The sequence below is a fragment of the Sprattus sprattus genome (assembly GCF_963457725.1).
Source record: "Sprattus sprattus genome assembly, chromosome: 18".
Classification (NCBI taxonomy): Eukaryota; Metazoa; Chordata; class Actinopteri; order Clupeiformes; family Clupeidae; genus Sprattus; species Sprattus sprattus.
The window spans coordinates 13304937-13377025 of record NC_137916.1 but is presented as its reverse complement, the minus strand read 5'-3'; the positions used below and the strand labels follow the sequence as shown (position 1 = coordinate 13377025).

Below are 72089 nucleotides of genomic sequence, written 5' to 3'. Positions count from 1 at the left end.
ACAACAGAAAACTCTAAACTGCTCAAGGGGTTCACAAACTTTCAAGCAGCACTGTATGTATGTGTGTGTGTGTGTGTGTGTGTGTGTGTGTGTGTGTGTGTGTGTGTGTGTGTGTGTGTGTGTGTGTGTGTGTGTGTGTGTGTGTGTGTGTGTGTGAATGGGAGTGTGTGAGTGTGTATGTCCGTATACGTATGTATGTATGTATGTATGTATGTATTGTAGCAGTCCCTTGGATTTGAAAACGAGAGTTTCGACTGATGAGTAAGTTTATCTTCTTTTATTATTCTTACAGCACCGTGAAAACTGAATGGAAAACAAATAAAGTACAAACATTTCATCAGGGTGTTTTCACGGAACACACTTTAAGATTAAGTTAATAAATAACATTGACATCACATTATTATCACAACGCTAAAATCATGCACATATAATTATCATAAACAAGCATCGTACCTTTCTGCGCTCTCCAATGAATGCAAGATATAAAATACGATAGTCCTTTCTAGCTGAACAAATGTGCGATCTTTTACAAGGAAGCTTGTGCAAATAGTGCGATTGAAGCGAACTGTGCAAATACTGCGATTGAAGCGAACTGTGACATCAGCCAGGCCCAAAGCAAAGTGGCGTTCTCCCGCCAGGTGCCTTAAAGGCTGTGCAAGCTACGGAGCAACTACTGGCACGCATTTAATAAAGGCAATACAGGCAATACAATAATAAAGAGAGACACATCAAATAGAAAAGCCGCAATGACAACAACAAATTACTGACATTTACATGTAGCTATGTATGTATGTACAGTGGGGAAAATAAGTATTTGAACCCCTTGCGATTTCACAAGTTTGGCCACTTGCAAAGAAATGTGTGATCTATAATTGTAATGGTAGGTGTATATTAACAGTGAGAAACTGAATATCAACAAAAAAATCCAGAAAAATGCATTTTATAACATTTATGACTTTATTTGCATTTGATGCAAAAAATAAGTATTTGAACCCCCAAAACTGACTGACAAAAATGACTTAGGACTTGGTGGAATAACCCTTATTGGCAAGCACAGACGTCAGACGTTTCTTGTAGTTGGTCACCAGGTTTACAAACATCTCAGGAGGGATTTTGGTCCACTCCTCTTTCCAGATCCTCTCCAAATCTTTAAGGTTGTGTTTTCAATGGGAGGGAATGAGGGAATGAGGTTCAAGCCCAATATTCCACGTGACATGGCCCCATCCATAGTCCCCTTGATGCGGTGGAGTCGTCCTGTACCCTTGGCAGAGAAACAGCACCAAAGCATAATGTTTCCACCTCCATGCTTGATGGTGGGTATGATGTACTCTTGGGGTCATATTCAGCGTTCCCCCCCCCTGTCAAACACGGCAAGTCGAGTTGATGCCAAAGAGCTTGATTTTGGTATCATCTGACCGCATTCTGTCTCCCAATCCTCCCTACAATCATTCAAGTGTGCAATGGTAAACTTCAGATGGCCCTGTACATGCGCATCCTTGAGCAGGGGGACCTTGCGGGTGCTGCAGTACTTCAAAAAATGACGGCGTGGTGTGTTGCCAATGGTTTTCTTGGTGACTCTGGACCCAGCTGCCTTGAGATCATTCACAAGCTCCCCCTGTGTAGTTCTGGAGTTATTCTGCACCTTTCGAATGATCACTGATTCCGCACGAGGGGATATCTTGCATGGAGCCCCAGACCTAGAGCGGGTGGCAGTTGTTTGGTGTTGCTTCCATTTATGAATAATCGCACCAATAGTTATCTGCTTCTCACCAAGCTGCTTGCCGGTGGTTTTGTAGCCCATTCCAGCCTTGTGCAGATCTACAGTCTTATCTCTGACGTCCTTGGACAGCTCTTTGGTCTTGCCCATGGTGGTGAGGTTGAAGGTGTGAAGTATGATTCTTTGGAAAGGTTTCTTTTATACAGGTCACCAGTTGAGATCAGGTATACCTTGTTAGACCTAATGAGGCCTAATCTGTGTGCTTTTTGGGCACATAACTGGCCATTTGGAGGCAGAATTCTTGCTGTTTGCTTGGGGGTTCAAATACTTATTTTTTGCATCAAATGCAAATAAAGTCATAAATCATAAAAAATGCAGTTTTCTGGATTTTTTTGTTGATATTCTGTTTCTCACTGTTTAAATACACCTACCATTAAAATTCTAGATCACACATTTATTTGCAAGTGGCCAAACTTGCGAAGTCGGCAGGGGTTCAAATACTTATTTTCCCCACTGTATGTATGTATGTATGTATGTATGTATGTATGTATGTATGTATGTATATATATATGTATGTATGTATGTATGTATGTATGTATGTAGCCTATGTATGTATGTATGTATGTATGTATGTACTATGTACTGTATATGTTAGAAATTGAAAATAAATATGGAAAATAGTACCTTTTGTTATAATGAAACTGTAATCTTCTGTAATCTTTAACTCATCTGTTTTATCATTGCTTTTGTTCACTTACCTTTTGGACTGGGTGGATTAAGAAATGTATATTTTTAAAAAATGATTGTAAAAAGTGTCTACTTAATTTGATCACAAGAATGATAAAATTAATTCATCATTAATCTGTTGATTCTATTTGGCAAATAGCAGATTTGCAAAAGCAACCCCCATTTTTACCAGATTTTCATGTGAATTTGTAGAATTAAACACTAGATATCATAATATCATCTTTTTCCCTTGTTATATTGGATTTTTGTTGCCAATATGTGTTATGTATCTGTCTCATATGTCTTTAACTTATTACATGTATTATTGTATTTGATATTGGTTCATGACTGGCTGATATGATGAGCACTTGTCTGTATCTTTGATTAAAAATAAAAAATACTCCTTGAACCATCCGCTTTCCGTACATCCAGTTTCTCACTTCGGGTAGTTCTGTGAATACGTATGGTAACCTGACAAATACGCAACCATTCTAGTATAGTGGCGTAAAGTAGACGGGAATTCCGATGTGAACTGAATCGGGTGCTTTGCCAGTCTGTTATGGTAAAGAGGTTTCGTGTTCGGTGGTTGGTTACTGTCATTGGTCAACAGCCAGGTCTGTTCATTCATACCGAGTCTCATAAATTGGGGTTAAAACAAGATAACTTATAACTTACGTCATCTTTCTTTGGTAACGATATAACAACAGTGGTCAGACAGTATGGAAATTTCGGGAAGTTCGGTGAAGAAGCAGAAATTGAACAATGTTCCTGAAAATTGGGTAGGTTTACTATGCCATGTTATTTTTCATGTGCTCAGACAGCCTGGCTTAGGCTATTTGTGCCGGGTTAAGCTAATAAGCTAACGTTATAAGGCACAAGCAGCCACTTTAGTTCAGTACGAACATTAAGGAGTACGAATCAACCCAAGGTTAGTTGTTATGATATTACAGAACAACCACGATGTCGCTTCTGACTGGACCGTTTAATGTTAGGTAGGCACCTAACGTTAGCTTATTAGCTAAGGTATCTTGCCAACGATTTACAGTTATCTAGCTTAGTAATAGGTTAGCTATCGGAGCTATGACGAAACTGTTTAGTCAACATTGCTTTGGTCATTTGTATTGATAAATACATATATTTGCTCTAGGGGATGCAACGAGCAACGAATGTTACCTACCAAGCCCACCATGTAAGCAGAAATAAACGTGGACAAGTTTTAGGAACTCGTAGAGGATTTCGTGGATGTACAGTTTGGCTTACAGGTAAAATTAAAGTTGGAATGGTCATAACTTGACGTTATCCCATGCATTATCATATACCACATATTGTCAAAGACAATTGTTAGGAGGTTTTACACTCACTCAAGACATTCTACCATTTAACGATTACAAACTGTATACTAATTAAAGAGTAATCTCCATCCTCAGGCCTGTCTGGAGCTGGGAAGACCACAGTCAGTATGGCTTTAGAAGAGTATCTGGTATGCCATGGCATGCCTTGCTATTCACTGGATGGAGATAACATTAGGCAGGGCCTGAATAAGAACTTGGGTTTCAGCCCTGAAGACCGAGAGGAGAACATTCGGCGCATAGCAGAGGTCGCGCGACTGTTCGCCGACGCCGGTCTGGTTTGTATCGCCAGCTTCATCTCCCCCTACAGCAGAGTGAGTAGCACCACATGACATGTTTTTTTTTTTCATGTGCTAATTGCCATTATGGTGCTGGTGGTTCAGAATATGAAGCATACCATTGTGTACCTGAGACAGGTGGGGTGTTCGGGACTTGCTCCCTGGAAGAAAGTTTTGAAAAATAAGCCTTTAAATGATGACATTTGCTGAATTTTGGGGAAACAAACTAGGGTTAAAAATAACGAGACTACCCCTCAAGCAAATTCAAGGTGTCATGTTTGTCTGCATTTAAGCATTTCATGATCATGCTCCTAATTGTCAAATAGCTGTAGAAAATACTTTTCACCTAGGCTAAATGTGTTGACAATCTTGTTTGGGGAATGTACCTATAGGAAAATGTTAGTAAGATGGATCTTTGATAGCTCAGGAGACCTAGACGTGATGCCATTATTGTTTCAAGTATGTATCAGTTTAATCACACACACACAAAGACATAAATTAGATGAGGCACTTTATTTAAAGAAATCTACCATCATTGACAAAAGAGATATCCTAGCTACCGCTCTCTACATCTACAACAGCTTTGCTCTTGAATCTGTATACATCAACATGCCTCAAAATAGTGGAAAGTTGAAAAGGGTGTGTGTGTGTGTGTAAGTTGTGCATGGCAGGAAACATTGGTTGCTACGCAAAAAAATAGAGCAGAATCTATTTAATTCTTAATTTCCTTCTTGCAGCCACATCTGCACTCAAATCTTTCTGAATTGTTTAAGAACCAGGTTTCCCAAACGTTCATAGCTTGAGACCAAAAAGGGAAATTGGTGTCTCCCCGGGACTCAATCTTACTCCCATAACATCTACATTTATAAACTATTGATAAACAACTCACTTATCACTACCACAATAGTCACACACAGGGACAAAAGTCCATTTGAAAGTCCGATTTTTGTATCTTTTTCATGCCATATTGAGGCCTGTTTTATCTAGTTATTCTTACATTATTTTCACAGGACCGGTTAAATGCCAGAAAGATCCATGAAGCTGCTGGGCTTCCCTTCTTCGAGGTGTTTGTTGACGCCCCACTGGATGTGTGTGAGCAGAGAGATGTAAAGGGCCTCTACAAAAAAGCCAGAGCTGGGGAAATCAAAGGTAATTATAAGACATGTTGAGTGTTATAAGTGAGACCTTGTGATTACAGATAATATTCTTAACTATTTATACAAAGGTAGAACACACTTGATACATAGATTATAGTGAAGAGGTGTCATTTAAATTCTATTTAGGAGCTGCCATGCAAATAAGCTGCCTATCTAGGCACCACCATTAAAGCAATGTTAGCCTTGATGAAAGGGTTGCAACTAGGGATGCACCGATATGGAAATTCTTGGCCGATACCGATACCGATGTTCAAAACAACAATCTAGCCGATACCGATACCGATATTTGTTTATTTTGTTTTTGTTGTTATTCATTCACCCTTTTGTGCCAGGAAAATAATGAAATCATTATCTAAAAAGCAATGTTTTAAACTATGTCAGCCCTTTATCACTCTTAACTTTGAATGAGCACAAATTCAATCAGATTTATGAAACAATCTTTAGTTTAACTAAACTTTATTTAATATAATATCACCAGGCATCAAGACATAATTTCAACTGTAAACAGATGCTTGCAATGCAGCCTTACAAAACACAAGCATAAACCCTTAGGGAATGCCATATAAATTCAAGATTAAAACGAATCTAATACATTATTTTTCTTTAAAAACTGCCTGCCATAAACATCGGCCAGTACCATCGGTGAAAGTCAAGTTTATTACCGATAGGCCGATAACATTAAAAGAGGCAAACATCGGCCGATACCGATGTACGGCCGATGCATCGGTGCATCCCTAGTTGCAACCACTAGGTGAAGTTATTTTTTTGCGTAGCAACCAATGTTTCCTGCCATGCAAGTAATTTAATAAACCTTTTAAGCTTCAGTCATAAACATGAATGTCTAGTGGATATTATGGGCTACTGGTTGAGGATGCAACGGCAGCAATAATGGAGTGAGGTTGGATTATGGATGTAACGTGTGAATAGAAGAGAATGCGTGTGTGTGATTGAACTAGTTAATGCGTGAGTGGCCGGTAGAGAGTGGTTGAGTGAACATGTTTTGTAGAGCTACGTGATTTATTGTAAGCCAGGCAATCTAACCCAAGCTGGCTTGTTAAAATTGGCACATTTCAAATTTACATCAGCAAATCCGGGAGTGTGTTTACCCCTGGTAAAAGGTATTTTCCCTGCTAAATAATTCCCCCTTGACTCTAAGATTGGGGTTTCTCCATCATATTAATTCATCTTCCACCAGATTTTTATTTTTTTTTAATTCACAATTTGATTGATTTGACATGGAATGTTCCATTGTTATGAGCACATATGTCCTTGGATTGTCTGGAATTATGGAAAAGTGTGTAGTCTCTGAAAAAGGCTTATCTTTAATAACTGTAGGCTTTACTGGGATCGACTCTGATTATGACAAACCTGAGGCTCCGGAGCTGGTGCTGAAGACAGACTCCTGCAGTGTGAATGAGTGCATCCAGCAAGTCTTGGACCTCTTGCAGGAAAAGGTACTTTAAGTTCACAACATTTAGGCTTATAGCCACTGAGTCCTTTGCCTTGACCTATGGGGATCTTCAGGTATGGACAGCACATCTGGCTCTCTTCCATGAAGCTTTGATTGGTATAGAACCCAGGCAACAGTTGTTGTATGCAGAGTCGCTCCCATACCAGCTGCTGAAGCTTGAAACCTCTTCAGAGTAGTCATAGGTGTCTTGGTGGCCTCTCTTACTAGTCTCCTTCTTGCATGGTCACTCAGTTTGTGAGGACGGCCTGATCTAGGCAGATTTACACATGTACCATATTCCTTCCATTTCTTGATGATGGATTTAACAGAATTCCAGGGGATGTTTAGTGCCTTGGTCATTTTTTTGTATACTTTCCCTGACTTATACTTTTCAACAACCTTTTCTCTGAGTTGCTTAGAGTGATCTTGGGTCAATCACTTGAGACACATTCACTGCACACTGATCCCCATTTCACTAATTGTGAGACTTCTAGCACCAATTGGCTGGACCTCTGTTCAATTAGGTCTGTCTATTTAAAGGGGGTGAATACTTATGCAATCACTTATTTTCATTACATATTTTTATTTAATTTACATAACTGTGTAGAAATCTGTTTTCACTTTGACTTTAAAGAGGGCTATTTTGTGATTTTTTTTGTTGTCCAAAAAGCCAACATATATTGACCATGACTGATTTATAAAAGCAATAAAAGGGTAAAACATCCAAGGGGTGAATACTTATGCAAGGCACTATAAAGGCTACCTCATTCCCACTCACAGTGAAAATCATTTATTAAGTGACCCCCCACTACATTTATATCAGATAAGTAAGCCCTTGTGGTTGTGATCACATTGAACCCAAAACTGGTTTTTAGAACTAACATCCACTAGATAACTAGCTATAATTTCATGCAAATAGAAATCTGCCATTTAAACCATTTAGGGTTATTTAAATTCCTTAGCTAGCTAGCAAGTTAGCTATAAGAACAACTAGACAGCCAGAGCAACCTAGGAACGTTTGCTGAATAGCCTGAAGCAAAGTTTAATTTCTCAAAATCAGCTCACCAGTAAAAGGCAGTCTTGGGTTCCATGTGATCACAACCACTTGTGGATGAAGTTAAATCCTGAGTTTAGTAATGGGACACCAATGGAGCAAGGTTATTTGGTTAGTTACACAACTGATTATTGTTTAGAAACAACTTGGAATTTATTAAGTAATTGTGGGTCGTTATGAGTGGTTACCATGATTTTTACCCACTCATTACCAGTATACTACCCACTTATTATCGATTACGGTCATTACTTTATATATATATATATTTTTTTTAAGTGGTCATGAACTCAAGGACCTTTTCACGAAAGTGTTCCATATGTTGTCATCTTTTCTAGGACATTGTGCCAATTGATGCGTCGTACGAAGTGAAGGAGCTTTTTGTGCCTGAGAATAAACTGGATCTGGCCAAAGCAGATGCAGAGACATTGCCAACACTGAGCATCGGAAAGGTACTGTTTTTGCACAAACATTGATTTTCCACCCGATTAAGCAGGCATTAGGGTGGCATTAAGTAAGGTTTTTGTCCAAAACCAGAAAGGAAACTAGTGAATAGCATCTAGCTTTCATTGTGGGCACTAATTAAACCTTTTTAAGTGGCAACCCAAGATGGGAGCAGGTGACATGTAATGCCTTAACATTGAGGTAGCAGTGGTTAGGCCATAACATCTGCTTTATTAAATACAATCTTTGTGTGAGCTTGTGTAAACTTTACCAAGCTTGGTAGAGACTTTTGCATGCTGGTATCAAAATGTCCTTTACAGTGTTGATCCTTCATTGTTTCACTCACCCAGGTTGACCTGCAATGGGTTCAGGTCCTGGCTGAGGGCTGGGCGACTCCACTTAATGGCTTCATGAGAGAGCGAGAGTACCTGCAGTGTCTTCACTTTGACTGTCTCCTGGATGGTACAGTAAATGATGTGTTTATAGCTCTGAAGATCAGTTGGTAATTATGTGTTTTTGTCTGGTAAAAAGCCTTTGCTGGGTTTGTTTATAACTGTTGTTTATAACCTCTCCATAGGTGGCGTGATCAACTTGTCTGTACCCGTGGTCCTGCCTGTCTCCACTACAGACAAAGGCCGTCTAAATGGCTGCACTGCCCTAGCCCTGGTCTATGAAGGCAGGCGTGTGGCCATTCTTCGTAACCCTGAATTCTATGAACATCGCAAGGAGGAGCGCTGTGCCCGCCAGTGGGGCACCACTTGCAAGGACCACCCTTACATCAAGGTCAGAATTAAGAAATACTAGCTTCTCAAGCTTTTATTTGGACATGACAGTGAAGAGCAGGCTGGAAATGACCTTTCCTCACGGGCAGACCTGTAAATGGTGTAGAACACTATCGGTATTGCCACAGATCTTCCAAAACGGTGAACTTTTTGAGTGAATCTGATTCTTGGGTATATACACAAATATTGACAACATACATATTTCCATGTTCAAAGTTTTGCAACAAAGTGTATTAGTGGTACATATTTATTCACAATCCACTGTTTTTTTTCCTGGTGACTGACAAATGAATAATGTTTCAGATGGTGATGGAGAGTGGAGACTGGTTAGTTGGGGGTGATCTCCAGGTTCTGGATCGCATATATTGGAACGATGGCTTGGATGCATACCGCCTCACTCCTAATGAGCTGAAGCAGAAATTCAAAGAGATGAATGCAGGTATCAGGAGTCTTAAAGCAACACTATGCAACAATTTGATACTTTTTGAGGTATGATTTTATAGGCAACTACGTAGTTTTGGTACTATCCTCAAATTCATTTTGAAAGCATATGGTTATGTGAAGGACAGATAAACACCTGTGTCTTTCCCACTAGCCATCCAAGATATGCCCTATGTAGTTCTGTATACCAGGCTGGGTACCTTGCAAAAAATGGAAGAAAAACTTTCACAAAAGACACCAGTTAATGTGTTGGCAAGCTTCTATCAGGGTATACTGGGCTGTTGGTGGTGTATGCAAGGTTTTTGCATGCCTTTTTAGTAGTTAGCTTGCTAGTTTTGAACCAAAACTTGTGAACCATCAGCTTAAAGTTCTATACAGTTTGCCGTTCGTACATTTCTGAAGCTACACTGAACAGTTGAAAAAATATGTTATTTGAAGAAAAATACATATCATGGTCTATACATGAATGGCTTTGCATTTGTTGTCAAGCTGAAGAATTTGGAACTGGCTAAGAAGGCAAAGATAGATTTTTACATACATTTAGTGACAAATACATGTTTACATACATTTAGTTACAATACATTTTTACATACATTTAGTTACAAATACATGTTTGCACAATCATCCACAGAACTCTGAATGGCAGGACACTAAGGTAACCTAATCAGAACAACCAACATCTAGCTATAGCTTAGGGAAGCTGACCAGCCTAACAAAACCTGGATTCCTTCTGATACAAAGCGATGCAAACTTGGGAGACTAGCTCGACAGCAACTAGCTAACATGACTAACTAACACAAATATCCAAGATCTAAGTGGTATCTTAGCTCCAGGATTACCAGCTCTTTGAGTCATTCCAATCTCGACTGCACCCGAAACACAGCACAGAAGCTGCCTTGGTGGAGATCTCCTTTGCGCAGCTGATGCTGGATTACTTCCCTTACGCATCCTCCTGGACCTCACTGTAGCCCTTCACACCATTTTTCTAGCCAACACTGGAGGTCATGGTAATATGGTTCACCTCCTTCTTTACTGACAGGACAGAGGGTGCCCGAATAATGAGCTGCTATGTAGCCCACTGCCACCCTTCCTCCCAGCACGCTCATCACCTGGTCTTCATGACATCCACTTGTGGATGTGGTTCTCAGACTGTGGCACAGAATTTTAAAGAAAATGTTAAATGTAAAACATTTCTCTCTTGTTATTTGTCTTGTGTTTCAGATGCTGTTTTTGCCTTTCAACTCCGCAATCCTGTTCACAATGGCCACGCATTGCTAATGCAGGACACCCAACGGAAGTTGGTAGAACGTGGATACCGACGTCCAGTGTTATTGCTGCACCCACTTGGTGGTTGGACGAAAGAGGATGATGTCCCTCTGCTCTGGCGCATGCGCCAACATACTGCTGTACTGGAGGACGGTGTCCTAGACCCTGCGTCAACCGTTGTTGCCATCTTCCCCTCCCCAATGATGTATGCTGGACCAACTGAGGTTAATAGTCTATTTGGACTGAGATACAAAGCCATTGAATATAATAATTTCTAATATCAGTTTTCTTGCACTTGCCTCATTATCCAACTAATCAGTATTCTGTCACCCCTGAGAGCTTCCTAATATCATTTGTCTAGAAATGATGGTAGCCAATATAAATTAAACATAGCATATATGGATACAAGAGGGCATGCATTTGTTTAACATGATCTTTACAGGGATCCAACCGTGGTTGAGCATAATTGTATGCAATGAAAGGCCTGTAACAACAGGAAAAATGTGCTTTTGCTAATGTCACATACCGGCTCTCTGCATGTGACATGAACGGGAGTTCGACACGCAAGGTTGTATAGTAAAAATGACATTTATTAAAGTAAAGTAGAAACAGTCAGTATAATTGTCTAAAATCAAATTTGGTGCAAGCGGGTGTCTCAGTAGTGTACACATGTCAAACAAATATAAACGATGCGTCAAGGAGAGGGAGCCTCTTGCACACTGCGCCCAGGCCTTCTTATAATGGAGCTCATCAAGGCCTCATTCCTCACACCTGCGCAGACTCTGCTACCTCAGCTGTGGACAATAGAGAGCACTGATAGCAGGGGGCGGGGCAGACCAGGCTGAGTCGTGACTCTAATAACTGTTAAAAAAAAAACTTTAAAAAAAAAAATGTTCTTACAGTAAACGACAGCACCCTAGATTTGTTCCTAATGGTCAAATTAGCCAAAACCGTTGAGAAAACTCATGCAGCTCATAATCCATGCTCAACCTATAGCTTGCTACTCCAGTACAATGTTTTTTAAGCCTCCCTTTTACCCGAACAAAACACATTTGACCATCAGCATTTTAACCAAATCCTCCTTTCTGTTCAGGTACAGTGGCACTGCAGAGCAAGAATGGTGGCAGGTGCAAACTTCTACATTGTTGGTCGTGACCCTGCAGGCATGCCTCACCCGTCTACAGGAAAGGACTTGTATGATCCGACACATGGGGCTAAGGTTCTCACTATGGCACCGGGGCTCATCTCTTTGGAGATTGTCCCTTTCAAAGTGGCTGCTTACAACAAGGTGAAGAGAAGCATGGACTTCTATAACTCCCAGAAGTAAGGAACTTTCCCTCATATTTAGATTGTTACACAGTCGCATGTTGTTGAAATCAGATAGCAATTTGGAATTTGGAATTTGGAATTTAGTATTACCTTTAATGAAACAAGTCCTAAATGACATGCAGAACAACCCAACAGACTCTTGCTTGTGGGACATTTTATTATAGTTGCCGATATTTTTTGTTTAGTATTTCTATTTTAGTGAAGTCCACTCATTTCTATTTATTCTGTTCATTGCTACAGTGTAATGGACCTACTTACTTACTTAGTCCATAATCAAAAGATTGTTTTCTGCCCAAAACCTTCCATTCATTTGATTACCTTGTGGATAGCCAATGAGACTAGCCTGGATACCAGCCTGAACTCCGCCCACAACATTTTTGGTCTGGGAGATTCAGTCTGGAGTCGAGCTAGTTGGGAGGGATTCAAGCCCACCGAAAAGTGATCTGACCAATAAAATTGTAAGGGCGGGCTTTATACGTTGATGGACAGATATAGATAGAATAGCCTATACATCGGACAAAGATGGCGCCGTCTCGGGAGCTTAGTGGGACATATTTTATATGATTTTAGCTATCTACACGACTTTTTTTATGTCTACATTGACTCGGTTAGTTGTGTATACGCAAAACGAGTGTTGCCAAAGATTGTAGGTCTTAACTGAAGCACTCTAGACCATTATTGATCGGTTATGCTAACGCGTAGACAAAAAAAAACATTGAAACAAATGGTAGCTTCTAGCCTTGAGTGCTAATTAAGTAACGTGAGCAGGCATATCTCAACAGATATTGACAGCGCATTCATTTTGAAAGAGGAACAGAGAAACGCGATCAAGGCATTTGTCGATTGAAAGTATGTTTTTGCCGTCCTTCCTACGGGATCAGGTAAAAGTTTAATCTATCAGATGGTAATAACACTACGTTGCTCTGATTGGTTCTAGGTATCCAATTCAGCAAAGAGGAATTTTCTTTCCTGGTTCGTTGAAACACGCCCCATAATCACAGCCCAATGGTTCGGTCTCAGACTCATATTCTGACTAGAATTATGAGTATGACATCGTCAGGCTACAATGAGACTGCAACAAGATCCTGAAAAGAGTGGCCATTTTAGAATATAAGAAATTATACAAAGGGAGTTAGGGTGTTCAACCTGTGTTTACCTTCCTACCTACCTACCTTGTTCAAACTTATTTTGACAAAAAGTGTACACTTTAGTATGTTGTCAAATGACATAGTGATTCTTTAGTTTGTCAGCAGGGAACCTTTTCTGTCAAATCTTCCAGTCATGACTAGAGGTCGACCGATATGGGTTTTTCTATAACCGATGCCGATGCTGATACTTAGAGGTCAGGGTTAACTGATAGCCGATATGGGCCACCGGTTTATTTTGGCCGATTTTTAGGGCCGATATCTAAAAGTTTTCCCATTAATTTGCATGCTAAAGCGTCACGCTAATAATAAGTAGATGCACACAATTTTACTCCCCTACTAGTATCTTAAGTCTGAAGTCCGTGCCCCCATACACACACACACACACACACAGCCTAATACTTACAAACATCCATAATCTAGGAATCCAGAGAACCCCCCCCCCCCCTTTTTTTTATGTATTATTTATTATTTTTGTTATTATTATTTTAGTTATTCTTTTTTTCAATGTATATACATATATGTATGTGTACAGACTATGATTTGTCTTTATTTTAGGGTTGCTGTCTGTGCAGGGGGAGGGGGGAAGGGAGAGTTCTTTGTAAAACTTGAATCCGTCACATTTTATGTTTTCATGTGTTGTTACTTCAAGGAAAAAAAAATATATATATATATATATATACAGTGGTGGCCAAAATTGTTAGAACGCCTGACAGATCTGAGAATAATTACCTTTTTTTTGCCTCCAAAACATGATTTAATTTCATAATGTTCATGAAACATGCAGATGGCTGTTCTGAGCACAACAAATATCAGATGAAGTGATTCCTACTGTTTTTATCCACTTTTAACTTTAATTTGTGGTACGTCCACCTTTTGCAGCAATTACAGCAGCACATCTCTCTGGCATAGAGTCAATATATTTCTTGAGAACTTCAACAATAATGTTATCCCATGCCTTCTGCAACTCAAGCCAAAGGCTTTCCTTGGAATTTACAGTAGATCTGTCGCGTTTATTTTCCAACTTGCCCCGAATTTGCTTGATGGGTTTGAAGTCCGGACTTTGAGAGGGCCGGCCGGTCCATAATTTTCAATGTTCCAGCAGATTCCTTGTCGCCGGTAGATCCGGCAATAGTTAAAATAATGTTTAGGGTCATTGTCCTCTTGGAAAATAAATCCAGGCCCAATAAGACGTCTCCAAGAAGGAACTCCGTGCCTCACCAGAATGTTGTGGTATACTTTTTTATCCATGATGCCATCAAATTAGCCAAAGTCACCTGTTCCTGAGGCTTAAATTGCACCCCACACTATAATACTACCCCCTCCTTGTTTAACTGTTGGCAAGAGACACTAATTTTTATATCTCTCCCCCTCACTTCGTGGAACATACACGCTTTGCTTGTTGCCAAACTATTCAAACCTGGACTCATCAGTACACAACACTTAAACCAATCTTTATTTGTCCATTTATTGTGTTCTTTTGCTAATTTCAGGCGTTACACTCAATTGTTCTCTTTCAGTAATGTTTCTTTGCTGCTATTCTGCCAAAAAGTCCTTCTTCTCCCAGTTTCCGACGGACAGTTATTGAAGACACTGTTGCACCATTAGTCATTGTGATGTTGATCTCGTCACACAGTTCTTGTAAAGTCTTTCTTCGGTCCTGAAGACTGAGAATTTTGAGATGCTTCACTTGTGTGTCTGAGAGTTTCTTTTTGAAACCTCCCTCCTTTCGGTTCTGGTGCCATGGTGGTCTAAAGTGTACTTTACAGTGCTGGGACTGCATCTCAAGTCCTTGGCTATGGGGCAGTAACTCCAGCCAGCATAAAAAAAGCCTTTATTCGAACCCGTTGCTCACTCGTTAGCTCCTTCTTCACCTTAGCCATGTTCAAAGAGCAACATGTGCTTCAAGACTGCTTCTAGAGGCTTTGGATCTATACAATTTTGTGGTGTGGCCTCAGTGACAAAACCCTGATGTTACCAATCACTTAATGAGCAGGATAGGCCTTGTACATTCAAAAGAATCGCCAAGCTGTGTCCTAAGACTCTTGCATCACCATCAATTTAACCACAATAACACCTGACAATGATTACACAAGTAATTTGGCTTCTTCTGTGCAGGAACATGATTGTGTGACATTGACAGTGAAATAGGCCTTGCTTGTTTTTGTACGGAAAATTACCTAAATCTCATTATGATGGCTCTATTCTATGATTAATAGAGCATAATGATGACTTTGTACATATTGAATTAGTTTTTAGGGTATTTTAATGGCCAATTCAACAAAAACAACTGAAAACTCTTAGATATGTCTAGTGTTCTAATAATTTTGGCCACCACTGTATATATATATATTTTTTTAAATCGGCCGATACCGATAGATTAAAAAATGACATATCGGCCGGATACATCGGCCGACCTATATATCGGTCGACCTCTAGTCATGACCAATCATTAACATGGCTTTTGTGCTTCCAAGCAACTTAATACGGGAAGTACATGTTAGATTTTTCCTATAAATCTTGCTGCTGATTAGGGCATTTTAGCGATCGGCTTATATATGTGTATATTTTTACATTTTACATATAAATAAGAATTCTTTACCTATACGCCTTAATGAATTAACTACACATACTCTCCACCACACTGACAGCCACCTTATGTGTTGCAGCCATCAAGACTATGACTTCATCTCAGGAACACGGATGAGAAAGATGGCCCGTGAGGGTCAGAATCCACCCGATGGCTTCATGGCCCCTAAAGCTTGGAATGTTCTGAAGGAGTATTACAAGTCTCTAGAGAAAGATAAGGCGGTGGAGACGGCCTAAGGATGGACAGCAATAACACTGGGAACCCTTCATCCCATCTCTGAAAGCTAGTCAACCTACTAGTAGACCACACAGTAGATGTGCTGACCTCTTGTGGTAGCTTGTGCTGTAGCTTGCATTTCATACTGCAAACTCTCCTCCCTTTTTAAGTCTTCACTTGAAATGATGTTCTTCATCTCTGACGTAGAAAAACCTAAAGTAAGGACAGTACTTGCCGGAAGCAAATATTTTAACTTAAATGTCATAATGAGGAGAACGTTAGAAATATCATCATTATATCATTAGGAATATTTATTGAGTCATTGCCAGTATTTTAAAATGTCTACCCATGGGATCAAATGAACAGATGCTATTCAGTTGTTAAAATGAGTAAGTATTATTTCAGTGCAACTTAAAATGATGAATCTGAGCTAATTTAGAATAAGCTCTGTGTAACGTCATAGTCAAGCATGGTATTTATGACATGCTGCTGTAAGATCAAACATCTCTCTGCAGTTCTCGCCTAGGTTGCGTACGTTTTCGTCCAGTGCTCCGCAGCACTGACTTAACGTGATGCATGCTGGATTTAACACGATGCCTATTAGTCCGACATTTTGACCAACTTTCGCCAGTGTTGTATAACAGCACCACATCACATGAAAGCGGAGGCTGGCGTTTTTAAAGTCGAACAACTCAAGTTTCTCTTGGTCCACTGCATGAGCATCAGGACGTCCCTGATTGGCTGGAATCTTCCATGACAAAAATGATGAGTGTTTCCTCATGCTAGAATTTGTGAATAGTTTTAAACATTAAGAAATATGTGGGTCTCGTGTGACTTTCATTACCCTTTTATGTTATGTTATAGTATAGGTTCAAGATGTGCAGAAACACTCGACTCTGTGTTCTGCAGTGCTGACCTGTTCAATGTACCTCAACCTCGATTTATTATCTATTTATTATTATGAGTCATTATGTTTGTGTAATTTAAAAGTAAAGGGGAATTTCAACTGTATCCACTACAAACAACAATATGGAACAAAATTCCGTGAGGTCTCCCTGAGAACGGAGAAACTGCCCTTTTTTTCCCTAGTTCCCACCTGAGACTGGCAGTTCACGTTGACCAGCATGTCAGCCGAAGTCCACTGTCCAGCATCAACCGAAGTTGGCAAACAGTCTCCCAGAGGCAGGTTTATCATGCCACGTGGCTATGTTTTGTGTGAAAACATGGTGGAAGGCAGTGACAGCGCTTTCAGCCTTTTAAAGCTGTTTTTGGCACTGATTCTGCTCCTTTTTAGTCTTCTAATCGGTCCTCTTTAAAGCCAGTCATCTAATATTATTGACTTTTTGTACACTTCAAGCATGGTGAATGTGTGTGTGTTTGGTAACACGTTAGTCCTTGGACTTAGTAAATGGACAAATAAACACATTTTTGCCTTTAACAGGGAAGTTATGTAACTTATTGCACACAATAAATGAAGACTGTTTTATTTATCATGAAGGTTACTGTCTCGTATGCTCATGATGTAAAATAATCACTGCTGGTGCTGTAATTTTCCTGGGCAAGGTTCTGCTACTGTTGAGCAATCACACTTCTTATTTCCGTTCCTTTCTATTTTTTCTGATTTATTTCTCCCTCCCCATGTTTGTCTGAATCAAAAGGTACTCTATACTGTCTCACTCTCTTTAATAAATTAGAATTACCCCTCATATTGTGTTGTATTTCATTAAGCAATGCAATGGCCTATTTGCATCCCTTTTTAATCTAGGTCATTCCTTTTTAATCGTATGTATTTGGTCATACCTTTTTAATCTTATGTACTTGATTGTTTTTGTAGTTAATAAACTAGTCTGTCAATCTATTATATTATCTTGGTAATTCCATGCTAGTCAAGTGTTCTCTGTGTATACATTACATGTCCTTTATTTTACATTATATAGATTTTTTTAGATTTTATCTTTATTTTTTTCCTTTGCAAGTAGTGGTATTTCCTTTAGGAAAGGCAAATCTAGTTCTTCCTATTATTACTTTTCCAAAAAAGGGAGCAGCAAAAAAACATTTGTTACGTCATGCCAAATCTTGACCATAGATTGTTTTGCCTGTAGGGTGCACTATGATAAGCAAATCAGTATGTGTTAGAACTATGTTTCCCTTCTGATTCCTTGAAAGTTCTAAACTAAAATGAGCTCCTCCAAGATTTTTCATCCAATTCCCACAAAAATAGGTGAACATATACAGACCATGCTTTTTCTGATTTTTTTATGTCAGCCATTTTCAGCATAAACGTCAACCAAATTTGAGGGTGTGGCCCCAAGTCCCATCCCGTAAGTTATGTTTTCTTTATTTTATCATATACAGTCAAGCCAAAAAGTCTGCACACCCCTTTCACCTTCCCCACATTTAATTACATTACAGACCTATTCTACAATAGATTGAGTTTATTTATTTTTCCTCAAAATTCCACACACAATAGCCCATAATAAAAATAGTTTTTTAGACATTTGTGCTAATTTATTAAAAATCGAAATGTAAAATATCATATGTACACAAGTGTGCACACCCTTTGATATGACACCCAAAAGTGAGCTGAAGTGCATTTGGTTTCCACTGATACTGCTTGAGACTTAATTCAAGTCCCTCTGTGGTAAATTCAATTGATTGGACATGATTGGGGATTGCCAACACCTGCCTATATAGGGTCCCACAGTTGACAGTGCATGTCAGAGCAAACTCCAAGCCATGGGGTCAAAGGAATTATCTGAAGACCTCAGAAACAGAATTTTGTCAAATCATAGATCTGGAGAAAGGAACCGAAAAATCCCTGCAGCTTTACAGGTCCCAAAGAGCACAGTGGCCATCATCATTCGTAAATGGAAGAAGTTTGGAACCACCAAGAGTCTTCCTAGACCTGGCCGCCACCGCCAAACTGGGCCTTGGCCAGGGAGGTGAGCAGAAACGCAAGGGTCACTCTGATAAATCTCTAGCGTATCTGTAATGGGTGCGCAGGAAAGGACCCAATCGCAGCAGACCTTGTGGAGATGGGAGATCCTTTCAGAAGATCAACCATAAAAGGCAGTACCCCCCCCCCCCCCCCAATCGGGCCTTTATGGTAGAGTGGCCAGAAGGAAGCCCCTCCTTAGTAAAAGGCACATCACAGCGCACTTTTTTTGCAAAAAGGATCTAGGGGCGACTAGTCCTGATAGAGGGAAAGATGAATGCAGCGAAGTAGACCGACATCTTTAAAGAAAACCTGCTCCAAAGCGCTCTGGACTGGGGCGAAGGTTTACCTTGCAACATGACGACACGAAGCACAAAGCCAAGAGAACAAAGGAGTGGCTTCGGAGAAAGTCTGTGCATGTCCTTGAGTGGCCCAGCCAGAGCCCAGACCTGAATACAATTGAACATCCGTGGAAAAGCTGAAAATGGCTGTGTACCGACGCTCCCCATCCAACCTGACTGGGCTTGCAAGGATATTCCAAGAGGAATGGGGAAAAATGTCAAGAAACAAGTGTGCCAAGCTCGTAGCTTCTTTCCCAAGATAACTTGAAGCTGTAAAAATTGCATATTTTCTAAAAACCTGTTTTCAATTTGTCATTAATGGCCATTATGTGTAGATGTTTGAGACAAAATATGAACTCAATCTGTTGTTGTATAAGTTTGTAATTGTAATAAAACGTGGAGAAAGTGAAAGGGGTGGGCAGACTTTCCATTTTTACTGTATGTACCTTCTCCAATACAAATCCTTTAACACGATTTCTTCAAAGGCTTTGTCAGTAACTGATCATAATTAGGTACTATCTATGAAGTACAGATCTCCTTGTGGATACAAAAATGACTCTAGGTCATTAGACAGATTGTGAATAACAGGAAAAGAACACAAAAGACATTGGGCCTCATGCAGCGATATACAAACACATTTTCTCTTGATTTTGTTTATATCCACGATTGTTATTTTGTTTTCTGGGATTCACCTATATTTTCTTATTTTTCCTCTCCTCTTAGGGAAAAGCACTCTCATTTTGACAGTCCACAAGTTTAGTCTATATAAGGAAACATAATGTTTACAATCGAGGAACATAAAACAACATATTACAATCAAATATTCACACTTTGTTTTTTTAACTAAACATTGATTTCACTACCGCTGAAGTTGTTCTTCTCGCAGCCTTTTTTTTGGTGGCTTATCTCCTATTCTTGAGCATGTACCATATTATTACCCTTATATGGTGTTTAGGGGGCGGTACCTACGCTAATATGAACATTGTATAAAAAGTATGTACGCACACAGTAACTGTCAGATAAAGTGTGAATGGGTCTCTCTCTCTCCCTCTTTCACATACAAAAAACAACATTCAGGATTCCCAAATGATTAAGTAAGGGGTGTCATGTATTCCGACTAGAATGTATTTAACGGGATGCTGTGGAGCGCAAACCTCCGCAAGAGGTGTGTGAGGTCTCATGCCAGATAACCTGGCTAGAAACTCATCCTTGCTGTCTCTAGCTAAGGGAACCATCTTAACAGTTGGTAGTTACTAGCATGTGTAATATGATCTCTTTTTAATATGAAGTGAATATGAACTTGTGTTAAAATGAAGCCGCACAGGGACTCAGAAGGTTTCTGCCCATCATTAACTATCCTTGCTATCTCTAGCCCAGGGAACCATCTTAACAGATGACCATTGCTTGCATGAGATGGGAAACAAACTGATCCTTTAAATCTAAATGGATAACTTGCACTGAAGTCATTCATATGAATGTCCTCCCTGGACGCCTTGGAGGTGTGGGTCCTGTGCCATACAACATATAAAAAACACACTACAACAAAATGAATTATTAATTCATTAATTTATTAGAACATTGGTCTGTCATTACTTCATCAAAACCACAAAGTGTAGTGTAGATAGCAATCTTAAACAGATCATCTTATTGTCTACACATGACTGTCAGGCACTAAAAACTTATTTGATTCCACTATTGCTCATTGTCTGCGCTTTGCAGACCCCTTTGCCCGTCACCTCAAAGGCCGAACCTTTATAGGTGGCAACACACTGGGCGTCGGTACGAAGGTCCGGCTGCACCTGCTCCCACACTTTCTTCTTAGGATTTAATTCCTTGTCTGGTTCACCTGAGGAGAGATGGGAAATATATTTGACATATAGCGATTGTGTCAAAGATTTTCATGGCCAATTCAAATTGTGGACATCCACACTAATGGATTTATCCAAACTATTATTGCATTCTTTTCTGCTACCTGAAAGTGGTACAGTATATCATTCATTATGTTCATTTATGGATACAATTTCCATATTTTGGTCCTTAATTGACTTACATCACATTTTCTCCACTATAAGGCCATTCATAAAGACACGTTATCCAATTCTATTTTCTTGCTCTAGAGGGCAGTTCTTCATCATTTACTGCATGAAGAAGGAAGCCTAGAGGTGGAACTCAATCATTTTACCCCATGTGAATGGGAACCAATAGGGCACTTCCTCTCGATGTCACCACATTAGAGGGCAATTTAGCCTCTTTTTCACCTCTTCAGTCCAGCAGTGTGCAACAGTACTATCTCAGACATACAGCGGGTAAAATAAGTATTGAACACGTCACCAATTTTCTTAGTTAATATATTTCCAAAGGTGCTACTGATATTTTCACCAGATATTGGTAACAACCCAAGTAATCCATACATACAAAGAAACCAAAACAAATACGTTTTTATAAGAAAATATTAACTACTTACTAACCGAACGGTCGAGGTTAGTAAGTTGTTTATTATATGGCATTTTTAGCTCTTTTCATTTTGAGAATAAATGGTAATTTTAAATAGAAAACATGTCGCTTTGTTTAGCTCTCAAGTCTTCTCACGACACAGTGTTTCAGGTATTGCCTAGCAAACTATGACTTGCTAACTTCAAGTTACAATGATCAATAGAAAACAGGGATCAGCTTAAATGGCTTTAATTTACAGTTAAACACAAGGTTTTCAAACTATAGTAGTCAAGTCTTCATCATCACTTTCAATAACACATTTTCGCTGCTTCTGAATTGTACTGACCTGTACTAAGTCCTATAAAGTATTACCCGATATCAAAATGTTCTTCAACTGTCATCAACTGTCATCAACTCTCATGGTACCACGACATTCAACTGGTTTCCTGTTCTCAGATAATTTCATAATAGGAGTCCTGATTCTATCACTACTTATAATTACATGCTCATGGCTGTTGATATATCGCTAATTTTTAAGGATGTAATGTTTAGTACTTGGTATCGCTCATTTTTAAGATGATGTCATTGGAGGGCAATAAGAATACTTATCAGACCGCAGACCGGCAAGGACGTCAATACGCGTCTGGCATGACTACCCATTAGCCAATCAGAATGCATGTACTGTCGTTGCCATATAATACATTACGGTAATAATTTGATAATGGCACTGCACATCATCCCAACAGTGGAATTTGGAGGTGGGGACATCATGTTGTGAGGCTGCTTTTCAGCATACGGTACTGGCAAACGTCACACAATTGAAGGAAGGATGAATGGAAAAATGTACCAAGACATTCTTAATGAAAATCTGCTGCCATCTAAGACAAGATAAGATAAAACTTTATTGCCACACAACAATGTTGGTGGTATTCTTTGTCATAGGTAGCTCAGGCCAGTAGGAGGGGAGAGAAGGGGGAAGGAAAAAAAAGAAAATACTCCAGGTCAGCATTGAGAGTTCAGGAGTCTGACGGCAGAGGGGAAAAAGCTGTTGTTGAAGCGTGTCGTTCCAGCTCGCAAGGATCTGTAGCGTCTTCCAGAAGGTAGAAGTTCAAAAAAGTCATGGCTTGGATGGGAGGAGTCTCTGATAATGTTCTTTGCGCGATTTATGCTACGCTCAGCATACAATGAGAGGACTGATGGAAGGTTACAACCAATAATGTTGGAGGCTTTGGTCACCGCTCTCTCCAGTTTCATTTTCGTGCGACTGTCAGAATTTCCATACCAGTTATCTACCAGGATGATGAAGATGAAATGAGGGTGGACATTTCAGCAAGACAATGAACAGTCAAAGAAACTCTCAATTGGTTTCAGAGAAAGAAAATAAAGTTGCTAGAATGGCCCATCCAATCACCTGACTTGAATACAGTCGAAAATAGAAAGAACTGAAGATAAGAGTTCATAGAAGAGGCCCAGGGAACTTTCAAGATTTGAAGACGGAAGAATGTGTGGAAGAATGGGCCAAACTCACACCTGAGCAATGCATACGACTAGTTTCTCCATACAGGCAGCGTCTTAAAGTTGCCATTACCTACAAAGGCTTTTGTACAAAGTATTAAATAAATATCAGTAAGCGTGTTCAATACTTTTTCCCTGTGTCATTTCACATTATTAGACATAACTTAATTTCTGAACTAATTTGTTCTGGTGAAAATTTCACCTTTGGAAATATATTTACTGAGAAAAATGGTCACGTGTTCAATACTTATTTTACCCGCTGTAGATAGCACATTGTTAGTCTCCGTAACTCCCATCAGTCCACTCATTTGTAATCTTGTCCAAAGTTACCGTTCATTCAAACTAAATTTCAACATTTGTTCAAGGGGTAAAAGACTGTTCACCCATTTGCAATGGTAGTCCAACTATCAGTCTGCAGCTGCCCAACCTTAAATAGGCCCCCTCGATTATTTCAATGGGAACGTATGTTTTTTAATATACTGTGTAATAATAACATGTCTGGGTCTGCCAATGTGTAAGCTGATGATACAGTATATGATGCAAAAGCCGTGGTGGCTTATTCAGTGGGGAAAATAAGTATTTGAACCCCTACCGATTTCGCAAGTTTGGCCACTTGCAAAGAAATGTGTGATCTAGAATTGTATTGGTAGGTGTATTTTAACAGTGAGAAACAGAATATCAACACAAAAATTCAGAAAACTGCATTTTATAACATTTATGACTTTATTTGCATTTGATGCAAAAAATAAGTATTTGAACCCCCAAGCAAACAGCAAGAATTCTGGCTCACAATGACCAGTTATGTGCCCAAGAAGCACACAGATAAGTCCTCATTAGGTGTAACAAGGTACACCTGATCTCAACTGGTGACGTTTATAAAGGACACCTGTCCAAAGAATCATACTTCACACCTTCAACCTCACCACCATGGGCAAGACCAAAGAGTTGTCCAAGGACGTCGGAGATAAGATTGTAGACCTGCACAAGGCTGGAATGGGCTACAAAACCATTGGCAAGCAGCTTGGTGAGAAGCAGACAACTATTGATGCGATTATTCGTAAATGGAAGCAACACCAAACAAATGTTAATCGCTCTAGGTCTGGGGCTCCATGCAAGATATCCCCTCGTGCGGTATCAGTGATCATTCAAAAGGTGCAGAAATACCCCAGAACTACACAGGGGGAGCTTGTGAATGATCTCAAGGCAGCTGGGACCACAGTCACCAAGAAAACCATGGGCAACACACCACGCCGTCATTTTTTGAAGTACTGCAGCACTCGCAAGGTCCCCCTGCTCAAGGAAGCGCATGTACAGGGACATCTGAAGTTTGCCATTGCACACTTGAATGATTCTAAGGAGTATTGGGAGACAGAATGTGGTCAGATGATACCAAAATCAAGCTCTTTGGCATCAACTCGACTTGCCGTGTTTGACAGGAATATTTGTTGCTGAATATGACCCCATGAGTACATCATACCCACCATCAAGCATGGAGGTGGAAACATTATGCTTTGGGGCTGTTTCTCTGCCAAGGGTACAGGAAGACTCCACCGCATCAAGGGGACTATGGATGGGGCCATGTAACGTGGAATATTGGGCTTGAACCTCATTCCCTCATTCCCTCCCATTGAAAACGCAACCTTAAAGATTTGGAAAGGATCTGCAAAGAGGAGTGGACCAAAATCCCTCCTGAGATGTGTAAAAACCTGGTGACCAACTACAAGAAACGTCTGACGTCTGTGCTTGCCAACAAGGGTTATTCCACCAAGTACTAAGTAATTTTTGCTAGGCGTTCAAATACTTATTTTTTGCATCAAATGCAAATAAAGTCATAAATGTTATAAAATGCATTTTTCTGCATTTTTGTTGCTGATATTCTGTTTCTCACTGTTAATATACACCTACCATTACAATTATAGATCACACATTTCTTTGCAAGTGGCCAAACTTGTGAAATCTTGTGAAATACTTATTTTCCCCACTGTATGTTGTCATATTCAGGTCAGTGTGAATTTTGGTTGGTAATCAAAGCTTAAAAATGTTTTTATTTATAACTTTCAGTGGTTGCTAGAGGCAAGTTTAATCATGTCTTAACTCTCACTTACAGTAGTTACATTCCTGCACTTTTTTATTACCTATGTAAAGTAGTATTTATTGTTACACTAGGTCTCTATTGCTCGTAGCTTGATTGTTCTCTCCTTTGTAAGCTGCTTTGGATAAAAGTGTCTGCTCAATGACTAAATGTAAATGTAAATGTCATTACCTGGAAAAGCTTGGCAAACGACTCTGTCCCCAGGGGAAACTCCTGCAGGAGGATCCAATATCTCCACTTTCTCAGGTGAACTTGCACACATGACCATGGCTTGGGACACCACTCCCCTCATCTTGGCAGGTTTCAGGTTGCATAAGAGGACGACCATACGGTTTTGCATCTAAAAGACATTTTAGAAGACATTATTGCCAGCAAAGCACAAGCTCAAAGCCAAGGGCCAAAACAAAGCCGTCATACAGCCCTAATTCTTACTGTCTCACATCAGAATATTCCCCATGTGACACCACTGTAGAGGCCTGAGACCCAGGCTCATAGCACCTCATTGGGTTGACATTTTGAGAGATTGTCAAAATAATTGTATTTGTGTGTTACATGAAATTTGAAATAAGAAAAGTTCAATACCTGATCCAGAGGGATGTGCTTGACCAGCCCGCTGACGACTGTCCGGGGAGCAGGCTCTCCAACATCCACCTTCTCCACATAAAGAGCATCAGCATCTGGGTGTTTCTCAGCAGTGATGATACGGCCTATCCTCAGATCAAGACGTGACACATCCACTTTCATCTCCTCCTGCGCCTGGGCTGGGGCTTTCTTCTCTTGTTTTTCTAGTGTGTGAAGTGAAGACACATGAAGATCTCTGACTCACACACACACAAAGCTGTGGCCTAACCTCACCTTCCAATATTCTTGAATTATGATATGCATTGTGTGTGCCAAGACAGGACGTCTTTACAGACCAAGTAAAGCGAAATGAGTGTGGGCATTAGGGGATTAATCGATTAATCAATTTTTCAAGATTCTCTCTAAAACGATTCTGTCTCGATTCAGAAAAGTTTATAATCGATTTTGTAATTTGATTTTTTTTTTTTTACACATTTTATGTTGAAATGCAATTATCGATTGATTATCGATTAACAATTCGAAACCGATAAAACGATTATCGATGCATTTCGACTATTAAATCATTCGAGTTTGCAACTCAAGAGTCTAAAATCACGTCCTACTTTGTGTTTGATAATTAAAGAAAATCAACAGATGAATTACCTTCTCTATTTGCTTTATCATATGTTTAGGTCCTGCAAGCATTATCTCAGTTTTACATGAACAAAGGAGCAGGACATTGTAAATCATCCATGCTTTTACATCTTTCAGGCAAGCTTCCATCTTCTATCTTCCTTCTTCTATCTTTATTTACACTTTGTCGACTTAAGAAATGCTTATATTTTGTGCTCTGCTCACTCACATTTATTTAATTGTGGTCCAAATCTGATGTTGTGCAGTTCCTCAATTAGCCTGTTTAGAAATATTAATTTTTTTTGTTTGCAAACCATTTCTGCAACTTACCTTTTTTCTCTGGTTTCTTCTTCTTGCCCTCAGAGTCCTTAGCGGGTAAGCTTCCACTGGCAGCAGGGTGAGCAGGAGGAGAGGAGGCTGGAGGACAGGAGGCCGGAGGTTTGGAGGCACTCAGGGCAGTAGGGTGTCCTGCAGGCATATCTACCTCTTTCCCTGTAAGCATGAGCCACACAACCACAAAACAGTAATTGTGAATGCCTTTTACTGGCGCCCTCTGCAATAACAACCTTTTAGACAGGATGTCACATTTACCTCAGCCGTTGGTGAAGCGTTTAAGGTGCTACATCAGAAGGTGTCCGACAGAGAAAATATCAAACGGCAGCCTACCTGCTTTCTGGTCTTTTTCCAGGAGTTCTCTCTTTATCTTCTCAATACTTTCCTTCAGTTTGGCATTTTCAACTTTTAACTTCTTTTCCTCTTGGGCAGTGGCCTGAGAAACTACAAATGGGAAGAAGTTTTGTTAGGCTACAACTCTATACTGCATGTCCGGCTACACTGAGGAACGTCTACGTGAACACAGGTCTCTTACTCACTTGCTTTCTCCTTCAGGAGGTGAACCTGCTGTTTCAGGTACTCTATGAGCTTGTCTGCTTCTACGGCTCTTTGCTCCAGACGCACTATTGTAGATGAATGGCCTGCCATTTTGCCCAAGGATCGTGCTATGTACCTGTGACAGAAGGCATGAAAGGCATTTCATTAATTACAAATCAAAATGTTGCTTTATTTCCTTTGCTAAAATATGTCCAATAAGCTAATATAACAGTTGGAAAAGATGAACCTCTTAGGGCATAAATAGGTGAGATGGACTGAAAATTATTCCCTCGGGGGCAAATACAGATTTAGGAGTTTGGAGATATTCCAGGTTCAACTGTAAGAGATAGTATTAGAAAGTAGAAGCGTTTAGGAACAACAGCAACTTAGCCACGAAGCGGAAGACCACGTAAAATCACAGAGCTGGGTCAACGACTGCTAAGGCGCACGGTGCGTTAAAGTCTCCAACGCTCTGCTGATTCCATAGCTAAACGGTTCTGAGCTTCCACTGGCTTTATGTAAGCACAAACTGTGCAGCGGAATGGAATGGGTTTCCATATCCAAGCAGCTGCATGCAAGCCTCACTTCACCAAGTCCAATGCCAAGTGTCCGATGGAGTGGTGTAAAGCACACCGACACTGGACTGTGGAGCAGTGGAAACGTGTACTGTGGAGAGACGAATCACACTTCTCTGTTTGGTAGTCAGACGGGTGGGTCTGGGTTTGGCGGATGCCATGAGAACGTTACCTGCCTGACTGCATTGTGCCAACTGTGAAGTTTTGTAGAGGAGGGATAATGGTTTGGGGCTGTTTTTCAGGGTTTGGGCTAGGCCCCTTATCTCCAGTGAAGGAGATCTTAATGCTTCAGCATACCAAGACATTTGGGACAATGCTATGCTTCCAACTTTGTGGCAACAGTTTGGGGAAAAACCTTTTCTATTCCAACATGACTGTGCCCCAGTGCACAAAGCAAGGACTATGAAGACTTGGTTTTATGAGTTTGGTGTGGAAGACCTTTACTGGCCCACACAAAGCCCTAATCTTAACCCCACTGAGCACCTTTGGGATGAACTGGAACAGAGATTGCGAGCCAGGCCTTCTCGTCCAAACTCAGTGCCTGGCCTCATTGATGCTCTACAGAATGAACAAATTCCCACAGAAACACTTCACACCCTTGTGGAAAGCTCTCCAAGAAAAGTGGAAGCTGTTATAGTTTCAAAAGGAGGACCAACTCCATATTAAAGTATACTAGTGCAGTGCCCGTAGGAATCATGCATTCTGTAGTGTTAGCAGACGTAGGTGTAGCTGTTGGGTAGTGTAATAGCAAGACATATTTGCACTCCACACATAGGTACAGGTTACATTGAAGTATTATTGTGATGCATGTTTCCTTTTCATTAAGAAATGTTTTAATGTTAGCCTTTTTGGAGGTATACCAACAAATAAAGTTTGAGATTATGTAGTGGATGCAGTTGAATATAGATGTCAAAGTTGCTGTCTAAACTATAAACTAAATGTCATAAATAAAGAAATTATTTAAAATGAAGTTATGGTTGAAATAGGATCACTTCTTTATTGTAAGGGTAAGTGTAGGGTAAGAATGGTCATGCAGTTGGACTCAAATGTAGGTTCATTTTATTGAATGTATGTAGCCTACTGTACTGTAGGCTACTGTATGACTTCGAAGATGCTAGCTTTGACAGCCCATTCTCAGACAGATCGTAATCTAATGATGTCCTTACAATGGGAACACAGTTTAAATAGTCTGACTGGAGATGGCGTTACTATCCCCCACCCGAATTCAGTGCAGGACTGGGAGGATAACATGACGACGTGGGCCCAACATAACTTACAGCGAGATTTGCGCGTATTTCGTGGACTCCATAGCAACAGATGGGAAAACAATGGACAATCTGAAAGTCTCCGAGGCTTATCAAAATATTCATATTGTTTATTAGTAATAGTATAGCGTATTTATACAGTACATTTCTGCACTTATTTGACTTACAACTTGGCAAACTCATTTCATAAGCATGGTTGAAATGTAACTGTGATTACAGCACTTATTCATGGCATATGCAAAACGCATGAATTTTACTCTATACAACTCTCTCTCTGAATTCATAGTTCGCGAGATATTTCTATTTTATCGTTTGCGTTTGGATTACGCGTGGATTACTATTCCCTGTCTGTTAGATGACTGTACAACTCTAGACATAACTTTTAAACTAAATATAAATAAGCTTATATAAACAAATAGATAAAATCAATCACTGTCTTAAGATTACCTGAGCAAAAGTCTGTATCTGTTCACCAAGAAGAATTTGAATGCGGACCTCCTTATGGTATCCAACGCTTTTCTGAACTTTGAGTGAAGGCAGGATAGTTTTAATACCGCTAATATTGTTTGTGACGTAATTTGTGACGTAATTTCGGTGCTACGGGAAACGATAACCCATTAGTGCCTACGGGAAACGGTAAAATACAAATATCTCGCGAACTATGATTTCAAAAATCTTCAAAATCAAGGATGCACAGGTTCATGACATGAGTAAGCTACATGCGAAATCTCATAACTAACGTAACTACCGTCAGGGAGATACGCCCTAGACTGACACACAGAGATTCCTGGATTTATAGATAGATATATTTGAATACAATGTCCATTCAGTCTCTGTTGGTGTAATGGTCAGATGTCTGAAAATGTTTGTCAATATAGTGTTTTACATATATATGTGTTGAGAAAATTTAGCAAAAAGAGAACATAGCTCTTCTCTGAAGACCTTGGCTTGAAGAGCTGGTAAATATGAAGTGGAGTGAGCAATCCCTGCGCTTTATAGAGAAAGCGGATCGCCTAAGTGACAGCTCACTCTGCCTATAGACATGTTAAAAAGGGCTTCAAGAGAAGACGCACAAAAGCACTATTCCATATAATCATGGTCTGTGGCTCACTTATCTTCATAGCCTTGTACTGTGTTTAATGTTTGAAATACATCACAAAATCGTCCCATTGGTCTAAAACTCTGATGAAGTCTACCACCGATCTGTATTATTTAACTTTTGACTGCTATGTATTGCAGAGCTAACAAATGTTCATGATCCTATTATTGCTATATTGAAGTCAAAATGCGTCATTGCTGCAAAAATATGTGATATGGTGCCACCTTGCTCCATATGTTTACCATCCTCTGTCGCAGGAGGTAGTTGTTTAAGAGGTGTTTTAGCATGTCAATTTTGGCTTTTCTGGGCAAAATGAAGTTGTGTACCACATTTCACTGAAATCGGAGAAGGTGAGGCTTAAATTCTGGGTGACATAGCCTACACCCATACTATCATGCCTTGAGCAGTCATAGGGTACCTGTTCAGTCATTGCTAGTCTTGTTTTATTTTAACTCAAATGTATTACATCTATTTTTGATTTCGTATACTGTAGGCTACAATACCCCACCAACTTGTTGTTTGCACTGGCACAGAAATGTGCACGCTGTGTTAGTTTGTCATCGTCCATTTGTATTTACTCTCATCTGTATATTACCTAAGTTATACATTATCTGTATATTGATTGAATATAATCTGTATAATGTATATTTAGAGCCACAAACGAACAGGGCAAAGTCTTTTGCGTATGTCGACATAGCCTATATGAGTAAAGCAGATTCTAAAAAGGAAACGCATCTAACGATAGGCTCGAGCACCAGGCCAAGTGTTTAACGCCCCTTCACATAACCATATATGGATCATCAAAAGTAATTTGAATATTTTATAGAAGCTATAATTAGTCTGCATGCTAGAACAGCTAACACACGGTAAACCATATCTAACTAGGAATCAGGATTTGCATTGTAATACAGTATTCCCTCTGTAGTCTGACGACGCTAGCAAGCTGTCAACTCCAACCACAAATAACCTATAAAAATAGACCTTAAAATAGCCCAAGAGGTTTCAAAAACCAAATCAATGTATAAAACCCATTTAAGACAGTCCACGGTTTTATCCTAAATGTCATACTTACATGAAGTTAAGACAAATGTACTTAGTGAGGAATTCACAGTTGTTCACCCAGCCATGCGAATATCACCCCAACGGAAGCAGAACGGGGATGTAAAAGTCACGTATTTTTCCTCAGTTCGGATCAGCGCAGGTAATTATTATTTTTGGAGGTAGGGAAGTTATCATAAAACGTTGTTAATCTGGAAAATATCAGCGATCACATTCGTTGAAAACAGTACATTAAGATGAATTAACCAAAGTAAGGAGAAGGGTTGCAGACTTTTACTCCTACAACATTTCTCCCGAGCTTCTTAGCGACCGGAAGTCCTTACGAAAAACGTAGAAATGTTGACGCTGGTTAGGTTTGCAGTAGACTGCTGAGTTCATCATTTTCGTTTAAATGTATAACTTTAAAACAACGTTATCAGTGTATGAGAGCAGAATAAATACCTTACGGTAAAGATAAACGGCAAAGAGTGACTGACAGTGTGGGTATGTAACGTTACATGATGTTTCGATGAACTCATCTAGGATATTAATGTTTGCACGCTGGAGTTTCAATCAATCAACGATCAACTTCCTTAGGAATGTATTATATCCTTACCGTTACTTGTTTTTTTGTGTAACGTCAATACAGTCCAATGTTGCATATGTTATGGTTTGGTTTAGGACTCAATGTTATGTATTGCTATTTGTCTATCACACATAGGAAGACTTCTTGTCTATGGTCTCAATCGATTCAAACAAAGCTTCTTTTTTTTTTAACGTACATTGTATCCAATTATTTGTCTAACTGACAGGTGGTTAGTACGTTTCTTTTAACCATATGTATCCAGAATTTAGTGAGATATTCTCACTGAAACTTGACCGTGTAGGCTGAATATGCCCGTTCACATGTTGATGAAGACTGTAACATGGGGACGCGTTCAATGTACACCAATTCATATGTCAACTTCTACGTATTTTCCTCAAATTGTACGGATTTTAACCACGGAGGTCTTATGCAGACCTTGAGAGAAAAGGAAGTAACATCCCCATTAGTTTCAATGGCCGATGTCTGTAGAGGATCGGTGGTAACAGGAAGTAATGCTGGTCTCTGATTGGCTCTAACCAGTCACCGGTCAACCTTTATTTATATGTCAAATAAGCAGCAAGGGAAATCACAGCAGTAGAAGATACAGTTTTGACATCAAAATGATAAAGATGATCGCCTATTTCTTAAGAGTATTCGTTAAAGCACAGTGTTAGTGAAAGCAAACACTGATATCTATGCAAAAGGTTGCCTGATAACACAAATTCTCTCTTCAAAATATGTTTAATGAACTCTCCCACTTTTATTTAACTTCAATATAGGTGGGGTGACAGAATAAACATTACTCAGAATCAGAATGTGGTAAACTAGCTAAACTAGTTCCTCTTTAATCTTACAATTACACAATTTGACATTGGAAAAACAAATGAGCTAACAGGCTAATTCCTTCCATTCAGTTGCTTATCTATGTAAGTAAAGTTGTATCGTGTAATGAAAAATAAACTAATTTAGAGTTGTTCTGCTAACAATATGGTTAGCATATAGGCTACAGATCAACTAGATATCAGTTAAATGAAAAAGGGTATGGAATCAAATCAATGCCATAAATATTTTGTATCTGTAATAAAGATTTTGTATCTGTAATATAGATGTTGGATATGTGGAACCATCTACACTTTCAAAACCTATCTACACGGATTTCAAATACGAAATGTATCTACACTTTCAAAAACTATCTACACTTTCAAAAACTATCTTCACTTTCAAAATCTATCTGCAGATTTCAATTACGGATATCAGTTACGAATTACAGATTCTTTTTGGCACTGTTTTGACGTCTTTTCTAAAGAGCCAATCAGCGCTTTTGGCAGATTTTCTAAAGCGCCAATCAACACATTGTATCCTGTACTGACTAGCCAATCAGCGCTAGTGGAATTTGAAACACCACTAAACTGTCACCGTTTAGGTCTTTGTTCACTGCATTCTACCATGTAGAAGCTGATGAACACATAACACTCGTAACTCTCCTCCGGCTGTGGGGATTCGGAGATAAACTAATTTAGAGTTGATAGGCCAAAAATAGGCCTTCTTACTTGTGCCTTTTCTCGGTGTCTGTTCCGTGACTGCTGCCTGCATATACCGTTTCACTCAACTCTCCCAGCAGTTGCCAGCAAGCTAGCACTGATTGGCTAGTCAGTACAGGATACAATGTGTTGATTGGCGCGTTACAAAATCTGCCAAAAGCGCTGATTTGCTCTTGAGAAAGGACGTCAAAACAGTGCCAAAAAGAATCTGTAATTCGTAACTGAAATCCGTAATTAGTATTTGATATCCGTATCCGTAATTCGTAACTGAAATCCGTATCTGCAGATAGATTTTGAAAGTGAAGTTAGTTTTTGAAAGTGTAGATAGTTTTTGAAAGTGTAGATACATTTCGTATTTGAAATCCGTATCTGTAAATAGATTTTTAGAGTGAAGATAGTTTTTGAAAGTGTAGATACATTTTGTATTTGAAATCCGTATCTGTAGATAGGTTTTGAAAGTGTAGATGGTTTCACAGATACAAAATCTATATTACAGATAAAAAAATCTATATCACAGATACAAAATATTTATGGCATTGATTTGATTCCATAAAAAGGTGAGTTGGTTAATTATTAGGCTGAACTAATTTTGAAGAAAGAATTTGCGTAATCAGGCATTATTCACTTCACTTCACTTTCAAAATCTATCTGCAGATTTCAATTACGGATATCAGTTACGAATTACAGATTCTTTTTGGCACTGTTTTGACGTTACAGATAAAAAAAATCTATATCACAGATACAAAATATTTATGGCATTGATTTGATTCCATAAAAAGGTGAGTTTGTTAATTATTAGGCTGAACTAATTTTGAAGAAAGAATTTGCGTAATCAGGCATTATTTTGGATCAATGGACTAGATATAAGCCTAATTGGCTTTTACGATCAACATAAACACCTACCTACCTACCTACCTAGCCTACCTTATCTTGAAAAAACACATCATCTTTATCAGTTTGATACAGGGGCGTAGCCGACGGACGGGCCTGACAGGACCAGACCTGGCCATCGTGCTAAGCCCATCCAGTTACAAAGCATCATGCAATAATTGAATGAAATGTTATTCTGCCATTATAGATAATTTAATTACAAACAGCTTTTATGTAAAGAAAAAATGTCTGAATTTGAATTAGAATAATTCTTTAGACGTTTAACTGTCTTCTATATTAGCCAATTAACAAGTTTGCTTGGCTATCTCGGATACATTGCACCAGTGTGTGTTTAACTTAATTGGTTAACTTCAATCTAGCGTTACTTTTGTATGCTAGCAGGCTATACACAGGCTATACACATAAAATAATGTACCTTTGTAAGTGTAAGTGATGGCTTACCAAAATGATGTTTATTAGGGGTGGGAATCTATTGGCACCTCACGATTCGATTCGAAATCGATTCAGAGGTCAACGATTCGATTTAAAATCGATTATCGATTTAAAATCTATTTTGTAATAATAAAAAAAAAGAAGCTTTTCCTTGTCACAATTTTGACTTTCTATGAACAATCCAATAATCGATGCAGCTTGCATTTCAACATAAAATGGATGTGTAATTTTTTTAATTACAAAATCGATTATGAACTTTTCTGAATCGAGACAGAATCGTTTTAGAGAGAATCGAGAAAAATCGAATAATCGATTTTTTCCCCCACCCCTAATGTTTATACAATAGCGTACTTTAAAAAACACATTAATAGGAACCACTCTGTCTGTTTGCGGCTAGTGAGCTGTTAACCAGTTAATGCTGTCAGGTCAAATACCTTTCGTCAGAATTATAGACTGCACCAATAACTAGCCAACTTGTAGCCTACTGGACAATATGTTGATCCACTAGCTGAGTTGGCTTTAGAACAGAAATGAGCACTGTTGGGATGCAATACAGTAGAGGCTCAGAGATATTGAGAGATAACCTAATGAAAACAGACAGTATACTTGTATTTTTTCACTAAACAGCAAAACAGTGCCACAAGTTTTTTGGATTCATGAGTCTGACAGTTTCACAGACAGGTGCTAGGACAGTAGTCTGTTTGTGATTTAGGATGCTCACTGTTGCTGTTAATAAGCTTTTTGCTCTGTATTCACAGACACTCTCCACAGAAGAGACGTGTATTCTGGAGTATGAAGCCATTAAGAGATGCTATGTTGGGAGCATTTACTTTCTTTGCCTCTCCACTCCCTCATGATGTCTGTGGCAGCAATGGACTCCCTCTCACCCCCAACTCTATCAAGATACTGGGACGTTTTCAAGTTTTGAAAACCATCTGCCATCCCAGGCTATGCCAATATGTTGACATCTCCAGGGGGAAGCATGGTATGTTATAAGAGCAGTCATTTACAGACATTTTTTTTTCAAAACCTAATTGACCGCTATCCTGATCCTGAATAGGACCATTTTTTAATTTCCCCCAATATAATCAGCTTTTTGCTATTGTGGCTTGTAAGTGGACTTGACTCAAAGGCAGGAGTGGAGGAGGTTGGAGTTTTCTTAGATGTGCACAGGGGCCTAATAGAGAAGAAAAGAAGACACAACAATTAACCAGTAAACCTTCCAGGGTCAAATTGCCTATCCATAGTTCTGGCAAAGGGAAACTGAACTGTAGGGTCAATGTAACATTCAACCATTTCAAATTTCTGTCCTGTTCAGCAATGTAAGTTTGACATTATGTGTGTCTTAAAGGAGAACGAGTCCTAGCACCTAGTAGCCTCTTGTGACTTTGAGTTGTTTCATATTGTTTATGAAAATTACTGATTGGCTGAAATCTTTCAGAAACCGTCATGGAGACCAAAATATAACTGAAATTGGTTATACTGTCATTTTTCTCTTGATATGAATTATAGATTTGGTGAGTTGTTCTGCCTGCGTATACTAAAGTAAACATAAAATAAATGACATACATTGTTGAGGTCAAATGAACTGGCTAACCTAATGATGGCTCTTGTGACTCTTGATCATTCTCTTAGTTGAATGGGATTAGTAACGCTCCTTCAGTGAAAATAGGATGATGATTAGACGTGGTCCATGATTAGATATTAGGTGTATGATTTCACAACTGAATATATACTTAATGTTTCTTTCTATCTCTTTTAAAGAGCGGTTGGTGGTGGTGGCTGAACACTATGAAAATAACTTGATGAACTTCCACAAGCAGTGTAAACCACTCTGGTAAGACAACAGTGTTTACTTTCATTACATATTTCATTAGATATTGTTGCAAATTATCGTTACCTCTATGTTACCTCTATGTGGGCAGGATTTGATTTGGTTTAAAGTTGCTCCAACAGGGGGCGCCAAGTTACTATAAGCAGCCCTTTGTGGGTGATATAATTCTGAATACTTATGGGGTAATGCACATCTGCAAAAGTCCAAGTTCTTTACCATTATTGTTCTATTCCTAATTGTATTTTAGCAGTCCGAGCCTCCTTCCTAGTCTGCCTGATTAAGTGAGAACAAGGCAACAGATTTCAATTATAGCTTAGCATACATCTCTACACAGCATGCAATAAGGCACCTAACTAACAATGAAGCCTAACAAGGCAACAGATTTCAATTATAGCTCAGCATACATCTTTGCACAGCATGCAATAAGGCACCTAACTAACAATGAAGCCTATGCTACTGTCTGAAGCACAATTGTTAACCAAAGGAGGAAAAAGAGAAAAGAAAGTTGTTCTATATAGTTTTGGAATAGGCTAATTGTTGTGTGAATTGGAAAATGGAAGCTAATATCAGTTTTCTCTTCAGCCCAGATCCGGTCCTACAGATAGCTTATGAGATCTTAGAAGGACTGGATTACATGAACAGACATGGAATGGTTCATCGAGCCCTCTGTCCACAAAACGTCCTTCTGGACTGTAAGGTAAAAAGTTGGATTTGTAGTTTCTGCTGTGTTTGAGCCAGTTTACATGTATTTACCCTCAAATGTGGATATTTTCTGTTGGCCAGCTACCATGACATCCAGTAAAATACAAGTAACAATTCAATTCAGTATTATTGCACCCAAACAATGAAATTGCCTTAAAGGCCTTTTCATGGTCTGACCCCCCCTGGAGCAAGCACAGAAACACATATTTACAAGTAAAAAACTTAAGCATATTCATATAACTTTTTTGTTTTCCCCAGGGTAATGTGAAGTTGGCCAAATTTGGTTTTTATCACATGACAGATCGCGGTGCAGATGTGGACTTCCCCATAGGGTAATTGTACTAGTCTCTAGAACAATCTGAGAAAGCAAAAACTGCATATATAAATTGCATGTATGAATGAAAAAGATACTGTAAGTGTGACAAAATCACTTCTATCTCAGACACCCATCATATCTGGCCCCAGAAGTCATTGCCCAAGGCCTGACCCATCGAAGCAGCTCTTTCTATGGTAAAGCCCCCAGCGTATCTGGACCAAAGGCGGACGTGTGGTCCTTGGGAATATTGCTCTTTGAGCTGTGTGTGGTAAGCTTGGTGAAATGATTGTATCATTCAATGTGAAATCAACAGAGGCTTCCTGACTGACCATCTTGGATTTGCTTCATACTTTATGTAAATAGTGTCATCATGCATAGTGTGCATGGTACATTTTAAACCTTTTTCTTCTTTAGTGTCTGAGATAAAGGTGTGGGCCTCATTTTAGTCTGAGCATTACAAACATCTAGCATGAATAGTAAACAAGTTATGACTTACGCAACTTTGTATTTTTTGTAACACTCGTTTTTTTCCAATCCAAGATGCTCAATCAGGACATTTTTGTAAAATCTGTTGATTTGCCATATAGCCAGCCAGCTAGCACATCATTATTTGCCTTGTCATATCTTTAAGATGTTTTATTTTGAAATTTTTCTGTTTTCCCTTTTTTATTTCTTACTTAGCATGTTTGTTTTTTTGGGCACTATCTCCCATGCATCCAAGTATACAAAGCAGAGGCATATTCTTCTCTTGACTTAATGCAACAGTAGGTAGCAATTTACCACCTTTGAGGTATGTTTTTAAATGAGCGACTACTTTTGGGATCATCTTCTATTTAATTCTGATCTAATACGGTCATGTGAAGGACAGATAAACAGACCTGCTTTCCCACCTCTCAGGCTATGTGTTATGGAGATCATTTGCACTTATTCTTTCGTACATGCTTTTGAGGTATGCACTTCTCTAGATATGCAGTCAGCAGTTCACCATTTTCCTGGCAGCCAAGCTAAACCAGGGTGTGACCAAGTTTTCATCTGTTTTAAATGAATCACACCTCTTTCATGAGTCTGCCTTAATTCTTCATTTAAGCTCTGTGGGCGTGATCAGAGTGCTTAGGGGAGGATACTCGTAGGAGGGCATAACTGAAATGCGCTTAGAGGCACGTAAAAAAGCACTTGCATGTTTGGGAAAATAGTGCCTTTAGGTATTATTGTTTGTCAGTACTTATACAGAATAAAATATAACACTAAATGTTAGGTGTAACAAAAACTTAAGTAATCTGATTATTCTTACTTGACTTACTACGTCACTTTATCAATACTTTCTTTAAAGGGAAGGCGTCTCTGGCAGAATATTGAAAAGAATGAAAGCTTTAAATTTATACTCAACTTAGGTAAGTGGTTCTTTGTTGTATAGAAGCCATGTTTCAATGTTGTCATTATTTCTTGAATAGTGGATTACTCTAAAGGCACATCTCAATGTTGTCATTATGTATTAAATATTGGATTACTGTACTGTAGAGGCATTTCTCAATGTTGTCATTATTTCTTAAATAGTGGATTACTTAAAGGCGTGTTAGTAGTGTTATCACTGCAAAATTCTGAACCAAAGCACAATTTGGATTGTAGTCATGACAACAAATGGATCAAATGTATACAGAATTAGTACAGTAAAGCCTACAATGTAATTTTTTTTTCTCTCCCAGGCTGTATGGATGATATAGTCACAGTTCTTGCAGAGGAGCATGGCTGCTTAGAGGTGATTAAGGTGAGTTTATGTGAAGTATGTGATACTGTCCTAGTTTCTTCCCTCACCCTAATCCAGGTTCATAATACTAGGGGGCTCTTCCATCCCCAACCCTTACCCTAACCTGGGTTCGTATCCAATTCGGAAAACAGCTTTCACATCAATGAAAACAAACTGTACTAACAGCTTAAACAGACTCTGGTCTGCGACAAAAAGCTCTAGTGTGAAAGCACTCTAGTACTATGACATCGCCAGCCTCAATAAATCACATTGTGAGCACATCGTAGGGCTTGTCATGTAAGTACCTTCCTTCATCTATGTTTCATTGAATTAGGCCCATGACTTTACAAGAAGGCTCAAAAGTGGCCATGTTGTAAACGCTGCCATTGGTTGTTGACCCATTAAAAATAACTAAGTTCTAAACTCAGGTGTGTCTTGATGCGTGACATCATTTTGACTAGCTATCATGTCATGCAAATGGAACTCTGCCATTTGAACCGTTTAACGTTATTTAAACCTTTCCTTTAGCTAATTAGCTAGCATAGCTACTAGGCAACCATAGCAACCAAGTAACACTGTTTGCTGCATAACCTGAAGCAAAGTGTAATTTCTCAAAATCAGCTCACCTATAAAAGGCAGTCTTGGGTTCATAGTGATCACAACCACTTGCGGATGATGTTAAATAGGTAGTGTGCAGTAATGTATCTATCATTGAGATGAATGAAATCTAATAAGATATACCGGTTTTACAGGAATTGCCTGAGAATTTGACCATTTTACTCAGAAAATGCTTAACGTTTCTTCCTTCTAAAAGGTAGGTTCAAAGATGTTGCTTATTAACTGAAATATTGATTTACAAGTTTGCAGTTTTTGTAGATAGACACTTCACAATGCAAGCATTATGCATAGTAGTATAAGAGGTTCTTTGATTAAATATATAATAATAATATATAATATAAACAACATGCTGTTTTTGCTGTAGGCCCACACCTGCCCAGCTCTTGGATGACCCTGTGCTTGAGCATGTTTCTGGCCTAATGGAGCCTTTCTATAAGCCGATCAGCCTCTTCTCATCCTCCCTACGCTCCGCCCACCTGGAACTCCCTGACGACATCACTAATCTGTGCAAAGGTGTTGTCTTATACTGGTCCCTAGTGCACACACCACACTGGGCACACTCATACTGGTCCCTAATGCACACTGGGCACACTCATACTGGTCCCTTATGCACAGATCACCATGGGCACACTCATATTGGTCCCTAATGCCCATATCACACTGGGCACACCCATACTGGTCCCTAATGCCCATATCACACTGGGCGCACTGATACTGTTCCCTAATGACCATATCACACTGGGCGCACTGATACTGTTCCCTAATGACCATATCACACTGGGCGCACTGATACTGTTCCCTAATGACCATATCACACTGGGCGCACTGATACTGGTCCCTAATGACCATATCACACTGGGCGCACTGATACTGGTCCCTAATGACCATATCACACTGGGCGCACTGATACTGTTCCCTAATGACCATATCACACTGGGCACACTCATACTGGTTCCTAATGACCATATCACACTGGGCACACTCATACTGGTCCCTAATGACCATATCACACTGGGCACACTCATACTGGTCCCTAATGCACATATCGTGTCAACATCAAATTATTTTACATTATAAAAGTTGGTTACCACTGTATCCAACTTAAAAAACCCAAGAGACAAAGCTGTATTGCAAATGAAAACCAAGTGGTAATGTCCTGCATTGTGTTGGTCTAACTAATAATTTAAATTAAATAATATAATATAAAACTAATAATATCTGATACTCATATTGGTCCCTAATGCCCATATCACACTGGGCACACCCATACTGGTCCCTAATGCCCATATCACACTGGGCGCACTGATACTGTTCCCTAATGACCATATCACACTGGGCGCACTGATACTGTTCCCTAATGACCATATCACACTGGGCGCACTGATACTGTTCCCTAATGACCATATCACACTGGGCGCACTGATACTGTTCCCTAATGACCATATCACACTGGGCGCACTGATACTGTTCCCTAATGACCATATCACACTGGGCGCACTGATACTGGTCCCTAATGACCATATCACACTGGGCGCACTGATACTGGTCCCTAATGACCATATCACACTGGGCGCACTGATACTGTTCCCTAATGACCATATCACACTGGGCACACTCATACTGGTCCCTAATGACCATATCACACTGGGCACACTCATACTGGTCCCTAATGATCATATCACACTGGGCACACTCATACTGGTCCCTAATGCACATATCGTGTCAACATCAAATTATTTTACATTATAAAAGTTGGTTACCACTGTATCCAACTTAAAAAACCCAAGAGACAAAGCTGTATTGCAAATGAAAACCAAGTGGTAATGTCCTGCATTGTGTTGGTCTAACTAATAATTTAAATTAAATAATATAATATAAAACTAATAATATCTGATATAGACAGTATAGACTCTCAGTACCTCACATGTGTTACACTGGTACTCATATGACTCTGTTTGAATCCTAAGATGAAGGGGAGGACTACCTCACAGAGAGGGCCATCGATGAGGTGTATTACCTCTGGTGTCTTGCTGGTGGAGACCTGGAGAAGGAGCTGATAAACAAGGACATCATCCGGTCCAAACCGTCCATTTGCACTATATCAAAGTAACTACTATTTCATTTTCTATCCGTTAGTGATCGGTCTGTGATCCTCATAATACATGTTGTTTTCGGGTGAAGTGAAGTTGCATTTTGTTGTATTGTTATTTTTAACATCGAATGAGTGTACGTTTGTCTTGTTGTTCAATCCCCTTTTTTTTTTCAGAATAATTTTGGATGATGGGCAGTCATTTGGTCAGGGCAGGGACAGAAGTTTTCTCTTGGATGATACCACTGTGACCCTGTCACTGTGTCAGCTCAAAAATGTGAGTCATATGTTAATGCTGTTTTTCAGTTTGTTGAAATTATCATGTAGGCAGATATTGAACAGCTTATATTGTTTATATCAGTGTTTTGAAGTGCTTGTAGTCACTTAAATAGCAGGTACACATTGTCAGTTCCTGTTTGAACATAATACCTTACTATTGACATTCTAGAGACTGAAGGATGTGGCTGGTGAAGCATATTATCCACTGCTGGAGGATGAGTATGGAAACATTATATATATTATTGTATATATACATATACTACATACTGCATACATTACATTTTATATATACAGCCGCGGAAAAAATTAAGATACCACTTAAAAATTATAAGTTTCTCTGGTTTTACTATTTATTGGTATGAGTTAAAGTAAAGTTAACATTTTAGTTTTATTCTATAAATTACTGACAACATTTCTACCAAATTTCAAATCAAAATATTGTCATTTAGAGCATTTATTTGCAGAAAAATGACAATTGGTCAAAATAGCAAAATAAATGGAATGTTTTTAGATCTCGAATAATGCAAAGAAAACAAGTTCATATGCATTCTTAAACTACACAATACTAAGGCCCAATTTACACACAGGTTTTCGCGATGTCGGCACAGCCGACATCTGTACACCGACAGCTTTATTCAGCGTCTAAACGCAAATTTAACTGTCGGTGTGCCGATGTCGGCCGAATTTCAGCCGACAGCCCCGTACCATTCGCCCGACAGCCCATCGGCAGTCCCCGACATCTTCTAAGTGCGTGTAAACGCGACCCGACATCTGTTAGGCATATTACAGACAGTGTTGCTAGGCAACATTGCTATCAACAGAGGCAAACTGAGAAACTTCCTGCGGTGTGTGTAAATGTGCCCCGACATCTACGTGCAGATGTCGCGCAGATGTCGCCGACATCGCGAAAACCTGTGTGTAAATTGGGCCTAATGCTTTAACTTAGGAAGAGATCAGAAATCAATATCTGGAAACACCGCATCTTTTTTGTTATTTTGACCAATTGTCATTTTTCTGCAAATAATGCTCTAAATGACAGTATTTTTATTTGAAATTCAGTAGAAATGTTGTCAGTAGTTTATAGAATGAAACAAAAGTGTTAATTTTGCTCAAACACATATATGTATACAGTACTGTGCAAAAGTTTTAGGCAGGTGTGAAAAAATGCTATGAACTAAGAATGCTTTGAAAAATGTAAACAATAAATGTTTATTTTTTTATCCATTTACATGGTAAGACTGAGCACAGCAACAAGACACAACGTTGTTATACTGCATCAGCAGGGTCTCTCCCAGACAAAGATTTCAAAGCAGACAGGGGTTTCAAAATGTGCAGTTCCAGCTCTTTTGAAGAAGACGTTGAGGATCGTAGACGCAGTGTTCAGCCAAGGAAACTTAATGCAGCTGATGAAAAACACATCAAGCTTATTTACCTTCGAAATCGGAAGATTTCAAGCAGTGGCATCAGCTCAGAACTGGCAGAAACCAGTGGTACCCAGGTACAGACATTTACTGTCCGGGGAAGTCTGGCCAGAAGTGGTCTTCATGGAAGAGTTGCAGCCAAAAAGCTCTACCCCGACAAGGAAACAAGGCCAAGTGACTGAACTAAGCACGTAAACATAGAAACTAGGGTGCAGAAACATGGCAGAAGGTGCTCTGGACTGATGAGTCAAAATTAGAAATATTTGGCTGTAGAAGAAGGCAGTTTGTTCGCTGGAGGCTGGAGAGAGGTACAATAATGAGAGTCTGCAGGCAACAGTGAAGCATGGTAGAGGTTCCTTTCCAGTTTGGGGCTGCATTTCTGCAAGTGGAGTTGGAGATTTGGTCAGGATGAATGGTGTCCTCAATGCTGAGAAATACAGGCAGATACTAATCCATCATGCAATACCATCAGGGAGGCGTATGATTGGCACCAAATGTATTCTGCAGCAGGAACATAACCCCAAACATACAGCCAATGTCATTAACAACTATCTTCAGCTTAAAGAAGAACAGAAAGTCCTGCAAGTGATGGTATGACCCCCACAGAGCCCTAATCTCTACATCATCGAGTCTGTCTGGGTTTACATGAAGAGACAGAAGAATTTTAGGAAGCCTACATCCACAGAAGATCTGTGGTTAGTTCTCTAAGATGTTTGGAACAATTTACCAGCCGTGTTCCTTCAAAAACTGCGCAAGTGTATCTGGAAGAATTGATGCTATTTTGAAGGCAAAGGGTGGTCACACCAAATATTGATTTAATTTAGAATTTTCTTCTGTTCCTTCACTGCATTTTGTTAGTTTATGAAGAATTGATGAAAATAAAAGGGTTAACACTTCCATTTTTGAAAGCATTCTTAGTTTACAGCATTTTTTCACACCTGCCTAAAACTTTTGCACAGTACTGTATATATATACACACACACACAGACTTGTTTGAATTGGTATTAGAGGGTAAAATACACCGTATTTTCGAGACCTTACAACGAGATTTTTGTGATTGTCTTATTTATTTGTTTATTGGTTCAGTCAGCCTTCAAGGCATTTTGCAGAGATAGTGGCTCAGTATGTAGATAGTTCAGAGGCATGCAAGTGGAACAAACCTACAGCCTACAGTTCACCACTTTGCAGATAAGTAACCAAATTATTATTTACGTATATTATTTACCTATATTAAATCAATACTTAAAGCTGTACTATTGCTTGTAACTTGTGGTTGCCTGCAGTTAGTCAAGAACAGGGGAGGGGCATTGGCAGAGGTGTTGGTTCTGTTTGCCTTCACTGTTTCCACGAAGGTGCAATATGTAATAATTTCAGTTTAAAACATTTATAAATGAAATAAAATATCAAGAATATCAATCTGAATAAATAATAGTTTGCACGTAATCTCAGCAATGCCTATGATGTCTAATTAGCACATTAACCAGCTACTATCGACCTGGCTTCTTTCATAATACCATGTTGTACCACAAGAGGTGATAGTGAGCCATGGTAGCGACAGGGATGCAAACTTGTCACCTTTCGGCGAAATTCGCCGTTTTTGTTCCGAAAAAGGTCATTTGTGTGATTCATGGAGATCTGCAATAAAAATATTTCGTCACAAATATTTATTCCAAGCTTGTTTGTTTGGCCAACCTGTGTAATCATGTCATCTTCGGGTCTGTAGCTGCTTTGATGCCGTACCAGACATAGACATATATAGGTCTATATATGTCTATGGTACTAGACAGGAGTGACGTTAGGACGCTTCAAAAACGTCAGGCTTTCTAACGTAGGCTAACGTGCTAATGTCAGACAGTTCGCTGACATACGCATCGCAAATCACAACCATTTTTGCTGGTTACAATAACGGTGTTATCGGATAGTAGCCTACAGTGTCTATTTCTCAGGAACCTTTGAAAAATCTAAGCGAGAAAACAACGATAAATGTACCTACCATACCTTCACATTAAAAAAAACCTAAAATAAATAATGGGAAATCAACGGAGCAAAGGCTTACTCTGATATCGATGTAATGTTAGCGAATGAGGGGTGAGAAGCCCCCTACCTACCCTTGCTAATATTTATTACGTTCGTCCAGAGCCAAATCTATTTTTGAGGTTCCAAATATTTTCAAAGCAGTTTGTCTTTGAATGTGAGGAGTCGATCGAGTTATTTTATGTTCCGTCGTTTGAAGCAAACCTTTTAGCCCTGGCATTGGTCTCCCATTATTTATAACTTCACTGGAAGGGAAGTCCATTTTCCAGGCTCTCGCACGCCCCCTTCAGTGAGGCAGAGGTTAGGTATGCCTTCCATGCTTTTTCACTGTGGTTTTATGTCTAAATAGCTTCTACACATACGTGAAATACACTACCTATTCTATGGATACAAACGACATAATAAAATACAAATATAAATTGTAAAATAAAATATGAATATTTCAGGGATGACAAACAATGAGAAAGCAAAAGGCATGCGCTCAACCCAGTGTGTGAGGGATTGTCGCTGCCTCATCTCGCGAGTCTCCTCTCTGTATGAACAGGACATGGTCAAATTCAGCGATTTTGATTATAAAAATGTTTGGGATCATTGTAATCATATAAAAATAACATTTAAAGCACAGAAGTAAACATATAAACAGAAGTAAAAAACAAAGAACTGGCTTCATTTCTCATTCCCTCGTTCGGAAAAGAATCAAGGACGAGTTAAAGGGGTTGTGAAAGTTGATAACCATCCAAGCTAAATAGCCGCAACTTATTTGTGTTTTACTGGAATAACATTGAAGCATATGCAAAAAAAGTATATATATATATATATATATATATATATATATATATATATATATACAGTACTGTGCAAAAGTTTTAGGCAGGTGTGAAAAAATGCTGTAAACTAAGATAATTTCAAAAATGGAAGTGTTTATTTTCATCAATTCTTCATAAATTAACAAAATGCAGTGAAGGAACAGAAGAAAATTCTAAATTAAATCAATATTTGTTGTGACCACCCTTTGCCTTCAAAATAGCATCAATTCTTCCAGATACACTTGCGCACAGTTTTTGAAGGAACTCGGCTGGTAAATTGTTCCAAACATCTTAGAGAACTAACCACAGATCTTCTGTGGATGTAGGCTTCCTAAAATTCTTCTGCCTCTTCATGTAAACCCAGACAGACTTGATGATGTAGAGATCAGGGCTCTGTGGGGGTCATACCATCACTTGCAGGACTTTCTGTTCTTCTTTAAGCTGAAGATAGTTGTTAATGACATTGGCTGTATGTTTGGGGTTATGTTCCTGCTGCAGAATACATTTGGTGCCAATCATACACCTCAATCATCTGCCTGTATTTCTCAGCATTGAGGACACCATTCATCCTGACCAAATCTCCAACTCCACTTGCAGAAATGCAGCCCCAAACTGGAAAGGAACCTCTACCATGCTTCACTGTTGCCTGCAGACTCTCATTATTGTACCTCTCTCCAGCCCTTCGGCGAACAAACTGCCTTCTTCTACAGCCAAATATTTCTAATTTTGACTCATCAGTCCAGAGCACCTTCTGCCATGTTTCTGCACCCCAGTTTCTATGTTTTCGTGCTTAGTTCAGTCACTTGGCCTTGTTTCCTTGAGCTTTTTGGCTGCAACTCTTCCATGAAGACCACTTCTGGCCAGACTTCCCCGGACAGTAAATGTCTGTACCTGGGTACCACTGGTTTCTGCCAGTTCTGAGCTGATGCCACTGCTTGAAATCTTCCAATTTCGAAGGTAAATAAGCTTGATGTGTTTTTCATCAGCTGCATTAAGTTTCCTTGGCTGACCACTGCGTCTACGATCCTCAACGTCTTCTTCAAAAGAGCTTGAACTGCACATTTTGAAACCCCTGTCTGCTTTTTTTCCACGGACCACTTCTTTGTCTGGGAGAGACCCTGCTGATGCAGTATAACTACGTTGTGTCTTGTTGCTGTGCTCAGTCTTACCATGTAAATGGATACAAAATTAACATTTATTGTTTACATTTTTCAAAGCATTTTTAGTTCATAGCATTTTTTCACACCTGCCTAAAACTTTTGCACAGTACTGTATGTGTGTGTGTGTGTGTGTATATGTGTATATATATATATATATATATATGTATATTCCGCTAGGGGGTTTGGGTCCTTGTCACCTTTTTCATCCCTGATGACATTTTATCGGTTAACATTAAGACCCCATCATGTTTTTTTAAGTTATTGGCTGCCCTTAGAGTTTTGGGATGTAGTTCTCATTTAGACCACCATCGTAAAAACAAATTGTAGTCAAATTGAGGTTTACATTCCAAGGAAAATTGGAATGATAGGATAAATGAAACCAATGAGAGTGACAATCACCTAGCTATTAGGTAAGGTGTATATCAAACATGTAGACACCCATAGGACATTTTAGTTCTCAAAGATGGATCTTTGAAAATGTGTCCTCCTCAGTGGAGGTTTGCAAGATTAAACTAATGTGTGTGGCCTTGTCTTTTCTTCTTTGTAGGCAATCTAATCTACCCCATTCCAGCAGCAACAATGAGCTTTCTTCTTCAGTCTCCCTGCCACTCATCATCCGCGAGAGAGACACAGAGTACCAATTAATGCGTATTGTACTCTTTGATAGGCTTCTCAAGGTTTGTCATAGACATATAGGAATTATATGGTTGTTACCACTTACCACATTATGAAAATTCTAGTTTGTCTTGTTAAATGTACTTTTGATTGTAAATGTAATCTAGTTTTCTTTGAATTCTAAGCATCTTAGTGATGACTCTACATTTGTGATGTTAGGCTTATCCATACAAGAAGAATCACGTGTGGAAGGAAGCTCGTGTGGACATTCCTCCTCTCTTTAGAGGCTTGGTGTGGGCAGCTTTACTTGGTGTGGAGGTAAGCAAAGCGGGATGTTTTGTCATGTATAGTTTCTTAACATTGCGTCATATTCATTAAATGACTCTTTGCTAAGGATTTTCATGTCAAAATCTTTCATATGGTTTCCTTGGAATGATACTTGGAAAACAACAACAACCATTGTTTAGTTTGCTTATATAATGTGTAATCACCTAGATAAGCATTTTTCAAATTTGGTCAAATGCAGTCTGGTCCAAAGCACAGTGCTGATCAAGTGAGAGTGATGGTGACGTGAGGTTTAGTCTACAGCTGATGCCACAAGACTGTATGATCTTGTCATTTGGTAAAAAAAAAAAGGAATCCCTCCCCAAAGGGCGCTATGAACTACTGAGGTGTTTCAGTTCGGCTGACATCAAGATGGCCATGGCCTGCTCTGTGACACATATAAGCACAGATAGGAAGAGAACACGTTTTAGAGACTGTGAGAAAGGCAAGGATTAGACAGATAAGGAAACAAGAACAAATGATTGACAAAAGTCTGAATATGACTCTTTGGAAACACGGTAGGCAAATAGGAATGATTGAGTATTGAGTAACTGATTAACTATGTAACTATGTCCTTCAGAGGTCAGAAAAATGGTCAGTATTGTAGGTATAGTTGAGGTACAGTTATTTGGCAGTTTTTTTTTGCCAAATTCCCTTACCAGAGAAATGCAACAAAAAAGAAAATGAAAAAGAATATCAAAAGTGACAAAAATGAAGGTATAATGCGCATAAGATTAGTAATGATATCAGATTATAATAATACAATACAACACTAATGATAATACCAAAATCATGGTAAAAAGGGTGGTCTTTAAAATTATGAGTATACCAAGGCTGTCGCTAAAAAAAAATCTCAATTGTAAGGAGTAGAATATCATTCGGACACCAATAAAGGGGCTTTGCAGTTCTGTATGAATAATCTATTGAACATTTCCGGTAGCGATTCACATATGCAAGATTAGTTATGTCTTTCTATATATTTAAATATGTTTAATGCCACATTAGTGAATGAAAATAGTTTCTTTTTTATCATTTCCAAGAAATTGACAATTTAATTGAGATATAAAGCAGTAAGATAAGGAGACTGAAGATTTCAGATTTTTTTCCGGTTCAAATCCTCTTTATTCAGTTTTTTTAAATGAAATATCACATGTATTACCACTAAATGTGAGATATCACATCTATATCTTATTCTTTTCTAAAACAAGGGAGATATTCAAGCAAAATATGACGGCATTGATAAAGACACCCCTATACCAACAGATAGACAGGTAAAGTAAAGGTCCTGTTGGTTTCTTTATGTAGTGTGTTGTGTGTGTTGGTGTCTTGATGTTGTGTGTATGTATGACTTTATATGTCAGTTTAAATTTAAATTGTATTACTTGTATAATTGTATAACTTGTATGTTCTAACTATTGGCTTTATTGGCATGACAAGGCATTCGTTGTGCCAAAGCAGTCATAAAAAGGATATGGAGTTCAAGGAACAAGAGATCTAAATGGCTGTGTAGATTTACAAAGACTTAAACTTACATAAAATAAACATGGATATTACAGGGGAAACAGCAAAACAATATATTTAAAAAATGTTCCTGTTAGTTATTATAGGCATTTTTGATTAAATAGATGGAAACCTAATTTGATTTGCTAAATGCACACGTGTTTTTGTGTCTGCCAGATTGAGGTGGATATCCCCCGCTGCCATCAGTATGATGAGCTCTTGTCCTCCCCACAAGGGCATGTGAAGTTTCGAAGGGTTCTGAAGGCCTGGGTGGTATCACACCCTGATCTGGTCTACTGGCAGGGTGTGTATTTCAAATGAATCTAAATGCTTGTATGCGGCAATGTGATGGATTCAATTCTTAATTAGTTTTATGTATACAGAAAATGGGAAAAATGAAAAGCATTTTGGCATTTTACTCTCATTTCCCACTTCAGGTCTGGATTCCCTATGTGCGCCATTCCTCTATTTGAACTTCAATAATGAGGGTAAATCACTTTTACAGCTTTTTAGTAGTAGTGTAAATAGGCAAAGCACTGGCAATTTGGACCACTGTAAAACTAAAACCACAGCAGACTGATTTAAATATTTTTGTTCATATCTTCTTCCTTCAAGCTCTGGCTTATGCGTGCATGTCTGCATTCATCCCAAAATACCTCTACAACTTCTTTCTGAAGGACAACTCGCATGTGATACAAGGTGAGCTACCTACATTCTCAGAATAGAATAGAAATCTACCCAAATCTATTTGAGTAATTTGCCTGTGGCTGTTATCAAGACCACCTTGCAGGGTTCCTGCAGTTCCTTAAAATATCTTAAAAGGCATTGAATTCATATATCTAAAAAATAAGGCCTTAAATGGTATTAAAATGTCTTAAATCAATATTTTAAGTCTTAAAAATGCTAAGACATTGAAAGTAGGATTGTATTTACTTATTTTGATGAAGTCTTTTTTGCTCTATCTCTTTTTCAGAGTATCTGACTGTCTTCTCTCAGAGTATTGCATTCCACGATCCGGAGCTCAGTAGTCATCTGAATGAAATTGGCTTCATTCCAGATGTGAGTTAAGCTTGAACTAATACAGATTTTGAAAATGTGCTAGAGGAAATCGAAAAAAAAAAACCTTGAGAATAAAGGCGCCTTATTCTGTTGATGTCATTAAAGGTGTTTATTAAAGTGCTTATTTTGGTCAGGTGTCAGGAACTAAACTCCAAAGTTGAACAAAACACCTAGCTTATATGTTAATATTATCATGTGATTGCTCCATAACACAAATTGTTCTTCTTACGTTTTATTCTACTGGTTTTGTATGGTTTGGTGAATTGATATCCAAGTGGTGTTAACATCCTTCCATGGGATGTAGGCTATTGCATCCTTATATTTTCCGATACTGACCGGCGGACTATAGTTTATCCAGCTAATTATATGGTTACTTGTTACGATAGGAGACATTCCTCCAAATTACCTATGTCTAATGATTTTATTGCCGTTTGGTGACATCCGCTAAGAAAAAAAATTTCTTCATGATAATAGAACTAAAAAGTTTCAGGTGTTGCGTAGCAACCTGTTACTTGCGGACTTGAAGTTACAATGACTTTCTGTTAAGTTAAAAGAACAGTCCATTTGCGCAATGATATAAAAGAAGAGAATTAGAAGCACAAATCCTGTTGCCAATGGCAGCGGTCATTAATGTTTCGCAGCAGTCAAAATAAAAAAATATCAGACCGCCGAACGTTGGGGTGGCCCATTCAAATCCATGGAACTTTTTGCAACATTTTGTGGAGCATTATAATAAAATAAGATATAGCTGATGCTGCTGTTTCATAGATTCACCCATTGAGCTGAGGTTGATGGATGCAACATAGGAGAAGCCCTAGCACCCATTACCAGTTTTGATGTAAACATAATCACCATGATGGTCCTCATACTCTCTGACCATTTATAAGCCTAGAGATTGTAATGTTTCCCAGCTTGAGTGTCACAGTTATCTAATCTGTTCTTAACTTATTTTTCTGTTTTGCTGTTCACAGCTTTATGCCATTCCATGGTTCCTTACGATGTTCACACGTAAGTACAGCATGAACTGCATTTGAAAATGATACGGTACCAAACCATACGTACATGCAGAGGTTGAGGTCAGTGTTAGTGTAATTAAAGTTACTAGTGCAGTGCCCGTAGGAATTATGCATTCTGTAGTGTTAGCAGACGTAGGTGTAGCTGTTGGGTAGTGTAATAGCAAGACATATTTGCACATCGGAAAACCTCTCTCATTGCGTCAGTATATGCATGAACGCATGGTCACTGGTCTAGGCTAACCAGCAACGTTGAATAGAAAGATAACTCTTATACAAATACATCAAACTACAATATACTACTTAACATGGTAATGAGAGTTGGTTACATGCTAGGCCCATACGCATCAGCTGGGGTAACATCTATGACGACGACTGTTCTATGACTATGAGATAATTTGCTTTCTCTGAATTACTACACTACCCATAGTGCCTCACTACCCATAGTGCCTACGGCAAACTATAAAATACAAATATGTCGCGAACTATGCATTCAGAAATCTTCAAAATCAAGGATGCACAGGTTCATGACATGCGTAAGCTACATGCGAAATCTCATAACTAACGTAACTAACGTCAGGGAGATACGCCCTAGACAGACAGACAGACAGACACACAGAGATTTCTGGATTTATAGATAGATAGATAGATAGATAGATAGATTACATTTTTAAGTAGCAAGATCGTTGACCTGTTACCTTTTAAACCATTCTCTGTTTGAAATTGGAGGACCTTAAAACTCCTGCCAGTGTCCACCGACGTGAAGCATATATATATAAATATATATATATCTATGTAAACAGTGCCTGCTAATGTGGCCTTTCTAGTTTCATATTAAATTGTGTGAACAGATAATATCCCCTCTAACAGTAGTAATGATATCCTCATTCTTCTGTCCATGTCTTGACTATCTTTTTTTTCCCCCAGATGTCTTCCCTCTTCACAAGATTTTCCACCTGTGGGACACACTGTTACTAGGCAACTCCTCATTCCCTTTCTGCATCGGTGTGGCCATCTTACAACAGCTCAGAGATCGCTTACTGGCCAATGGCTTTAATGAATGCATCCTGCTTTTCTCTGATCTACCTGGTAATAACACTGACAAACATAGTTTATGAAATAACAGTTACAATTTTGTTTTGGTTTATTTCCAGTTTATCGGTGTTCCTTGTAGATATGATATTTATGAGTGGGCTCTTTAACCTTGATCCAATAATTAAAGTGGATAGTTAATCGTATATTGTTAAGCCAGTCGTCAATCAGTTAACTTGTTCCGAAGTTTGCAATAAAGTTGCATAAATTGTTACTTTATCCATTCGTTTTTTTTTATATAGGGCAACTTTTACAAGTGAGGTAGAATGCAATACATGCAGTGGCATAACTTCAAATTGGCTCCCATGCTTTGAGTCCCAGCTGGTGAATTGAAATGGACATTTGGTGTCTCTCTTTCAGAAATTGACATTGAACGCTGTGTCCGGGAATCCATTAATCTTTTCTGTTGGACTCCCAAGAGTGCCACCTATCGACAGCATGCACAGGCTCCCAAAACCACAGGCGATGGTAGCAGTATCAGCAGCTTTGGCAAAACCAGTATCTACCTTCAGTCAGACTATCAAGACTTTACTAAGACCGATTTGGTGAGTTTGTTTTTGATCATTAAACTTCCAATGGCACTTCATAGATCGGTAAGAAGTAGATAGTATCATGGTGATAGGTGTGTAGTATCATCAGAAACAATGGTAACAGCTTATAAGAACCCACAAATTACCCCAAGTTTCCAAACCAAAAATGATCAAATGCTGTGGTAACAAGTCTGTAACAAAATGTTAATCTTGTAGGTAATATGAAAAATGTGTAATCATTTATAAACTATTAATTTACTTTGTAAAGGAATATGTAGGCAGTTGCTGCAGTATTATGCTGGCCTAGTTGTTTTCTTGTCACCAGAAACAAATTATAAACTACTTTTGTGGAAATTACATGGTATCAGGGCTGTAAAATGTGATGTGAATGTTTCATTTCACTGCTATGTGAAATAGGCTATGAAAACTGTTCATATCAACATGTTACTCTAAATTCAGATTAATTACAAGATACTACATTTGGCTAAATACTTTTTACCACAGTAGTTACTAACCTATTGTTTAGATACAGTATTGTAATTAAGTCATTTCTTGGTTCTTGGAGTTGTTCCCATAATTTTGGGTGATGCTACCCCCTTATATCTGTGATACCACTAACTTATTAACCGAGAGTGAGATCGTGCCGGGATATATCAAACTGAGGCTTTTGCGTATCGACCGAGCGATTAGCCAATCAGAACTCTCATACTATCGTTGCCGTATAATAACACCCAACTATTAACGAGCTGTAAAATAAAACCCTGCCAAACTCTGTCTGAAAATATTAATATTATAACCTGACATTAAAAGTCTAGGCAAATAATGAAAAATCCACCAACACCTGTGTCCGATTGTTTCTCATGTTCAAGATAACAATAGTTAGAGCAGCCAATCAGTTACTCCCTTAGCTGAACAAACACTATGTAAACCTATATTGTAAAGGTCAGCAAAATGTTAATAGCACGTAAGGGACAACAAGGACAATCCTGCCCTAAATCATAGTTTTTTTTAATTGAAACTGAGTGCATCTCGATCATCATCTTTTCTTTTCAGGTATAGATGATTAATTGAAGGGCAGGATTTATTTTTGAAAATCATTTAATCAATTAAACTGAACTGAAACTGAAGAAATTGCATTTTTTTCCCATTGAGGTTACATCAGCCTCTTGAAAGGGGAGAAAAAAACCCACCATGAACTAATCTATTCTCACCTAATCTCTTTACAGTCTCGGGAGCCGCTGAAGTTGTCTGACTTGAAAGCAGAGCTGTCTCCACGAATCTCTGCAGAAGACTTAATTGATTTGTGTGAACTCAGAGGCTCATCGCACTTCAAAACTCCCAACAAGAGAGCCAAAGTTGGCAAACCTAAGATACTGGCAGTGGACATCCGTAGCCCAGAGGAGTATCCTTCCTTAAAATTATCAGTTTTTACACTCTCATTGTTCTAACGCTCTTACAGTGGTGACAGTTTCTTTCTATTATAATACAAAAATGTATTGCGGAACAATCCAACCAGTTGTCATCAAATTTGGATGTTGTTAATGTATTGAATACGCAGTTTTGTTGGCGAAATTGCTAACTGGCGATAATCAGTGCATGAACCTTGTCAAAACCTGGGAGCACTTTTATTTTTTAGTGGGTAAGAAAACATGGCGCGTTATTTGTGTGTATTTTCATGCTTTACATCTAGGGTTTCAATTGATTGATTCACATTTATTAACTATCACGACAATAATTGTTTATTTTGTTAAACCATATGGTGATCAAAAATGCCACACTAGAATTTTTCCTTATTTAATGTAGGAGGCACTTTCTTTTTTATTCCTTTTTGTTGTGAATTTCACAAAGTAGATGCTTTCCCTCTAGTCTGTAAAGCATCTGTGGAGTTCCTGTGCCTTGTCTGATATTTTCGGATTAGTTTTTATTAATTAAGAGATCATATGAGCTCCGGTTTCGGTTTGCCCTTGACATAATGTTTTCAGCTTCAACCGAGGCCACATCTCTGGCAGCATCAACATCCCCTACAATCCATCATTCGGGTCTGATGGAGAGCTAGTCACCTGCCCTGCTGTTAATACCCTAAGCAGCTATAGAGGACGAGTGATCATAGTTCTCAGCAATATGGTGAAGAATGCAGTCATGGTAAGGATTGCACACAGCTGACCACTGATGATGTTAAAAATAATGATGATGCTATTTATCATGGATTCCATTGATACTGTATATGAATCCAATCATTTAATTAAGGCCAGAATATCACAAACAGTCCTTATGCTATGCCAATATGCAGTGGTGCAAATCAAGAGTGAGATTGGCCCTGTTCGGATAGTCTTCTGCTTAGGAAGGTTCCTAACTGAGTGAAATGACCCAGAAGTATCCAAGTGGCAGCCATAATAAGAGATGGTCGAATTCTCTAATTGCTTAGGAAAGGTTTTTCAGTGGTTCCTTTCCTATCAAAAGGAAAGAAGATAATATCGCCTCACAATTCTTTGTGGCAGCAACAACAACCTAATCAACAACCAATCAACGTGACCCACGCCAATAACATCTGCCTCTGCATAATTGGTAGCCTAGTGTAAGGGCAGTCTGATTCTCTTAGCACCGCAGTTGTCTTTTCTTAAGTCCTTATGAATTTTACTTCACATCTATTCTTGTGATGTTTGTGACCTCATGACGTTTTCCATTGAGTGGTTAGTTAAACTCAATAGGACAGACTATTCGGCCACAGCCCTTGTTTTTCTAAACGATCTAAGATACATATCAGAAAGAACCAAGCCAAATACCCGTAACATTTTTACGTTTTACAGTAATCATTATCATAGCTTAACAATTTGAGCAAAAAATGTAAATGAATTTCATTATATTCATAGTATTTGGTACACCTCTATTTTACTTTAATAATAGCATGCACTCAGGCTCCAGTTTGTGCAAAACCTGCCCCCTGGTGTTGAAGCATGATATGACCTATGTTCTAAAAAGCTTCTTGTGATGTCATGGAATACTTGGCATTCTCAGTCTTGAAGTACTTCCATAAATGTCCAGTAGGTTTTCGGTAAGGTGACTGTGAAAGGTGACTGTGAGTCCATGAAAGTCAGCACTCCTTACTGTTCTTTTGTCTTTAAGTAGTTGTTGCATTCATTAACTATATTTTGCATTACCACTGAACATTACCACACAATTTGCATTACCACTGAATATTAGATTAGAAAATACAACATTTAACGTGACTTCCGAAATAAGCCAAGCCTACTTTTTCCAAGCCCGGTTTTTCTATCCGAATACAGAGACAGAGACAGGTCATTAGGTTGGTTTAACAAATACAGATACAGATCATTAGGTTGGTTTAACAGATACAGACGTCGCTTTGCACCTCTAGTGTTTACTTGATCTTCACGTGACCATATACCATTAATATGAAATTGATACCAAAACTAGTTGTCTATAAAAACATACCTTAAAAAGTGGTTAATTCCTGCATACTACGTATACTTACATACATTACATACTACATATTTTCACATTATTTTCAAACTAGTATACTATCATTTTTGTCTGAAATGTTTGATCCTTGTCTCTCCCCAGTTTGCCACTCACCTGGTTAAATTGAATTATCCTCGTGTCTGTGTCTTGGATGGAGGCATCAACAAAATGAAGGTCACTGGACTCCTAACTGTGCCCTCTCCTCAGATATGATTTACAAACGTATTCAGGATAGGATGCTGCACAAAGCGTGCAGAATGTTTTGTGATTATAGACTTTTTCCTTTTACGAACTTGTTTTAGTCATCTATAACACAATCGTTGTATCATAGTGATAATCTGGATTTTGTAAGCGAGTATGTGTACAGTATCAGTATGTGGCCTCAAGAAATCATATGTTTTTTTTTAATCATTATTAGGAATATTACTGTTTATCTAGGGAAATACCCAACTGTCTTTGGTCCTAATGCTTAAATAAGTCTTTAATCCACGAAAGCACAAACCACATAAGCACTGAACAATGACTAATCTAGACTATATTAACTATGAAGTTAAGCATTAGCAAAGCTGTACAAAATGTTGCTTTCTAGCATTTCCATCAAGTTGCTTTATCCGTTTATGTACAGTTGTGTAAGCAGACATTAAGCACATTACTGTACACATGATTCAGTGCTCATTTTCCTTTGTTGGATTAGGATATTTCATGTAAAAAAAAAAAATCCAGAAAGTTCCCATAACCTAAATTATTAATAACAAAAAACATAATACTTATGTTTTTTTTATAATACCACCTTTCATGTAAGAAATTGAGCTCCAACTGAAAACCGTTTAAACTGTTTTTTATTATTATTTACTACTGTGTGTGTGTTCTCCTTACTTACTGCTGATCATACAACATAAAATAAACCATCTGACTCAAGTTCAAGACTCAAGAAAAGTTTCTTTTCAATGGAATCATTTCAATATTATATTTCATAGTTGACAGACAACACCAGTAGTAAACTGTGTCATTGATTCTGTACAATACTTCCAAACTGTACTTAACATTAATGTAACTACTAATGGTCCATGAAACGTTCTTTAATCTCATTGACATAACTTTTTTATCCACACTCTCACCCAGCTACTAGAATTAATTAAATGACCCCAGTTATTTCACTGAGTTAGATGGTGTATCTCATGTCTACCGCCGTAGTTACCACATTGAGTAATTCCACAGCACATCTTGGATTTAATGCATACTTTATGTACATCATGTCATTGTACTCAGCAACTAGGCATGCACCTAGGAAAGTATTATAACATGAGTAACATATCTGATGTGATGATACACATTTTTAGCAAGACATCACAACTTTGGGACAACTGTTTTAAAAGTAAAAGACATCTGGCATGAATAATTCATAAATAATGACTTATGGAACTTTGTAATTTTTCAGCAACACTCAGTATCTCCGAAGACGATCCCTAAAGATGTGCACACTGGCTGTTCAGTACAATGACAATTTAAATAACGTAAGTGGCTAATCAAAGATTGTCAGTGAGGAGGCCTCTGTTGATCTCATATTGAATGACCCCATAGGGAATCATTTATGTTTGCCTTTTTGACTTGACATTATTCAAAACTGCCAATATGTTTAGGCAAGAAGCACTGATTAAAGGCAAACGGTATGATGATATGACAGTGATATTGAGAGTTTTTGGAGGATTTGTGTGTAATGATTTATTACCACTGACTTTGCATGCCTTCTAATCCTAGTAGATCCAGCCACCATTAGCCTGAACGTATTCTTCTGAAATGGTTGTATCTTCCTGTGACCCCAGAATCTGAAAATATGTCACCTATAAGTAACGTCATTTGTAAATGTACGCAAATATGTGTGTCTAATCAAACCTTAACACTAAGTATATCTGACTATAATCAGGAATGTGCTGATTGTATTGTGTAGTTTTGTGAAGGTATGTAAAGGGAGTTTGGACATGTCAATAGCTTGGGATAAGATTTTTTGTTTAACGTCAGCTTCCTGAAAAGACCCACATACATTGTAAACACTTGAGAAAGTATGTTATCAGTAACTTGTTTTATAAAGAATGTTTTCCAATTTGACCCTTGTGGAATTCTGACAACCATCGTGTGGACTTTTCATTTCTAAGCCCAAATGATGACCTTACTTTTTTAGATTAGCAAGATGCAAACATCTCCATTAACTTTGTACACTGTGCTCTGAATGTATGTCTACTTCTCTGTTTATTCTCTTTTTCAAGTCCATTGGCATTTACATATGTTTTTTCCAATGTGCCGAGATTAGAAGATGATATGCATTCTCCTGTTTGGCACATACTAAACTGTGTCAAATATCAGGAGGTACCACAGCAGTCAAACAGAACGTATGAAGGTGGGAGGATAAATTGTTGTGTTCTGTTTAACAATTTCTTAAAAGAATACATTCAGTCACTGGCAACATCATATGGTCCTTTATGGTGTGTTAAATGTGTGTTGAAGAGCCATTGAAAAACAAAATGTCCTACTTTGGATGTTAACCCAGTAGCCAACCCAACAGCTTTTTTAGATTTGTAGGCATGCCCCTACCCATACGACAGATAACAACAATGTTATTAGGTCAATTATGTGGTATTATGCAACTATTTATCATAATTCTCTTTACAACATTCACACCCAAAGCATTTGTATGTCCTGCAGCATAAAGGTGTTCCCAATTTTAGGGAGGGTGTGCAGGGTTCATCCTACTTCCTGTGTATGTCCATTTCAAAAGCTCCACCACACCACAACCACACCCTTCAGCATTTTGGCCGTATATATTATGGCCATGAGATTTGGATTTGCTCTCCTGCAGCTCTGTCTCCAGCATTTAATTTGGAAAGGAGCACTGGCAAGGACCTTTACAAATAGTTTACATCAACCGATCTCTTTTGAAGTGAGTATATAATGAATTTTATTTATATAGCACACTTTAATAAACAGAGAAGTCTCAAGGTGCTTTACAAAGCAAAATATATATAACCTTGTTACCACTGTTACTGCACATAGATTATATTTGCATGGTTTTAATTATATTCAAATATATTCATACACGTTACAATAATTACTTTATTATTTGTATTGTGGTTACTGTCATACATTTAAATACTTGTGAGTAACTGCTTTTTGTTCACATTGGACAATTCGCCGTCAATGAGATTAGTCAGTAATTGTTAATGTATACCCTGTGATGACATGTAAGAAGTTATAGACTAAAGGACTATTACTGCAAAGCATTACGCAACTCTACAAAACAACTGAACATTATTGTGATATTAGCGGTAAATGCTGTGCTGACTTTAAATTTGAACTTCCCATTGTCCAGATTTTCCTTGCTGGAGAGTCCAAGGTATGACATTCATTTCCTCAGTATTGGGGAACCTGCCTTCGACAAATGTCAGGATTGTTAGTTAGGCAAAGGGCATTTTGAATGTTGGTTGACAGGCAGTGGAATGGCAGTACACTAGGAATACCATGCAGGATGCTAGAATGCTGTCCACTACAGCAAACTGCACATGCATGTATTCTGTGTGGGGTTTGGTCCTGGTCCTTGAGGGTTTTTAGCCTTCACCATTATATACTGCATTGCTAGATGAGTTGGTATTGAGGACGCTGGGTTGAGACTTGGACAAATAGGTGGTGCTCATCAGTTCTAGTGTGTTTTGGATAACCTTAACCTTATGGTTTCAATAATCATACTGACTTTATTATTATTATTATTATTATTTTATACTTTAATGATATTTAATATTGTTATAAGCATTTTCCAATTCACTTTTTTGTTATTTGTATTTTCCTCATTGCTAATTTAATTATCTCATTATTTTTATTACTCTATTTTTTCAATGTTAAAAGTTGATTTGGACAAAAACATCTGCTAAATACCTAAAATACAACTATATAACTATAACTATGATAATAGGATGTTCAGGCTCATTTTCTGGATTCAGAAGTGATTGGTTATGATATAAACTATTTGGACAAATATAGCATTGAAAAAAAATATAAAAACATAACTGTTGCAACAGAAATATATAATGTAACATAAAAAATAACATAGAGACTACTTTACATTTGGACTGGATCCTACTACTGTGAAAGTTGAGATGCAACACATTTCTCTTATCAGCCTAAGGTGGAGCAACAGTACTGTGTAATTATTAAATGCATTGCTGTCCTGTCGAGTGTAAACTTGCCTATTGTCTGTTAGCATACTTTATGAGGGGATTTACATAGAAACCCACAGCTTTGTATAATCTTCAGGTGTCATTTTACCATTTCCCCATTTGAATGGATAAAGATTTGAGAAACTGTAAGCATGGAGACACTTCCCTGCTAGCTGCTTCACTGTTCTTAATATTTAGAAAATATGGGTTACGAACAGAATCATGTGGCAAAATAACAGAACAATTTCATTAGAAGGTGGGTGAGGACGATCTCACCTGAGGTGTCGCTATGAGGTAGGACCAGGGGTTGTCACAGTAGCTACAGAGAAACCTTGCAATCTCCTGATTCAGTCACTCTACCTGTCTGTTGGCCTGTAAAGGTTAACCAGATGCGAGGGTCACTGTAGCACCCAATCTCTGGTCCCCTTATAGTTGATGTAAATTGTGGTCCACGATTGGATCTAATGTCTTGGAGCAAGCCATAGTGTCAGAAAAAGGTCTAGGCGACCTGGAGGGCAGAGAGAAGGCACAGGTATACTGCAGCAGGATTTCTGTCAGGAAGTCTGTCTCTGTAACAGGATGGCGGTGTTGCCATGGGAAAGTGGTTAGTCAGTAAAACAAATATTTTTCAAGTGGGACCAAAGGCGTTGAAGGATTGGACGCGGTTGGAATTTTCCCTGCTAGAGCTTGATGTGGAGTTTCAGCCGTGGCATACATGGAGCATGAGCTGTCATATTTGGCAACATGCTGGTTGAACGTAACTATATAGGACGGTTACAGGCAGGATGGTCTCTATGTAACATCCCATCTATGTCCCCAGCACTTTTCACACCCAGTCGCAGTCACAGCATGAGTAGGATGGTGTAAACAGCCACCCCTTCATTAGTTGTTTTATTTGAGGGAGGGGATAGACTGAGCTTTTTCCTCTCTCTTAAGTGATTCACAGCTCGCATACATATTTGAGATGCTACTCTACCCTACATGCTGCAGCCAGCAATATCAGACTAAAGCAACTCAATTTGTAAAAGTGAGCTAACTTATTTAAAAACTTTCTCACTATATTATTATAATAAATCCAGTTCTATGGACTTTTCGAGTTCATTTTATGTTTCTTGTGATTGCAGTATCTATACATTATAATATGATCCACTGCATGTTTGGATTTGGACTACAGCATTTTCAATAAACTGTAAAAACGGCTTTCATTCCCTCTTTTTTTCTCTCCAATTTCCCAATTCACACTTACTTTGCTAAATGATACTCCTGGCTAGGTAGTAGAGAGGGCCACAATGACATTCCAGACTGGTGTGCCATTACCTTTGACAGTGGGGACTTAAAATACCTCTTTGTAGCTAACACTTGTATCTTTAAATACCTCTATGTAGCTAACACTTGTATCTTTAAATACCTCTATGTAGCTAACACTTGTATCTTAAAATACCTCTATGTAGCTAACACTTGTATCTTAAAATACCTCTATGTAGCTAACACTTGTATCTTTAAATACCTCTATGTAGCTAACACTTGTATCTTTAAATACCTTTATATAGCTAACACTTGTATCTTTAAATACCTCTATGTAGCTAACACTTGTATCTTTAAATACCTTTATATAGCTAACACTTGTATCTTTAAATACCTCTATGTAGCTAACACTTGTATCTACAATGTTCAGAGGGTGAGGAATGTCTAACTGGAGGTGTGTCTTAGGACAGCCAAGGGGGTTGTCACACAGAGGAATTATTAAAGCCATATGAATATATTCACATTTTGAGAGAATTCAGTTGAATGTATGTGTGTAGCACTGTGATAAAAACAATGCACTGCAATTGGGTTCTGTCCTGTTAAACCTAAGGTTTCAACTGTGTCTGTATTGCAGAATGAGTACCCCCATGTACAACATTCAGGTGACTACAGGAGACATATTTTGTGCCGGCACTTTCAACTCTGTGTATATTCGACTGATTGGAACAGACGGGGTGACTGAGCAAATGAAGATCAATTTAAATGGAGGATTATCAAGGGACTCGGTAATTTACAAAACAACAAAAGAACAAGTGTCATAATAAGTAATTTCCTGCATGCCTAACAACCCATTTGTTACATCATAGGTGATGGACTTGAAGTTGGCAGTGCACTCTAGACTGGGGAGTCTTGAGTTGGTGGAATTTGAAGCAGAAAGCTTTCTTGGCATTGTTGATGATGAATGGTTTTGCTGCAAAGTGGTTGTAACAACACCAGAGGCAGATGTGCTGCTGTTTCCGTGTAACTGCTGGGTGTCCAGTCAGGAAATGAAAGTAATCAGAGAAGCTACAGGTCAGTGCACAAAGGCAAAATACATTTTTAGGCCTTTACTATAACACAAAGTACATATACTATCTCAAGAAATAAAGTTAATATGCATTACTACTACTTTGTTTAGTCATACAATACTGGTGCTATCTTTCAATAAACTGTCTATAGCAAAGCTTATTTTCCAGGACACTAGGAGCAAGTCCTTGGAAGACAGAGAAATGCAGCTGAAAAGATGCCAAAAAGAGTTCAGGTGTGTGTCAAAATGTAACCGCATGTGGAACAAAGATCATTATCTCATTATTTTGAGATATTTTCTCATTATTTCAATATTGTATATTGTCATTTTAGATATTATGTTGTTATTAAGTTACTATCTTCTCATTTCTAGATAATATTTGTTATTTGAATTTGTTATTAGTGTGAGATATCAATATGGGATATGATATTCAAACTAATACTAAGTCGTCATTTTCTAGACAGTGTCTCGTTATTTTTAGTTATAAATTTGCCATCATTACTGCTTATTTGTTGCCTCCCTAAATACAGTAGGTCTTGCTTAATTTGGAGCCATGTTGTGGAGCATTAAATCACGCCCATACCATCACATTTCCTGTACCTTGTCAGATGGTGTTAAGCACTCTTCTAGCATTGTTTTATTTGATCTGTGCCTCACAAAGTTTATTCTCTGTTGTCAAACCACCTCATCTTGCTTCAGATATTTAGTCCTGAAATGTGCCATTGTGTGCCATGGAAATCATTCTAATCAGTTTTATGTTATTTTAATTTAAAACTATGGGATTTCTTTCATTAACAAGGATTTGCAGTGATTCCAAACTTTTGAATGGTAGTGTATCTTGAAAATACAATTTTGTAATTCTGTTATTTTGAGATATTATCTTGAAAGTCATAATGTCAAGAAAGTGTCTAATTATTTTGAAGCAGCCAGAATTTTAACTTGCTTATTTTCTTTCTTGCTTTCTGCTTATTTTTGCTTAATTTCTCTAACCGCAGATGGCATGGATATGCTCCAGGACTACCTCAGATTGTCCATGCAAATAATGCCTTGGCTCTCCCCCCTGAGGTCCGGTTCTCTTTCACAAAAGAGACTGAGTTCCTTCTCACACTTGCAGCAGCGTAGGTCAATGCAACACACATTGTTTGGATGTAATGCTCCCTGTCAAAGCCAGCTCGCCCTAACCACCAAACATAACTATTCAGTTAAGGAAATTAACAAATCTGTACATCTTTATGATATGAGACATTACATGTATTCATTTAGCAGATGCCTTTATCCAAAATAGCTTGAAGACAAGGTCGATTTGAAACCAAGTAACAGCAGGTTAAGGAAAGCCATTAGCAAATCTGGGCAGTTATTTCCTGCTGCTGAGAGGTGGTAAAGCAAGGCCTTGTTCACTAAAACACGAACATTGTTGGTGAGAGAAAGCATAAGCCTGAATGATGGAATTCAGTTAGAAACATGTTGGTAATTTAATGCAAGCAGCCACAAGGATGAATGCAGAGTGGCATGCCCTCTTTGGCTAGTCAAAGACCAAAAGTGCTTGTTCTGGAAGCAGAGGGAGGTAGCTGACATTTTCTGCTTTTGCCACACATAGGGACACTAGAACTTTTCAGGAAATATGTTTTAGATAGTGGTGTAAAAAAAATGACTGAAATAAAAATACATTTGACTATACGTATTACATGTGGTTGTAGATTTGTTCCACTGAAATTGGGCGCACTCGCCGACAACAGGAACTCATGGGAGAGCTTTCATGATCTGGATCAAATCTTTGTCACCAAAAAGACAAAAGCCTACGGTATGTTTATCATGAGCTCATCAACAAGCTGAGGCAGTATGACATTTTGAGACTTTCATAATTTTCTGCCAATGTTTCTCATTGCAGAGTTTGTGCGTCAGCACTGGCAAGACGATGAATTCTTTGGCTATCAGTTTCTCAATAGCCCTAACCCAATGATGATTGAACAATGTTCAGAACTTCCAAAGAAGTTTCCGGTCACTGATGATATGGTCAGATCCTACCTACCAGGTGGTAGCTCTCTGAAGAAAGAGATGGAGGTATGATAAAACAAGCAAGTGTCTGATTTGCATATGTTTTCAGTTATACACAGAACTAAATGTTAGATTTCTTGCTAAAAGAACATGACTGTTTTTGTGAGGTGTCTGCTGCTGCTTTTTCAACTGGCTACTGACAATAATAATAACTAAACAAATAATTATATAGTGGTTAAACATCACAGTGCCAAACAACATCAGAATTTACTGCAATCAGACATAAATAGCAAAATTGAGCTAATTGTACATTTATGAATATGCAAACATCATTTTCCTGAGTCATTAAGGCTTATTACAGACATTTTATCAGTCTGACCTAGAAAAGATTCACGCTGAAATTTGTGAGACTCCGATGAACAGAATATCATGACCTCAGAAAAAGTATAGTTTCACAAATGCTGGATTGGTGATTGATCCAATATGGGAAATTGGATTGTGCTGTTAAAATGTCCCTTTCTTGAATTGATTAGGGAAAACATAAATACACAAAATTCAGTGCCCTCCACAATTATTGGCACCCTTAGTGAATACAGGCAAAACAGGCTATGAAAAAATGTGTCTGACCAAAATAAAGCTTTTTGGCAACAAACATCAAAGGTGGGTTTGGCGTAGAAAGAAAGATAGCCATATAGAAAAGCGCACCCCACACCCACTGTGAAGTATTGTGGCGGATCTTTGATGTTGTGGGGCTTTTTTTCTTCCAAAGGCCCTCAACATCGTGTTAGGATACATGGTATCAGGGACTCCGTCAAATACTGGCAGATATTAATTGAAAGCCTAACAGCCCCCTCTAAGCTTAAAATGGGCCGTGGTTGGACCTTCCAGCAGGACAATGATCTAAAGCACACCTCAAAATCAACACAAAAATTGTTCACTGACGGCAGAATAAAGGTTTTGCCATGGCCATCACAGTCTCCCGACCTAAACCCCATAGAAAATCTGTGGAAAGAGCTGAAGCCGAGTCTACAGCGTTGGCCTAAGAATTTGAAGGATCTGGAGAGATACTGTATGTGGGAATGGTCTCAGATCCCATGCCATGTGTTCACCAACCTCATCACGCATTATAGGAGAAGACTCAGAGCTGTTATCTTGGCAAAGGGAGGCTGCTCAAAACATTTAATTAAGGGTGCCAATAATTGTGGCACATCTGTTTTGGAGAATAATATTTATTTAATGTCCAAATTTTTTTTTCTTACAATAAATTTACTTCAAGAAAAGGTAAGATTTTTGTGAATATTTTGAGTGAAAGAACAAGAGGATAAACAGAAAAGACATTTTCTTCATAGCCTGTTTTGGTCACATTCACTAAGGGTGCCAATAATTGTGTAGGGCACTGTACCACCATTTGGCTAAGCAAAACAAACAGGACAGCAAATGCTCTAATAGTATAACAACAACAACAACAACAACAATAACATTAATAATTGTATTGTATTTACATAGCACTCTTCAAGCAGTAGGCACAAAGTGCTAAATATAGTCATGTAAATAAAATACATTTGAATAAGAAAAACAAATAAAATAGTGAAACAAAACCAGATCAAAGTAGAAGTACAATACAAGACACTAAATTGGTTAAATTGATTAGCATGATCATGATGGTGTTATCACAGCGACTGATGGCTCATCATGACATTCTAGTCATGATCATACTATCACATTTCCAAATTTCATTTTTCCCTCTGAAACATTATTCAGATGCCACAGCGAGATAATTACAGTGCCCCAATGAGTACATTTCTCTGAAAGTGGGAGCCTTCAAAAATAATTGTTTATTTCTCCATACATTTCTATCTCATATGCCCAGAAACATGAGTGTCTTGTATTCTTACATTTGTGTGTTTGCATCTGAAGTGCTCTTTTTTGACTGCATTGTCAGGAGAGGCCTAATGTCCAATACACAAGTCAAATTTAGCGTAAATTGGACTTCCCATGAGTAGATGGAAAAAGTAGATTTTTCAAGATTTTAGCCAATACATTTTCTAAGATATGATTTAAGGTATGATCCCTTTTATAGTGGATATTATGGAGCTTGCTAAGTATCCTGAAAGGACAACCAAGGTTGTCCACTTTTAAATCATCAGAACAACCACAGCAGGCTTCTAGCAACTTCACCACTTGGACCCTTAATTATCAATATTACATTAGAAATATGGCTGGCAAGAGTCAGCCAAACATTACAGACATGTTGTATTTTGCAATAATGGATGAAACCTCTTAATCCTTTATCACTCTCTAGAACGGTAACATTTTCCTGTGTGACTACAAGGACTTGAACTCTGTGGTAGAAAAGGGAAATGTCATCCATGACCGTCAGCAGTATCTGGCTGCTCCACTCTGTTTGCTCTACAAGACCTCGGATAAAAAGCTCCTCCCTATCGCCATCCAGGTACACAGTGTATGCACAATGTTGGTAGAAACACAGACTGTTCCATCCAAGTATTACGTGCTACAACACAGGTTTACATATAATGTATATTACATTATAATCCATATCAATTGATGCTCTGGTTTCTGTCTACAGCTGAAACAGGAGCCAGGGGAAGAAAATCCCATATTCCTCCCCTTGGATAACCAAGACTGGCTCTTGGCCAAAATTTTTGTGAGAAATGCAGAATTCAATGTGCATGAGCTAAACTACCATTTGCTTCGTACGCACATGCTGGCTGAAGTCTTTTTCATGGCAACTGTGAGGCAACTTCCCTCTGCACACCCACTTTACAAGGTAGATATTTTGCAATCTTAAGGGAAAACTGCCACTGTTTATTTATTGAGTTTATTTTATTGGTTCACTGCCACTCATCTTTATTGCCTTTTACTGTGACTGCTATACCACCAACCCAATCTGTTTGAGAAGGAAAGTCCTATCATATAAAAGTACACGTTGTAATGTTATGGTAATGACCTTAAGGGAACCTTATTATTCCCCACATCATTTACATAGAATAACCAAGCCATTCAGTGTCTTGAATTTCACCCTTTTGCAACATTGTGCATGTGCTAGCCTTTTCATCCTCCAACTAGGGATATGCAGTATGTTTCAATTAATGTTTTAATGAAGACTATTGTCTTGGTCTTCGTAGCTCCTGGTCTTCCATTTCCGCTACACTTTGCAAGTCAATATCATGGCCCGAGACCAGCTCATGTCTGAGGAAACCTTTTTCTCTGAGGTATTTCCTGTTTGTGTGTTGTATACAAATACTGTAACATTTTGGTAGAGATACATGTCTATAGTTAGAATCTCCTATGTATATTGCGGCTAACTTCTTCTGCTGTTAACCTTTGCCTTTTAATTGTTTTCTCTTCCCTCTGAAGCACACAGGGATTGGGTTAACTGGTTCGAGGATGTTTTTGAGGAAAGCTTTAGCAACCCTGACATACGGCTCCTTATGTTTACCAGAGAACATCAAAGCACGTGGTCTAGAAGAGATGCCAAACTACTACTACAGAGATGATGGCCTCAAACTGTGGAACATCATCCATGAGTAAAAAGTCATTTTATCACCAGTCCAGTCACTGCAGCGACTCATATCATAATATATGGTTACACACTGTTTGTTTAGCGCACAAACATAATATGGGGCCTCATGCTAATTAGATTAAATAGGGCGTTTTTTGTGTGAACGTTCGTTTTCTGTGGATCTCACTTACGACCATTTCAGAAAATGTCTTAGACAAAATGTAGGATGGTTTCTACGCAACTTTTTATAAATGAGGCCCATGGTCAGAGGTCTGTGGGCATGTCTTCTAATTGGTGGATTATTGGTGAAGAATAACTTCACTGAAACAAAGCACTGACCCACCCAAATATTGTGGAAAGCCTTCCCGAAAGCCCTGACCTCCACCCAATTATTGTGGAAAGCCTTCCTAAAAGGGAGAAGCTTATTATAGCAGCAAAGAGGTGGGTAGGAGGGGTCATTTTAATATTCAGGTGTCCACAGACATTTGGCTGTGTGGTATATTGTCTATAAGATATTATTGTTTAACACCCCAATTCTATCTCTTTCACTCACTTTAGTGCATATGTCTCACAGGTATGTTGAAGGAGTGTTGGGGTACTACTACACCTCTGATGATAACATCCAGAGAGACACTGAGCTACAGCTTTGGATCAAAGACATTTTTGAAAAGGCTTTTCTTGAAAGAGAAAGCTCAGGTTGGAGAACTGGTATCTTAAGGAATTGTTAGCATTAATGATGCACATGCAAATAGTTACAGTCATGGGATGCTGGGTATCTTGGGTCATAGATGCAGAAACCTTTTTGAGTAACATGCGTATCTCATTATATTTGTGTCAAAACGTCATAGTAAGAGTAAGGCGTAGAATGCTGCTTCTAACTTTTTGTTTAGTTGTCTAGAGGCTCAACTACCCTAATTTTCTTTTACAGTGTAATGAAAAGCAAAACAACGATTTGTTTTTTTTTCAGGGGTACCACAGAGTTTCACTTCTTTGGAAGAGCTCATCAAGTTTGCCACCATGATAATTTTCACTGCATCTGTCCAGCATGCTGCTGTCAACAATGGACAGGTTCGGATGTTCAGTTTAAATTACCCTTTTTAGTTCTTACATTCATACTTCTCTTATATTTTGATGTTTTTGTCTTATCAGTTTGACTTTGGTGGTTGGATGCCTAACTATCCCAGTTCCTTAAGACGTCCTCCTCCCTCCGGTAAAGGTCAAGCCAAAGAAAGTGATGTCTTGGAGACACTGCCAGACATTGGCACCACAGTGAACACAATGACTGCTCTGTACGTGCTTAGCCAGAAGTCCTCCGACCATGTGCGTAAGGCATTGTATTTGCCCTGATCAGTTCATAAAGTATCATTTCAGTTAACCTTTCCTATTTATTTGATACGAATCTCACCATGAAATTATAGTTATTTATTATTAAAAGGGGTCCTTACATGAACATCAATGAATTCCTGAGTTTAACTTTTTGTCTTCAATACTTTGCAGTACAGCCTTGGTAATTGTCCTGAGCAGCTATTTGTGGAGCGGAGGCCACTGGAATTGAGTGATGACTTCAGAAGAAAGCTCAAGGTCCTCAGCTACGACATCAAAGCCAGGAATGTTGGTCTTCCTTTGCCATACCCCTATCTAGACCCAGAGAACATCGAAAACAGTGTTGCCATTTAAAATGAAACATCTCAATCATCTTTGACCATCTCATAACACTCAAAACAATATTTTGTGGTGGTAGTATTTAGCGGTTTGCTTTTGAATTGTAGTTGAGTGTGACTAGCTATAAAGAAAGAGTTGTTAGGATGTGTTAAACATCCATAGTTTTTTTGCCTTTTCGTATTCCTGGTGCCAAGCACAAAGGTATGTAAGCTCTCATAGGCCCCCTTGTGTAGGCCCTCATGCCCTCATAGTGTTTATCGGTTTTGATCTTTTGTTACAGCAATGAAGCTGGTCAGACATCCAGAGTGTTTCTACCTATTCTTGCTAATTCACAAGAGAATTTCAGCTTTACTAAGCCCACACACACATCTACATAGGATAGATTTTAAGCAAACCTTTTATTATTTTCTTACAAAGCAAAGTGCATAGTATACTGGATGTAGTGCCTGGATTGTTTGGGCATGTCTACATCATGAACAGAGAAATTCATAGTAACCTATATACAAATACGATGTGTAACGTTGTTCTCAATTGAGGTCTTGCTCCCTGTACCCCAAAGCTACATAGTGCAATTACAAAATGTTATATATGTATATACATACACACACACACAAATGTCCCATTTTTACCCATATCTTCAGTATATTAAACATACTGTACTTATGCAGCTGTAAAGTAAGAAATACATGGTCAATTTGAAGCCTTTCCTACTTGCCTTAAATGTACACTTTGCTTGCACTTGAGGTCTCAGGTAGTGTATTTCAACCCTCAAAATATGAATGATATAACACATTTGATTAATTAAAACAAATGACATTTCAGGCACCACATAGGTAGCACACACTCTTCTATTAAAATGCCAATGTTAAAAATGAGTTGATGGTTTTCATTCATTGTGTTCAATACACCTTCTATCCAGATATATTTTTCATCGTATATCGTTCAATGTAAACATCTATGGACAACTTGCTGTAAGTTTAGTATTTGAATAGACCATGGGTCAGCCCCTCTCTAGTGGCTCCTCAGCAT

General features: G+C 38.5%; 4 protein-coding genes across 5 annotated transcripts; 3 read left to right on the top strand and 1 right to left on the bottom strand.

The window, feature by feature from the left end:
- Nucleotides 1–3084: 3084 nt before the first annotated feature.
- Nucleotides 3085–17608, top strand: papss1 (3'-phosphoadenosine 5'-phosphosulfate synthase 1). Its single transcript, XM_080855818.1, has 12 exons — nucleotides 3085–3222; nucleotides 3591–3705; nucleotides 3871–4106; nucleotides 5081–5219; nucleotides 6563–6681; nucleotides 8067–8180; nucleotides 8523–8634; nucleotides 8750–8955; nucleotides 9258–9393; nucleotides 10617–10885; nucleotides 11755–11984; nucleotides 15805–17608. The coding sequence occupies exons 1-12, from the start codon at nucleotides 3163–3165 to the stop codon at nucleotides 15959–15961; spliced, it is 1893 nt and encodes a 630-aa protein (XP_080711944.1). The 5' UTR covers nucleotides 3085–3162; the 3' UTR covers nucleotides 15962–17608.
- Nucleotides 17609–20827: 3219 nt separating this feature from the next.
- aimp1a (aminoacyl tRNA synthetase complex interacting multifunctional protein 1a) lies at nucleotides 20828–31588 on the bottom strand. Its single transcript, XM_080856339.1, has 7 exons — nucleotides 31333–31588; nucleotides 27324–27457; nucleotides 27118–27228; nucleotides 26782–26943; nucleotides 25840–26042; nucleotides 25429–25597; nucleotides 20828–21063 (listed from the first exon to the last, which is right to left on the bottom strand). Coding segments are annotated over exons 1-7 (948 nt in total). The 5' UTR covers nucleotides 31335–31588; the 3' UTR covers nucleotides 20828–20896.
- A 74-nt stretch (nucleotides 31589–31662) lies between these two features.
- On the top strand, nucleotides 31663–58191 carry tbck (TBC1 domain containing kinase). 2 transcript variants are annotated; one of them, XM_080857254.1, is made up of 26 exons: nucleotides 31663–31802; nucleotides 35507–35733; nucleotides 36513–36585; nucleotides 37165–37279; nucleotides 37543–37616; nucleotides 37727–37868; nucleotides 38931–38991; nucleotides 39304–39365; nucleotides 40097–40158; nucleotides 40327–40475; nucleotides 41930–42068; nucleotides 42229–42328; nucleotides 42500–42549; nucleotides 48299–48428; nucleotides 48586–48684; nucleotides 49899–49961; nucleotides 50368–50494; nucleotides 50628–50678; nucleotides 50806–50889; nucleotides 51164–51249; nucleotides 52221–52257; nucleotides 53190–53351; nucleotides 53715–53899; nucleotides 55111–55286; nucleotides 55867–56026; nucleotides 57467–58191. In XM_080857254.1, the coding sequence occupies exons 2-26, from the start codon at nucleotides 35541–35543 to the stop codon at nucleotides 57575–57577; spliced, it is 2691 nt and encodes an 896-aa protein (XP_080713380.1). In that variant the 5' UTR covers nucleotides 31663–31802; nucleotides 35507–35540; the 3' UTR covers nucleotides 57578–58191. The 2 variants fall into 2 exon arrangements, with proteins under 2 accessions (XP_080713380.1, XP_080713381.1); XM_080857255.1 differs by having other exon boundaries at nucleotides 31672–31798.
- Nucleotides 58192–63449: 5258 nt separating this feature from the next.
- On the top strand, nucleotides 63450–71075 carry LOC308379106 (hydroperoxide isomerase ALOXE3-like; the record flags this gene model as incomplete). Its single annotated transcript, XM_080856162.1, has 11 exons — nucleotides 63450–63599; nucleotides 63681–63885; nucleotides 65769–65941; nucleotides 68178–68327; nucleotides 68463–68663; nucleotides 69022–69108; nucleotides 69254–69423; nucleotides 69973–70094; nucleotides 70366–70466; nucleotides 70548–70718; nucleotides 70896–71075. The coding sequence occupies 11 exons, from the start codon at nucleotides 63450–63452 to the stop codon at nucleotides 71073–71075; spliced, it is 1710 nt and encodes a 569-aa protein (XP_080712288.1).
- Nucleotides 71076–72089: the final 1014 nt, after the last annotated feature.

Coding starts and splice junctions, on each gene's coding strand:
- aimp1a (XM_080856339.1), bottom strand. Junction 26,043..26,781: donor GAAGAAACCAGAGAAAAAAG/GTAAGTTGCAGA, acceptor TTCACACACTAG/AAAAACAAGAGAAGAAAGCC. Junction 25,598..25,839: donor AGCACATCCCTCTGGATCAG/GTATTGAACTTT, acceptor AATGTCTTTTAG/ATGCAAAACCGTATGGTCGT.
- tbck (XM_080857254.1), top strand. CDS start 35,541: ATGAAGCCATTAAGAGATGCTATGTTGGGAGCATTTACTTTCTTTGCC. Junction 37,617..37,726: donor GATGTGGACTTCCCCATAGG/GTAATTGTACTA, acceptor CTTCTATCTCAG/ACACCCATCATATCTGGCCC. Junction 39,366..40,096: donor GCTGCTTAGAGGTGATTAAG/GTGAGTTTATGT, acceptor CCGGTTTTACAG/GAATTGCCTGAGAATTTGAC.
- papss1 (XM_080855818.1), top strand. CDS start 3,163: ATGGAAATTTCGGGAAGTTCGGTGAAGAAGCAGAAATTGAACAATGTT. Junction 6,682..8,066: donor TGGACCTCTTGCAGGAAAAG/GTACTTTAAGTT, acceptor CATCTTTTCTAG/GACATTGTGCCAATTGATGC. Junction 8,635..8,749: donor CTTTGACTGTCTCCTGGATG/GTACAGTAAATG, acceptor ACCTCTCCATAG/GTGGCGTGATCAACTTGTCT.